Genomic DNA, 72,089 nt, shown 5'->3' with positions numbered 1-72,089 from the left:
GCCGTACGTTGTGATCGAAGGTGGCCTCGCACTCAATGACACAGGGTTTATACTAGTTCAGGCAACGTGCCCTATGTCCAGTTTAAGTCGGTCGTTGACTTTATTCCTAAGCCCAGGTGCTCAAAGTTTGCAGTGGGGTTACAAACGAGAAGGAGAAAGATGGGGGGTACAAGAGGTCTAGTCGGACTCTGGTTAGAGGGACCGAGCGTGATGGGAGCCTCGCTATGTGCTAAGTATTCGAGCATGTGCTCATGGTTTGAACCTGGTGGTTTTGATGTTGTGTACTAGTGAACTTGATCGATCTAATGAATCTACCTGTTGGGAGAGAGCGCATCCCCTTTTATAGATGAAGGGGATGGCCTTATAAGTGAGAGGGAGAGAGTACATATGCTACTAAGCCTTGTTGCCCACGCCAACGGGTACAGGATGATGGTAGGTGCCCACAATACTATTGTTATATGCACGTGGGAGGTCGTGTTGTCTTCTTAGGGTATGACAGATGTCGGCGCCTGCCATACTGTTGATACCCGGAGGCGTGCAAGGGGTTTTTACCATGTTCGCCTAGTACGGTAAATGTCGGCGCCCGCAACACTGTCGATGCCCAGAGGTATGTGGGGGGAGCCTTACCGTATGGGAGTTAATGGCGCCCATAATACTATACAGGAAAATGTCGGTGCCTACAATACTGCTTGGATTCTGTCATACCAGGGAGGTCACAAAGTACTATTTCTATAGGTGTATAGGGTATGGTCCCTGGTATTTCAGTTTGACTTGTGCGCCCTGCCTTACTTTCTTTGTCCGTTTCCTAGTTCTTACTGAGCGGGCGTCCCTAGTCGGTTGGTCCCAGTTGGCTCTGATTGCGCCAGTCGAAGAAGAGCAGTGAGTAGGGGTTTGGCGCATCCCTGGTTGGAGATGCGGGTCGGAGTCGAAAGCAGTGTCTGGCTAGGCCTTCCGGTCAGAGAGGCCATCCAGAGGTGGGCTAGAGACCGAAGCGAGCGCTCCAGTCAGAGAGGCGGGCCGAAGTCGAAAGCGGGTGTCATTCCTCCTTGACCAGGCCTTTCGGTTGGAGATTGGATCACCCCACTGGCCTGTCGTTTAGGTACTTGGGCCGACCCATGAGTTGTGTGTTGTCTACTTGTGCTGAGCCTTTGTTGGGAAGCCAATCCATGAGGGACCCCAGGTTTATGAACCCGACAGGAGCCCCTGAGCCCCCGAATGATTCAGGTAGAATCGTTTGGGGGATTTTTGTGTTGCTAGTGGGGGAAGTTTTTTGTTTCACCAGCGGTGTGTGCGAGCGCACCCGCGGGTGTAGCCCCTAAGCCCCTGAGCATTTCAGGCAGAATCATCTGGGGGGTTTTGTTAGTGGGCGTGTGTGCATGTTTTTTAGTCGAGACAAAGTCGTCAACCAAGGCGTCGGTGTGCGTTGTGGGATTGGGCGAGTTGGAGTCATAGATCCTGGTGTCGGTGCGTGCCATGGGATCGGGCGAGTTGGAGTCATGGATCCTAGCATCGGTGCGCGCCGTGGGATCAGGCGAGTTGGAGTCATGGATCTTGGCGTCGGTGTGCGTCGTGGGATCGGGCTAGTTTGTGTCATGGATCCTAGCATCGGTGCGCGCCATGGGATTGAGCGAGTTAGTTTAGGGATCGGGTGAGACGGAGCTCGCGGATCCTAATGGGGTGAGTTCGGGGTCATAGACCCAGGCATTTTGGTGTGTAGTCGAGGCATAGCCGAGGGATGGGGCGAGTTTAGGGTTGTAGACCTAGGTGTTTGGTGTGCAGTCAAAGCATAGTCAATGGATGGGGCGAGTTTGGGGTCACAGACCTAGGCGTTTGGTGTGTAGTTGAAGAGTAGCTGAGGGATGGCATGAGTTCGGGGTCACAGACCTAGGCGTTTGGTGTGCAGTCAAAGCATAGCCGAGGGATGGGGTGAGTTTGGGGTCACAGACCTAGGTGTTTTGGTGTCTTGTGCCCCTGAGCCCTGTTGGGCCTTGGTAGGGGTCGGTTTGAGTTGTGTGCATTGCCCCATCCTTGGTTTTTCACAACCATAGGGGCTGAGCTTTGTCGCTTGCTTCGATCGCTCAAGCTCGAGTGATGTGCTCAATGAGCTCGCTAACAATCTAGGTTCATCATTCGAGATAGGGTTAGCATAGCCCTCTTGTCACATTCCACTGCTCCTTTACCTGCAACCCGGTAGATGCCTGGGTCATTTCAGAGACCGACCCGGGTGGCCCGCTGGCCTCCCCTTCGATGGAGATTCTATGGGTTTGGTAGAGGTTTAGGATCGAATGAGAAGGTTAAGATGACCCTGGCCGCTTCGGGGCAGACTGGGCTAGGGCCACATGGGGCTCATCCATGTTTTCTCCCCTAGCTCTATTTAATGTGAGGCGGCCTCGAGCCCTTTGTGGGCTAGCCTTCGAAGCCCAGTCGGTCGTTGCTCATGTTTGATTAATGCAACTGCCGCTTCGTGATGCAACATGGAGCATTGTGATGCATTTCGCCGCATGTGCGATGCCTTAGTTCTCGAGCCCCTGGCCGATTTAGGTCCCAAATTGGTTGGGGGGGCATGGGTATATGGAATGAATGCGTGTATGGATGTATGAATGATTATAAAGAAATAGTGGGGGTTTGTAAGGTTACCTTGATGACTCGAGTGACGGGGTTTGAAGAGCTCCAATCAGAGATGTTCGATCGAGACCTGTGCTCATCGTTCGTGACAGAGCCAGCATGACCTTCATGGGGCATCCCTTTGCTCCTTACCTATCTTTTGGTGTTTTCTTGAGCCGTTCGATCGACTTAGGAAGTACGATGGTCTCTCCTAGTGGAGATCCCATTGTTTGGGTTTTTTCAAGTACAACCTAGGAAGGCGAAGGGCCACCTATGAGTGGTGGCACTTTGGTGCCTCTGCCCAGCGTGTGGTAGTGGTGGGCCATACCCAGGCCACGTCTCGTCTGACCAGGTGCCGTTCCGTCGATTAGTGTGCGTCCCATCAGTCAGAGCGTGTCCCATCGTTTCCCGTCCGCATTGAATGAGGGAAGGGAGAGAGTTTTTCGCTCTGATCCTTTTTCCCCTTCTTTAGCTCTCATGTTTCCTCTTTAAATAGGGGGAAGGAGAGGGCTTTTCGTCATAGTCCTTTGCCTATTCTCCAACTATTGCCTCTCCTCCTTCTTCCTCCTCATTGAGAGTGCTTGTATGCCACGGTGGTTCCTAAGTGAGAGAGAGGGTAAGCGAGGGGGGGCTTATAGATCCTTTTGTGAATCTGAAGCACAATGTCGAGCTAGAGGCTGCCCAAGGCGGTGCTGGCCATCTTTGCCTAAGAAGGGACGGCTTCCGCCGAAGGAGGTGGCGTGCTGGATTCATCTGCAAGGCCTTTTTTGGGATGGATCTGTGTGTGGATTCTTTTCGGTGGATCTTCACCGGGCGAGCCTTGTTGGAGGGGAAGTTGCCTAGGATCGTGCTAGTGGAGGGTTCCGTGCCTACAGCTGCTTAGGTTGGCTAGTTCATAAAGTTTGATGAGATCTCTTCCAGCCATGGTGGCCATACCTCGGTGGCAGCATCACTGCCCAGGAGCTGCCTTGACTGCATGAGCAGGTCTAGAGCTCCATGCTCTTCTACTGAGCATCTATGGGTGCGATGCCCTTGAGGTACCCATTGCGCTCGCCAAAGTCGAGAAAGCTAAACCAGGTGGGTCCCTTGACGTACCCATTGTGCTCGCCAAAGTTGAGGGAGCAGAACCGGTCAGGGCCCTTGTGGCGGTGGTTATGTCCGGCGGGGTGTGCCATGGCCTCTCGTTTGGCGTCAGGCGATGTCGTCGAGCGGCCGCAGTAGTATTTGGAGTAGAAGTAGTTAGAAAATGTAATAGTTGAGTTCGTGGGTGAGTCCCCATGGTGAACAGTTTTTTGTATCAATGAATACATCAGTTCTATTTTTGTGATAGAATCACTATCCGTTCCTTGTTTTTATCCTAGCATAGCTTTTATTTTTGTGCTTTCTTTTTCGCACCTGCTCATTAGTTCCATAGGCTACAGTTTTTAAGAACCTAGGCATGGCCCATGGGCTCGGTTGCTCGTAACCGTAGGTCATGGTAGGGTGCGTTCAGTTAGGAGTAAGAACAAAGTTACATAGGGTAATCAAAGGAATGGAACATACTTCCGTTTAGGGACATGGTTGTTACAATGTGATAGTAAAAAAGAGAGGTAGTATTTAGTGTAGTACCCTCATGGAGCCCCCGAGCGACCTGGGCTGAAAGTGTTCAGGCTAGGGTGCTTTATAGGAGCAAGTGTTTGACCAAAAAGTGGTAAGACCAAATTTAGGAGAAAAATGACATAGCTGTTCAATGTTCCAAGTGTTGGTGAGAATGTTGCTGTTGTTGTCCTCCAGTCGGTAGGCGCCCGGTCGGATCACTTCGGTTACCGTATAGGGTCCTTCCCATGGTGGGGAGAGTTTGTGTTTTTCTTTCGTTGACTGGGTCCTCCTGAATTTGAGATCACCGACTTCGAGGATCCTCCCCTTGATCTTCCTTTAGTGGTACCTATGGAGAGTTTGCTGGTAGTGAGCGGAGTGGATAACGGTGGTCTCACGGGCCTCCTCGAGTAGGTCAACTACGTCTTGCTAAGCCTCCGTGGCTCGGTCATGGTCGAAAGCCTTCACTCTTGGGGCACCATGGTCAAGGTTGGAGGGCAGTACTACTTCAGCTTCGTAGGCCAGGAAGAAGGTTGTGAACCCTGTGGATCAGTTTAGGGTCATTCTCAGGCTCTAGAGGATCGCTGGACCTCTGCAACCCATCATTCGGCGTACTTGTTGAGTCAGTCAAAGATACATGGCTTAAGTCCTTGGAGGACCATGCCATTGGCACACTCGACCTGACCGTTAGTACGTGGGTGTCCGATCGAGGCCTAGTCGATCCTGATGCCATATCCATTACTAAAGTCTAGGAACTTCTTTTTGGTGAAGTTAGTCCTATGGTCAGTGATGATATAGTTAGGAACGCCGAACTGGTAGATGATATTGAGGAAGAATTTGACCACCTCTTCCGAGCAGATGTTGGTGATGGGCTTGGCCTCTATCCACTTGGTGAACTTGTCGACTGCTATGAGTAGGTGAGTGAAGACGCCTGGGCCCTTTTTGAGGGGTCCTACCATATCGAGGCCCTAGACCTACGAATGGCTAGGTGATGGGAATGGTTTGAAGTTCATGTGCTGGCAAATGAGTTTGTCGAGCATAGAATTGGCATCCCTCACACATGCGTACGACCTCCTCTGCATCTCGTAGTGCGGTGGGCCAATAAAAACCTTGGCAAAAGGCTTTTCCAACCAGCGACCTCAGGGCCACATGATGTCCGTAGATCCCAGCATGGACCTTGAGGAGGAGCTGCTTCCCTTGGTTGGTGGGGATGCACTTCATGAGCACCCCTGATGGACTTTGTTTGTAGAGTTCATCACTAAGCACGATGAAGGTCTTGGCGCATTGAGCGATCTGTTGGGCTTCAGTCCTTTTGGGTGAAAGAACCTCCTCGAGGAGGTAGGCGAGTAGCAGTGCTCGCTAGTTGGTTTGATCGAGTGCCAATACAATGATGTCAGCGGGTGATGTCACCATAGAGGCACTAGGGTCAGAGCCCCCGAGCACCGGCTTGGCGTCGGGGTCGAAGCCCCCAGGCACTGGCTTGGCGTTGGGGTGTCTGGATTGGACCTTCTAGGACATGGGTGGATGGCTCATGGAGATCATTAATGAAGACCCTGCTTAGGGCTAGATCCCGCCTGACGGCCAATTTTGTGAGAAAATCGATGGCATCGTTGTCCTTTCGGAGGACATGATGCAGCTTGATTCCCTAGAATTTGTCCTTGAGCTTACGCACCACTTGGCAGTATGCCACCATGAGGGGGCTTTTGTAAGAGGACTCCTTCATGACCTGATCGACGACCAGCTCTGAGTCGCCATGAACGTAGCATCATGTAGCACCAAGTTCAATGGCGATGCATAGTCTATTGATGAGGGCCTCGTACTCTATGGTGTTGTTTGAGGCTAAAAAGTGGAGGCGGATGGCGTAGCAGAGCCTACTCCCATCTAGGGAGATCAGAACCACTCTAGCCCCCGATCCAGGCACCATGACAGACCCGTCGAAGTATATTGTCTAGTACTCGTGGGTGACGTCTGGGGTCGGTAGCTAGTCCTCCGTCCATTCAGCAACAAAATCCATGAGAGCTTGAGACTTAATGGTGGTATGAGGGATATACCTGATGTCATGGCCCATGAGTTCAAGTGCCCACTTGGAGATCCATCCCGCGACATCGTGGTTGCGGACGATGTCTCCGAGCAGGTATGAAGTGACGACCACAACTTCATGGCCAGTGAAGTAGTGTAGGAGCTTTCGGGTCACCATCAGCACAGCGTATAGGAGCTTCTACACCTAGGGGTTCCAGACCTTGGGGTCAATGAGTACCTCCCCAACGAAGTATATGGGCCGCTGGACCTTAAGGTGGTGTCCCGATTCCTCCCTTTCGACGACCAGGGTGGCACTTACCACGTGGTTGCTGGCCATGACTTAGAGGAGGGGTTCTCCTCTTTCTAGAGCAATGAGGATTGGGGCCAACATCAGGGAGACTTTGAGGCTCTCTAGAGCCTGTTGAGCTTCCTCAGTCTAGATGAAGGCGTCTGTATTTTTGAGGAGCTTGTAGAGTGGCATCTCTCATTTGCCTAGCCGAGAGATGAACCGACTCAGAGCGGCCAGACAGCCGGTGAGCCTTTGCACACCCTTGACATTGCATATGGGGCCCATGTTGGAAATGGCCATGATTTTTTTGATGTTGGCCTTGATGTCGTGCTCGAACACAATGTATCCTAGCAGCTTCCCCTTCGGAACCCCAAAAATGCATTTCTCGGGATTCAATCTAATGTTGAACCATCGAAGGTTGGCGAACATTGTGGCCAAGTTTGCGATCAGGTCATAAGCTTGAGCCATTTTGACCACTATGTCATCAACATAGATGGCGATTTTTTATCTTGGCCGCTCGACTTGATCAGGCTGATTGAGGGGGTCGATTTGGTCGGTGAAACATTGCTGCATGCATCTTTGGTAGGTGGCACCAGCATTTTTAGGCCGAAAGGCATGGTTACGTAGCAGTACGAACCATACAGGGTGATTAATGAGGTTCCAAGCTGATCAGACTCTTTCATCGCGATCTGGTGATAGCTCGAGTAGGCATCCAGAAAGGAGAGGATCTCGCAACCTGAGGTGGAGTCAACTATCTGGTCTATGCACAGCAAAGGAAAGTGATCCTTTGGACACGCTTTGTTGAGGCCAGTATAATCAACGCACATTCTCCATTTCTTGATCTTCTTTTTAACAAGAATGGGATTGGCAAGCTAGTCAGAGTGGAATACCTCTCTAATAAATCCGGCTACCAGGAGTTTGGCGATTTCTTCACCTATGGCCCTATGCCTTTCATCATCGAAATGGCGTTGGCGTTGCTTAGTGGGCTTTGAGCCTAGGATGAGGCGCAGCATGTGCTCGGTGACGTCCCATGGTATGCCCGGCATGTTGGATGGCTTCCATACAAAGACATCACGATTGGTGTGTAGGAAATCAATGAGCTTGCATTCCTATTTGGCCTGGAGCTGGGTCTCGATCTACACAATTTTGGTTGGGTTGGTGGGGTCGATTCCCACTGCCTTGGTTTCCTCGAGCGGGTGGAAGGTCGTTGAGGAGTTTGGTTTGTTGCAGTATGGGACTACTGGGTTCGATGACTCCTCGAGCCACGGAAGCTTAGAAGAGTTGATGACCGTGGTCGCGAGCTCAAAGTGCTTGTGGTCGCACGTGAAGGCATGCAAAAAGGCACTGCTCATGGTGATGACGCCGTTCGGTCTCAGCATCTTTAGCTTGAGGTAGGTGTAATTGGGGATTGTCATGAATTTGGCGTAGCATGGCCACCCTAAGAAGGCATGGTAGGGCCCTAGAAAGTCCACCACTTCGAAGGTGAGGACCTTCGAGCGGAAGTTGGCCCAGTTGCCAAACATGACAGGTAGGTCAATCTGCCCAAGCAGGTATGCCTGTGCTCCCTAGAATACCCTGTGGTAGGGAGAGCCCGCTAGGTGGAGTTCTGACCGAGGGATGCGCATGGCGTCGAGGGTGTCTACGTAGAGGATGTTGACGCCACTGCCTCCATCCATCAGCACCTTGGTGAGGCGCTTCTTGAGGACGATGGGGTCGATGATGAGTGGGTAACATCCTAGTCTCGCGACATGGGAGGGATGGTCCCTTTGATCGAAGGTGATCAGAGATTCCGACCAGCTAAGGAAGGAGGGGACGGCCATCTCGGTGGCGCATGCCTCCCTATAGCGCACCTTATACTGGTGCTTAGACTAGATGGCATTGTATCCATGAATGATCATGATGCATTCCTTAGGGTCGGGTAAGCCATCTCCATCCTTGCCCACCGCACCTCCTTTCTTGGCTGCCACCTCTTTGTCGTCTCCTTCTTTTAGCCCATTGGCCTGTCATAGGGAACGTTTGAGGAGCTCGCAGTCCTTGTAGAGGTGTTTGATGGGGTAGGCATGGTTGGTGCATGGGTTGTCCATGAGCTTGTTGAAGTGGTCAGGCAGTCCCTGTTGGGGTTGCTTGCCTATGTGATCAGCCGCGGCAACCAACGCGGTGTTGTCCGATCGGCATCAATCTTTTTTGTTCTTCTTGCCCCTCTATGTGGAGGGGCCATCGTCTTGGTCCATGTGCTTGGCCTTGCCTTTGTCCTGACCTCCATTGAAGACTGCTCTAACCACCTCCTTGCTAGAGGCATGGTTAGTGGTGACATTGAGCAGGTCACGGGTGGTACGGGGCTTCAAGCAGCCAAGCTTGTGGATCAGGGACTCGCAAGTCATCCCAGAGAGGAATGCGCTGATGACGTCCGATCGATGACATCAGGGAGGGAGTTGCATCATTGGGAGAATCTATAGATGAAATCCTGCAGGGACTTGGTGGGCTCCTATTGGCAGCTCTTGAGGTCCTAGGAGTTTCTAGGGAGGACATACGTCCCCTAGAAATTTTCAATGAAGACCCTCTTGAGGTTCACCTAGTTGCGGATGATGTCGTGCGGGAGGAATTCAAGCCATGCCTGAACATGTTCCACCACGCAGATGGGGAGATACTAAATGATGAAATAGTCATAATCCACCCCTCCAGCTCGGTAGGCGAGCCAGAAATCTTTGAGCCAAATACTAGGGTTTGTCTCCCTGGTGTACTTGGTGATGTTTGTGGGCAGTCAGAAGCGATGTGGGAATGGTGCTCTCTAGATACACTGGTCAAAGGCCCGTGGTCCCAGTCCCTCAGGGCTAGGACTCTAGTCATCTAGCCATCGACCATGCCTAGGGCGTGTTTTACTGCTCCCCTTGATGGTTTGGCTAGGACCCGTGTCACCTGCCCTCATCGCCGCTCGGTGGACGTCATCATCATGCTAGGCTTAATGCTGGTTGCTAATGATGCTGTGAGTTTCTTGGTGTGGATTGGGCCATTCGCGTACCAGTGGTCGGTGTAGAGTAGGCGCCAAGTCGAACCACGGCGCGGCTGCTGCCTCCCAAGCCACACTTGGTGACTGTAGCAGCGAGCGGATGGAGCGATCCATCGAGCGCGTCCCCACTCCTCTAGTGGGGCAAGAAGGCGCATGTCGAAGTCATGATGCAGAGCTTTCTACCTGTTGAATGGCAGCGGCTTCTACTAGCACTCGAAGGACCTGGTAGACCGCTCGCTCCTAGGGGTCGATGGGCTTGGGAATGCCGCGCAGAAGCATTGCCATAGCAGCGATGTTCTGGCTAGCCCAAGCAAACTATGAGGGATCGTTCCCCTTGTTCATGATGTCGTGTTGGACCTGGCGGGCACGACCCTAGGCGCCACCTACCGGGACATGCGCATGGGGTGCAACGTGCCACACCGAGCGCGCCGGCGTAGGCGGTGATTGGTTCTGCCATCGTTGTCGTTGTTCCTCGGTGTGCTCTTGAGCAAACACGAGGGCCTCGGCACGCAGGTCTGGAGGGGTGTGAGTCTGCATAGACTCCGCAACCACAGGTGGCTATCTTGGAGTGTCCGCCATAGTGCACTCCCAAGACAGACGGTGGCTAGGTGCCACGTTGTCGATGCTGGAGCCACCGCTCTCACCCTTGTCATTTAGGAGTTTGTGGAAAGTGGTAGGAGCATAGCTCACCATTCCCATGAATTCAGATGTGAGAGGGGATGGCGCCAACGTCCTTCGGAGCCCCTAAGCACATGCATCTATAGGAGACACGAGGCCATAGGGGAACCAATCATACGGTGTTCGTGGTGCGGTCAAATGGTCCCTCCGAATAATCGGCGGGTGATAGTAAATAGAGAGTAAATAATAGTATGCATATTACTCATAGTGGGGTTTGAGCAGAGAGTTTGCTCGGAATGAAGCGTAGATGCCTCGTCGTTGAAGTCATCGTGCGTCCCTAAGCCGATGGTTTCGATGGGCACCAGAATGAGTGCCTCCTCATGGAGGTGTAGTATGTTGAGCCAGTCAGCGACAAAGTCTAGGCTTCCGAAGAGGAAGGCCTGAGATGGCTCGAAGATGGGTGGAACCCACATCCCAATAGGTGGGAGTGCGGGAAACTCTAGTGAGCCAAAGCGAGTAGTATCGCTTGAGCCCACCATGGAGAAGGTGGTGGAAAAGTGGGCCATCTGATGACCAAAAGTGTTGAACGTACATCGTCTTCCCCACGGACGGCGCCAACTATCGGTGCAGAAAGTGACCAACATGTAAATATTTGTAGTTTTGCTGTACGTTGTGATCGGAGGTGGCCTAGCACTCAATGACATAGGGTTTATACTGGTTCAGGCAACGTGCCCTATGTCCAGTTTGAGTCGGTTGATGACTTTATTCCTAAGCCTAGGTGCTCGAAGTTTGCAGTGGGTTACAAACGAGAAGGAGAAAGATGGGGGGTACAAGAGGTCCGGTCGGACTATGGTTAGAGGGATCGAGAGTGACGGGAGCCCCGCTATGTGCTAAGTATTCAAGCGTGTGCTCGTGGTTTGAACCTGGTGGTTCTGCTGTTGTGTACTAGTGAACTTGATCAATCTAATGAATCTACCTGTTGGGAGAGAGTGCATCCCCTTTTATAGATGAAGGGGATGGCCTTACAAGTGAGAGAGAGAGAGAGTACGTATGCTACTAAGCCTTGTTGCTCATGCTGGTAGGTACAGGATGATGGTAGGCGCCCATAATACTATTGTATGTTAGATGCATGTGGGAGGTCGTGTTGTCTTTTTCGGGTATGGCAGGCGTTGGCGCCTGCCACACTGTTGATACTCGTAGGCGTGGAAGGGGTTTTTACCATGTTCGCCTGGTACGGTAAATGCTAGCGCCCACAACACTATCGATGCCTAGAGGCATGTGGGGGGAGCCTTACTGTATGGGAGTTAATGGCGCCCATAATACTGTATAGGAAAATGTCAGCTTCTACAATACTACTTGGATTCTGTCGTGCCAGGGAGGTCACAGAGTACTATTTTTGTAGGTGTACAGGGTATGGTCCTCGGTATTTCGGTTTGACTTGTGTGCCCTGCCTTACTTTCTCCGTCTGTTTCCTGGTCCTTACCGAGCAGGCGTCCCCAGTTGGTTGGTCCCAGTTGGCTCTGATTGCGCCAGTTGGAGAAGAGCAGTGAGCAGGGGTTTGGCGCATCCTCGGTGGGTGACATGGGTCGGAGTCGGAAGTGGTGTCATTCCTCCTCAGCCAGGCCTTTCAGTCAGAGATTGGATCACCCCTCTGGCCTATCATTTAGGTACTTGGGCTAGCCCATGAGTTGTGTGTTGTCTGCTTGGGCTGAGCCTTTGTTCGGAAGCTAGTCTGTGAGGGACCCTAGGTTTATGAGCTCGGCACATAATATCTCCATCCATTGTCACTCGACTAATAACTTGTCCAATGTTGCATGTTGTGTACCTTTCTGATCCAATGGGGATGACATAAGTTGCTCACTAGATTACCAACATCATTATAGGGATAGTCAAGTAGAGTCACTTGTCTATCACCTCTTGCAGTCTACCAATGTTCATGTTAGTGACATGTTCTTCAAAGGTTATCCTCTTTGCAACTTCAGAAGGAAGCTCTACTACTTTTGGTCTGATATAAGGATCATCCGATTAGATATGGAGAGATAACCAAGGAAGAGCTCATGTGAAAATAACACATCAATGTTTTGAAAACTAAGTACATGATAGTATTATGCTTGATCTTGCTCTGATGCCAGCTATGACAGAACCGCCCAATTTATACAAGATCAAGTACAACTATCCCCGTTAAACATGTTGACACGCATATACTTTCACTTATATAAATCCGGTAGTCTGTCGAGTGTCACGAAGGACCTTGGTAAAGAAACATCATAACCAAGATCACATGATTAAGCAAATACACATCACATACACAGAGTTGCAGCGGAAATAATATTACAAATAGGTTCACAAATAATAGTACAAGTTTGGGTTTCAAAACTGGTTAAATGAAAACAACATAGCTCTCAAATTATTACATTAATATAAGTTCTAAATACATTGCTAGCATAAGTGACCTCCTCTGATAAAAGCATATAGATGAGAAATAAATATAGTCACCGAGCCCACCGGCGGGTAGCCACCATCTTCCTTACGGCAAAAATTTCACTTGCAACATGGTGGGATAAACCCTGAGTACTCAAATGTACTTAGCTAGACTTACCCATCATAAACTAGAAATAAAGTGACACTAAAGAGTATGCAAGGCTTTATAGGTGGAGCTAGCTTGACAAAATTTTTGCATTAAAAGCCACTAGTTGAGCTATACATTTTATAATTTGGTAACCAAATTAATTATAGCTATTCATCTCTAGATTAGCAACTAACCTCTGCCAAACATGTATAATATCATTTAGTAACATGCAATAGTAACCATAGCTGGTATAACATTTCCATATTAATCATAACCATCAAATTCCATCAATTAATGCTATGTTGCCGCTGCTCAGTCAAGTTCTCACTATTCGGGAGAGACGGCGACTTGAATCGATTCCAACCAGCTAGGGAGTTATTCCTAATACAAACCCAGACATACCTGCAACAATGTAGTCTTAGGTCACCTTTGGTATAACTCACGCACAGTCGTGGGTCCAAATTGATTGACAACAAAAGTTGCAAGTATACACCAATTGGAAAAACAGTACGCTACCAAGATTGCGTACGATTTTCTTTCATGGTGTTGTTGCATAGTAAGTTGATTGACTTATCTAGGCATGCAAAAAATGTGATTCAAGACTTTCTAGAAAGCTAATGAAATTATCTCAAACTTTGTTATTAACACCAAAAACTGATTAAACAAATAACAAGGTCAAGATACATCATGAAACAGAGCTTATACAACCAAGGACCAAAAACTGATATTAAGTTCAGAAATACATAACTGGAGTTTTAGACATTCAACAAACATGATTCTTAACTTTATGTAGAGCTTATTAAGTTGTCTATAACTTTATTATTATCATTTTAAGATGATTTTACAGCTAACAAGGTCAAAACAACACCATGAAGGCATCTCTGTCTAGATTTGGACAGACATCTGCCATTCCACTTTGAACAGCTATAACTGGAGTTCTTGACAACCAAAAAAGGTATTCTCTAACATTTTGGAAAGCTTAGGAAAAGAACTACAACTATATATTATCACTAATACATGATTCCATGTTTAAATAAATCAACCAAAGCAATCATTCAGATCTATTCAAAGCACATGCAAAAGTTGACAATAAACTTGTAAAATCTATAACTCCTAAAGCAGCAGGCCTAAAATCATGAAATTTTAGGACAAGAAAGATAAGTAAATTATATACAACTTTTGTATTCAATATATCTACAGAAAACATTATTTCTGTCACAAAAAATATCACCAGCACAGAAACTATACATGCAGCCATAACAACAGAGATACAACTATATGCATTTATCATTTATGTTGTTAACAACTAACATTTTGTTGCTATATATGCCATAACTATAACCAAGCAATCACATTATCTAGCACCAATTCTTAGAAGTATTACATGGCATAAACACAAGCATCTACTAACAAACTTTCATTAGCTTTTATATATATATAAACCATATATTAATTATAGGTGATGTTGCAAACATCTCATTTGGATCTCAAATTTTTATGTGAGATAGATGATGACAAAACATGATTACTGCATAAATCTTACATGCTCAGGTTTTATAATTTAATTGCTATGAAAAAGACAAATCTTAATTATTAATAAACATGTGAGAACAAAATAAATCTAAAGATCATTATTTTCTATAAACATATAGCCATATTAGGGTTTCTTAGGCCACATTATCACCATGCGAGGGCAAAGGAACCACATTTCACATTTTTGCACATATAAATTATTTATAAGCCATTTAAAACTATTTATCAAGCATTAAACTAGTTAAATTAATAACTCAATCATACTAGATCCAATGAACATGAAATTTTTACCATAGCACACATATAGTATCAGTAGCCTACTATAAAAATTTCACAGCAATTGGAGTACCACAAGTTTTGATATGAGAATAACAAGCAAACCAAGCTAAAATTGCCTATTTTATAAGATTAAATCAAAACATTATAAAAACAGTACATAACTAGCATATTTAATATTTTTATTAGCTAGATCATGTCATCACAAGATTAACACAACTAAAACTACCATTTTTGGACTTCTATAACTCATGATATGCATCCGACAACTTAAAAGGATTTTTGAAAGCACTTTGCAAGAATAAATAAAAACAATAGAAACTTTCTACTAACACATATCACAGTATGACTCTACTGCATAGATCCACTTGAAAGGATTCCAAAAAGTTCCCATTTTCTATTTTATGATTTTCTACGATTTATTATGATTTTCCAAAGTTTTAGCCATAAAAGATAAACATATTTGCACCGAGGACCCCGAACTTTCACGAAAATAGATTCCAGCGAATAGGTCCTTCTAGGCACTATTCAACTGAGTCATAGACTTTGTAGTTAGGCCCTTGGACTTGTTCTAATTGTTGCACGAGGTCCCTCACCTTCTTCCTAAAATAGAGCCGGCATGGGAGACCGTCGGGGTTGGACTTGGGGCGCTAGGATCCAGCCATGGCCAGCCTTGGGTCACGCCTGGCCCTGGATCAGCCGGCTGTAGCCAGCAGTAACCTAGCCACGGCAGCAGGTGGCACTAGCAGCGATGAACTATGACAAAGGAGGGGGCTGCCGATTAGAGCTCAGGCTAGGGCTTAGGGAGTAGAAAAAGGAGGGGGTCCAGGTGAGGTTAGAGTAGGTGCTGGTCCTAGGAACTAGAGGACAGCGTGGTGGCTATGGTGGATTTTTGTGGCAGCGGCAACTGCTCCCTGCTGTCGCCGTTCCTGGCTGAAGGAGGAGAATGCCAAGGGAGAAAGAGAGAATGTAGAGGAAGGGAGAGACAGCGATGTCCGCTTCAACTCCTCTACACGTGTGCATGCCCGAGGTGAGTGGGGGCGCAACTTGGGCCACACGGCGGCAAACATCTATATAGGTTGGCCACATCCAAGTGCTCCAGGCTATTCAAAAACGCCTGAAAAACCAACTGAAACCCTCATTTTCTCGTGCCTCTACCTCCTAAACCGAGCGATGAAAAACTAAACCAATTGCACAGTGTTGTAGAGCTATATGGGGACTACAACTTTGCTTAAAGGTTTTTGGTCTAACTTAGATTATATTGGAAGATAGAGAGCTGCAAAGTAGGGCTCATGAAACTGAAAATTCAGTTTTCAGTTAACCCAGACTTGGCCAAAATTTCGAGATCCAAAACAGCACTGGGTTCAGTTTTTAGGCCTCAGTTTGACTAATCTAGGCATCAAACTAGCTCATGACTCTTAAACAAAGTTTGTTGTACACATCTTGCTCTGCAACTTTGGTTAAAGGATCACAGACTGGTTCAGCTTGGTTTGCAAGATACAAAGCTCCAAAGATGAGTACCCAAAACTGAAATTCAGGGTTACAGACATTCAGTCCAAACAGGGACCGAACAGTGCGAGGTTCTATTTTTGAAATTCAATTTGAACATCCAAACGAGCTCCAAAAGTGATGAGAATTGTTTAGTTGTTTCCTCAACACAATGTACTCCAACTCACAGTAAGGAATCTAATCGAGCTGTCACACAAATTTAGAAGATAAAAATTCACCAACATGTCAACTCGCTGTTGTCAATCGGGGACTTAGAATATTTCTGAGAGCTCAAAAGGAGCACTGCATTCAAACTTGAGGCCACTGTTTGAGCCACTTAGGGGTTGAATCAAGGCTTGGTCCAAAAATAAAGTTTGTTTTACTCCATTCAAACTTCAACTTTTATTTAAGGTCCAACTCCATGCAAGCACTCCAGATAGTTGGTCAACATAGGTCAAAACCATATCATGAAAAGGATAATTTTAGCTATTCCCACACTTAGAAGCATTTTCTTGACATTTGCTTGATATGAACCCTTCATGACTTTTGTTCATGAGTTGAATTAGAGTTGTTTGAGCAAGGTTGTAAGGTTTGGTCGACAACCCATGTTTCCATTTGCTAAATGAAGCAATTTAAGCAAAATCTAACTTATCATTTCATGTGACTTTTTGGCTCCAAACTTCATGAAACTTTTCCACATGTCAAGATGGATGCATGTGGATGTAATGTACCTGAAATAAGCATGTTTAACATTACTCATGCCTAATTTTCACCAGGGTCCATATGTAAACAAAGGTGTGTTGTCTAGGTTTAAGTTGGGGCTCATTTTCATAGGTTTGACCTCAATACCATCGTCATCACTTCAAAATTATGAACTAGAGATCATAATCATTGCTTGATATAGTTTACTTAAGTCCAAATCCACTGCTTAACTTGTGACTAACACCCAGGGTGTTACATGGCGCTTCCGGCCATGGCTATATATCTACCCACGGATCTCCCTACTCCTCTAGAGTCCAGATCCCATATATTCTCGTTGTGGCCAACTGAACTGACTGCGTTCTCTCTCCTCTCCCTCACTCTCCTCCCTTGGCGTGTCGTCATCCATCGGAGATCGAGACAATGGCGCCCTCGAGCATGTCGACGGAGAAGGAGCAAGCCATCGACGACTGGCTGCCCATCACCTCGTCCAGGAACGCCAAGTGGTTGTACTCTGCCTTCCACAATGTCACGGCCATGGTTGGCGCCGGTGTGCTCAGCCTGCCCTACGCCATGTCGAAGCTCGGATGGTACGTGATCTGGCGGGATGCATCCACTGATCTGATGTGTTATACATATAAATAATACATACTACATTCCTGTCATAAGTAACTTATGTACTTAATTATTTAGCAGCAATTTGTTTGTGTATGAGGGAGATTCGAGATCACTATGTTACACTGGTAGAGAACCGAGCTTTACTCCCGGTGGGGAACCCCCTCTAGTCCCAGTTCCCCACCCGGGAGCAAGCATCCGGGACTAAAGGGGGGGTCCTTTAGTCCCGGGTCAGGAACCAGGACTAAAGGAGGACCTTTAGTTCCGGTGGGTAACACCAACCGGGACTAAAGGTGCCTCCTGACATGCCACGATGGCCGGCACCTTTAGTCCCGATTGGTAATATGAACCGGGACTAAAGGTTTTTTTCTTTTTTCTTTTCTTTTCTTTTCATTTTTTTGTTTTCTTTTCAAAATAGGTTTTCGAAGTCGTATTGTACGCCGCTAATTATACATTTATACGCGCATATAGTATGTTTCGGTTCAAGCACAATGAACATATTAAATCACACAATTCAAGCATAGAAATATATATATATATATATGCATGCATGCATCATATATATATTTACATGCATGCATGCATATGTGTATTTTACATTATATTATTTCATGTGCATATATTACAAAAGATTGCATTACAGTTGTTGTGACATAACAAGTTTCCTCTCATCCTCTAGCTTGGCTTCAATGGCAGTGTTGGGTCGAAGTAGAACTCGCCCTTGGAATCATGACCTGCTCATTAAAAAATCCAGCTATAGACTCTTGAATTGCTTTGATTTGGTCTTGCCGTATGACCTTTTCCTCCAACCATCGAGTCTACAGGTTTGAATTAAAGGAAAATAAATTAATATATGTACATATATATATAAAGACATAGTAACACAATCAATAATAATAATTAAATGAATATATAGTGTATTTTTAACGTACTTTGAGTCTCTCTGTAGGAGTTCTTTGGGAGAGCACCTTGATAAACTTGCAAACATAGTAACCACAGTAGTTGTTCCCCTATTCCTGCCTCAGACACCACTTTACGAGAAAAAGATTTGTCATCCAATCTGGTGATCCGGTGAAAGCTATATGTTTAATTAATAAAGATGATGTGATTCAGGGGACTTACTTTCAAAGGGATTACATTAAGTGGCGCTTTGCATTTTTCCATGTGTTGCTTCTCAATAAAGGTTTTCCAAACACTGCCCAATAAAAAATTTGCCACATCATCAGATATAGTTAATCATCATGTTTGTGTGTATATATAGTTGCTAGAGATCCCGAAATTACCTCTGGATAATATCTATCATATCTTGGTAGTCTTGTTGTGGTTTTCTCATCGAGTCATAGATTATCAAGTGACTTTTCACCAGATCGATGTCCATCAATATCCAGTGATTGTTGCATGTGTTTATAGGATATAACGCATAACACTCATTAATTAACTAGAATCAACATATGAGCCATTAAGGATATGATCGACATGATTAACACTCACTTGAAGTTATAGGGAAAGAGTATATCCTTCTTGTGGCGTTGGTTCACTAAGAAGTTCATAAGGTTACTCTCTGACTCAGACTTCCAATTAGTCTTTGGAGTAATTGGGTCTTTGAATACTATATGGGGATCAACAAAACCAATTTCATTGCAGCCTTCCTTTCTGAGCTCTGTCATTGTAAATCTGCATATATATAGTACTTGTTAGGATAATTTATATGCATATACACACATATGATGAGTTTAATAATAGATCGAAAGAATTATTACTTATAGGCAATAGCAGCTAATGATAACTTTGTCCAGAGAGGTTAGGTGGCATAGTTGATGAAATTCTGCAAAGTCAACATACATAACATCATCACCACGGAACCAATGTTCGTCTCTAATTCTGACACCAACACAGAAGTCTCCACTGGTAGACGCCTGCATGTACCACTTGTTTAGTAGGTACATTTGCGTTCCCAGATCAGATAAGGCTTGAGGGTTGTATAGACTCTGGCCTAGTACAAATTTTTTCTTCCAAATATCAACCTCCGCCACACTCTCAATGTTTCTATCACCAAACATCTGGTAAAGGTCGAGACCAGTCTCATCAAGAAATTCACCAAGGTGATCCAAATCAACATCCGGAGGTATGTTTGCCTGATGCATTAATCCTAAATTCGAACCATATTCATTACCAACAACTAGCGGGGGGATTGATTGGTGCGCTTGTTGTCCGAGTTGTGCAACTCCTTTCCCTGCCCGCTTCTTTTTCTGTGCCACCTCAATTGACTTGGAGAGAGTGCGGTCATAGTCTAATAACGTTGATTTGGACGGCTTACGAGATTCCCGCTGTTGTTGCTGATAAGAAGTCACCTTTTTTCTTAGAATATCTGGAGCTACGAAGAAGTACGGTTTCTCCAGGTTTCTCCTTGCTTCTTGATTCATTTTAAGTTTGTCATAGAATCTAGACATGTCTTTTTTATATGCATCAGTTCCTTCTTCCTTCTCTTCAGATATTATTTTGGGAATAGCCCTTGGTTTCACGGTGGCTTTCTTTGCAGGCGGGGACTGGTTCTTCGTTTGAGGGGATGGCCTCTTGCTAGGCTTCTTGGTAGGCGGGGGCGGGGGAGGCGTTGGAGACCTCCTTGGAGGTGTTGGCAGCGGTGTTGGAGACCTCCTTGGAGGTGGCGGCTGTGGCGTTGGAGACCTCCTTGGAGATGGTGTGGATGCAGCCTCATCTTCCAACACAATGTCATCGTACAGAGCACTATGATGATCTGGCGATTGAACAATTGGATTTAGGTTGGGGGAGGATCTGCTACAAAAAAAGGAATGACATATTATTATGAGTAGATTGTTAATTATTTAAGCCAATACAAATTAATGATGTATTGTTTTCATCCGCATGTACCTATGGTGAGGTAGTTCAGGAGGAGGTGGAGCCGACATCCCTGGAATGATGATGTAGCGCTTGCGCCATAGAATGAATGTCTTCTTCGCTTCTCCTATTGTCTTCTCACCATCACCTCCAGGAATGTCAAGAGGCAAATCACTAAAACCTTTTTTAGCTTTCTCTACCGAGATGGTAGCATACCCTTCTTGGATTATATTCCCATGAATCCTTGGTGTCTTGGTTCGGTCGATAGGATTAACAAGACCGATAGCCACCTTGATTGTGGAATTCTCCTTCGGAATGTGTAGCTCACACGTTGTACAAGGTTCAGTGACATCATCCACAAGGAAGCATAGTCCTGTGTCCCCTTGATTTGGTATCTCCATGGAAGCGCAGCTGCTTTTCAACTAAATAGATTGGCTAATGTTGATTCCTGGCTCTAATGCCTGCTTGCTTGCACTCACTGCTATTTGCACTTGCCTTCTGATTTCCTCCTGCATTCTCGCTTCAAGGTTTTTTTCCCGCTCCTGTGCTTCACGCACCGCTTCCTCCAACCTCTGGAGCCGTTGTGCCTCTTCTTCCTTCTTTCTCTGGTGACTTCTGTAGGAAGGTCTGTCCTGAGGGAATCCATGCTCCCACGAGACACTTCCTTTGCTTCTAGTTCGGCCACCATGTTCAATAGTCCCGATGGCGTATGTCAGCTCATCCTTCTCTCTGTTGGGCCTGAACGCACCACTAGCAGTAGCTCTCTGAGCATAAAACAATCTTTCTGCTGCTTCTTGCAGTCTTGCGCCATAAACGCACTTCCCTGTCTCCTGGTCTAGTGTTCCCCCATGACCAAAAAACCAATTCTTTGCACGTTCTCCCCACTCGAGTGATTCTGGTCTGATACCCTTAGCAAGAAGGTCTGCTTCCATTTTGTTCCACTTCTTAATGGCAGTCAGGTAGCCACCTGATCCCAAGGTATGGTGGTATGTCTTCTGTTGGGCATTACGTTGGTTCTTTATCACCCGACTCACACCCTCTTCTGAAGTCTTGTACTGTACAAACTCATCCCAATAGGGCCTCTGCTTTGAGATCGGGCCTGGGATAGTAAAATCTGGTGCTATGTTCTTCTTGACATATGTCGTGTATAGGTGTTTCTTCCAAGTCTGAAACTAGGTGGCCATCTTCTTCATTGCCCAATCCCTAACTCGCTCCTTCAATTCATCACCATCTATTATATCATCATAACCATCTGTTTGGAGCGTGAAATGTACCAAGACATCATTCTAAATTAACGCCTTGTCATGATCGGAGACAAAACTAATATGAGGAGCATTGGTCTTCTTCTTCCATTCATGGGTACTAATCGGGAGCCGGTCCTGTACAAGGTAACCACAGTGGTGCACAAATTTCATTTTATTCGCCCCCCCCCCCCCCCCCCGGTTCTCCTATATCCACATTGAACTCCGAGATGATGAAGCGGCCCTCCAATGGCTTTTTGGGACCTCGAACATTTTTACTCTTCGTTGTAGTTGTTGATGTCGATCCAGAGGGCTACAAAACATAAATATTATTTTTAATGTCATGAGCACACATAAGACATATGATAATATATATAGCTAATAATAAAAAATATATACTTGGCCAATATGTTGTTGCTCATTTTGTTCAAGAGCTAAGTACTAACTCCCATCATCTGCATCCTCTTGCACGTTATTTTTAGCACCATCATTGCCGGCAACTTGAGTGCCAGTGTTGATCAAATTCATCATCAACTCCTCCTCATCCATGTTTCTCGGGTCGGCCATCTAGCTTCAAAAAACAAAACCAATATATAGTACGTCAAATCTTTCCTTACATGCGTAAAATCTACGAACAATATGCATTATTAAATCTTGCCCCTCGGTCACGGACGCAATTCACCACACTAGGACGAACTACGTCGGTACTAGGGCGAATTAGGGCTATACATAAACGGCCGAGGGCAAATTGCGTCGGTGACTAGGGCGAACCACGTCGGTGACATCAACAGCGCGGTTCACCCTGGTGTGATTGTTTAGCATTAACGATAACGATAATACGAATGTTGATCAACTAGGCCACGAGAAAGGGCAGTGTGACAAGAGTGGCGGTGCTCCACTCCGCCGTATATATGTCTGTACACATGGGTGAACGAGGGCGGTGGTGCTCCGCCGTATACATAGAAACGCATGGACGAACAAGGGCGGCGGTGCTCCGCGACGTATATATACATGCATATGAATACAAATGACGTATATATATGTGTCGGCATGGTGGCCGGTGTGCTGACGACGATGACGTGAGGCGGGCCGGTGTGCTGACGACGACGTGAGGCGGGCCGGGGCGGTGTCGGTGTGTGATGTTGTGATCCTATGTACCATGTGAACCATGTAGTCATTCATCATATGAGAAAATTCTATGTTAATAATGTAAGTATAAGTCATTATGAAATGTAAGTATATGTGTCTTATTGCTAATATAACCATTACTATTTCCGAAATGATAAGAATTTATTTTTTTCTTCTACAGGCGATCTCTGATGCTATGATATAAAGTTTGAAGATAGTCTTCCCGAAAAAAATATGTAATGCTCATATTACTTTAGCAACATTAATATATTATATCTGTATATTCAAAGTTCACAAATGAAGAAACGTTGAAGTTTTCCTTCATTTGTCTGTAGCCATGCATGCAAGTCCAACCAAAACTGTTTACATCATCACATGTGATATTTTTTATAAACTAAAAACGCTTAGTTTACAAACTGGGTATCAAAATTGAGTTCCTATTTGACCATTATATATCCTACAACAAATCCTTCAAAAAAAAGACCCTACATGAATATATTTGGATAAAATTTCGTTAACAAACATTGATCTATGAAGATAGAAAAAATTCTTCTATTGAAACTGCATCTTGGAATAATGGCATATCATATAGTGATGAATATATGGCGGTTGATGGGCTGGATCATTTTCAGCTTTAGTGACAACGACAATGGTTTCCAAATAATATATAGCGTGTTTATTATACAAGCCATGGATTTACATCGATCTAATTAATTTCTAAAGTAATTTCATTGGTGGTCCTTAATTAAACTTGTCATGAGTTCAGGTCCCAGTGATCAGGTTTTTTATTTTTATTTAAAATCATTTAGAGTTCCAAATAATCATTTTCAGTTCCTAGATTTTGTGATTCAAAATTTGGAATTTTCAATCGACCTCGAGCGTTGACATGGCTTACACCAAAGTTGTAGTTTTCAACGTGATCTATAACTCGGCAGTGGAGGGCTTGGGCGAATGTACAAAGAGATCGACGAACATATCACCTCGAGAGCTCGGTAGTGGAGGGCCTCGGGCGTGGTGGGGCCACGGGCGCGGTGGAGGGCCTCGGGCGCGGAGTCGGGCGCGGTGGAGGGCCACGGGCACGCACGGAGGAGGGGCACGGGCACGCGCGGTGGAGGCCGCACGAGGAAGAAGAGGGCGGCGCCGGTGTCACGGAAGGCGAATGGACACAGCACGAGGAAGAAGAGGGCGGCGGTGTTCGACGAGGAAGAAGACGAGCGGATCGATCTGCGCCAGGCGCTGGAGGTTATATATCAGAGAGAATTACTCCCGGTGCCATCCACCAACTGGGAGTAAAAACCCTTTACTCCCGGTTCGTATTACCAACCGGGAGTAAAGGTACCTTTACTCCCGGTGCATGTTACCAACCGGGAGTAAAGGTATACCTTTACTCCCGGTTGGTAACACGCACCGGGAGTAAAGGATTTTTTTTTGGCGGGCCACGAAACTGCAGCCCACCTTTACTCCCGGGTGGGCTTCCCACCCGGGAGTAAAGGTGGCCTGCAGTTTCATTTCCCGCCTGTTTTAAGCAATAGTCTTGTTAAATACAATAGAAATACAATAGTTTTTGTTAAATACATAGTAAATTAAATAAAAGGCATAAAATTATTTTGTTAAAAATATGAATTTTCTTTTTGTTTATTGCACATAGGCAAAATCTATAACCTAACTTTTTTTATTTTTTGTTAGAATTATAAAACATAATGTAACTAATATTTATTATTTTGTTAATGCAAAAATGTAGTTTTTAATTAAAATTATTAAAACTATTGGTTTTGGACAGGAAATTTGTTTTCACATCATTTTAACGTTAATATTTTAATTTTTCATCACTCAGTATTCTAATTTACCTTTTTGAGAGAGAAATCCCACCAAATCAAACATTGATTTAATTTGAAACATGACATAATAAACATCTGAATTCACAATTATTACATAATATCTCAAACACACACTATATTAAATCACTATATCATCAAGTGGGCACAGCAGTGAACTTCTTCTTTACGTATGTCCCTTGGTTATGATCGCTTCGTAACCATGGAGTGTCCTCATCATTTACCAAGATGCTAGGGTCTTTGTTCACTTTGAAGGGCGGAATTCGATCATCCTTTTCATATTCTTCTGACATGTCCGACTTGTCCTCAATTCCCACGATGACTCTTTTCCCTGAAAGAACTATGTGGCGCTTTGGCTCTTTGGTTGAGTCATTATCGTTTTTCCCTCTTTTTGGTTTGGTAGACATATCATTGACATAGAACACCTGATTCACATCCTTGGCAAGGATGAATGGTTCGTCTTTGTACCCAATATTACTAAGGTCTACTGTTGTCATTCCATACTCGTTGTCTACTGTTACCCCGCCTCCGATCACCTTGACCCATTGGCACTTGAACAATGGGATCTTCAAAGTAGGTGCATATTCTAGTTCCCATATTTCATCTATGCGTCCATAATATGTCTGCTTATTCCCATTTGGGTCTGTGGCATCTATGCGGACACCACTGTTTTGGTTGGTACTCCTTTTATTTTGGGCTACTGTGTAGAATATGTTCCCATTTATCTCGTACCCTTTGTATGTGACGATATGCCATGATGGTTGCATAGCCAATAAATACAGTTGCTCATGGATGCTCTCATCACCTTGACATTTTTTTCGCAACCAACCACCGAAAGTTTCCATGTGCTTATGCGTAATCCAAGCTTCAGTCTTCCCTAGAAACTCGGATCGTAAGAGATCCTTGTGTGTCTCAATATACGGATCTACCAAAGAGGAGTTCTATAGAACTGTGTAGTGCGCTTTATTGAAATAATCATCATCCGTACCAATATATGTTTTCCTCCCTAGTGTCCCCTTTTCGCTTAGTCTCCCCTCATGTCTCGATTCAGGAACACCAATCGAGTCAAGGTCGGGAATAAAGTCAACACATAACTCAATGACCTCTTCTGTTCCATAGCCCTTGGCGATGCTTCCTTCTGGGCGAGCACGGTTGTGAACATATTTCTTCAGGACTCCCATGAATCTCTCTAAGGGAAACATGTTGTGTAGGAACATAGGACCAAGAGTGAAAATCTCCTTGACTAGGTGAACTAGGAGGTGTGTCATAATATCAAAGAAGGAAGGAGGGAACACCAACTCAAAGCTGACGAGACATTGAACCACATCATTCTATAGTTTAGCTAGATCAGTTGGATCAATTGCCTTCTGAGAAATTACATTGAGGAATGCACATAGCTTCACGGTGGCTAGACGTACATTTGGAGGTAGAATTCCTCTTAATGCAACTGGAAGTAATTGCGTCATGAGAACGTGATAGTCATGGGACTTTAAGTTACAGAATTTCTTCTCTGGCACATTTATAATACCCTTTATATTCGAGGAGAATCCAGATGCTACCTTGATGTTGTTTAAGCATTCAAACATGATTTCCTTCTCCTCTTTGCTTAGAGTGTAGCTAGTAGGACGTAAGTAATGGCATCCATCATCTGTCTTCTCTGGATGCAGGTTGTCTCTTTCTCTCAAACAACGCAGGTCCTGTCGTGCTTCAAATGTGTCCTTAGGCTTTCCATACACACCCATAAAGCCTAGCAGGTTCACACAAAGATTCTTCATCAGGTGCATCACGTCGATCGAGCTACGGACCTCCAGGACTTGCCAATAGGGTAGGTCCCAAAATATGGACTTCTTCTTCCACATGGGTGCGTGACCGTTAGCGTCTTTCGGAATAGGTTGGCTTCCATGTCCTTTTCCAAAGACGACTTTCACATCATTGACCATATCGAGTACATCCTCACCGGTTCGGTTGCGAGGCTTGGTCAGGTGGTCTGCCTTCCCTTTAAAATGCTTGCCTTTCTTTCTTACGGGGTGATTTGTAGGAAGAAATCGACGATGGCCAAGGTACACGACCTTTCGACATTTTTTCAAGAATACACCTCTAATATCACCGAAGCAGTGTGTGCATGCATTATATCCCTTGTTTGACTGTCCTAAAAGATTACTTAGAGTAGGCCAATCATTGATTGTTATGAACAACAATGCTCGCAGATCAAAGTGTTCCTGTTTGTACTCATCCCACACATGTACACCTTCTTTATTCCACAAAATGAGAAGTTCGTCAATAAGTGGTCTCAGGTACACATCGATGTCATTGCCAGGTTGCTTCGGGCCTTGGATGAGCACAGGCATCATAATGAACTTCCGCTTCATGCATAACCAAGGAGGAATGTTGTAGATACTTAGAGTAACGGGCCAAGCGCTATGACTACTGTTCTGCTCTCCAAAAGGATTGATACCATCTGTACTTAAAGCAAACCTTAAGTTTCTTGCGTCATTTGCAAACTCCGGGAATTCTCTGTCGATTGCTCTCCATTGGGACCCATCAGCAGGGTGTCTCAACATATTGTCTACCTTACGGTCTTCTTTGTGCCATCATAGCAATTTTGCATGTTCTTTGTTTCTGAACAGATGTTTCAAGCGTGGTATTATAGGAGCATACCACATAACCTTGGCAGGGATTTTCTTACGCGGACGTTCGCCCTCAACATCACCAGGGTCATCTCGCCTGATCTTATACCGCGACGCATGGCATACCGGGCATGCATCCAATTTCTCGTACTCTTTGCCACGGTACAGGATGCAGTCATTAGGACATGCATATATCTTCTCTATTTCTAGCCCCATAGGACAGACAACTTGTTTTGCTTCGTAGGTAGTGGCGGGCAATTCATTGTACTTCGGAAGCATCTTCTTTTGGATTTTTAGTAACTCTCCAAATCCCTTGTCAGATACACCATTCTTTGCCTTCCATTACAGCAATTCTAGTGTGGTTCCCAACTTTTTCTGCCCTGCATCACAAGTTGGGTACAACAATTTCTTGTGATCTTCTAGCATCCGCTCAAACTTGATCTTCTCCTTTTCACTTTCACATTCTCTTTGTGCGTCATGAATGACCTGACAAAGATCATCAGCCGACTCATCTTCTGCGGCTACCTCTTCTTCAGCTTCTCCCATTGCAGTATCATTGAAGCACGCACCATCAGGAATAATATCATTGTCGTCCCATTGTTCTTCTTCACCTTCTTCCATTACAACACCGGTTTCTCCGTGCTTTGTCCAACAAATATAGTTTGGCATGAAACCCGACTTGAACAAGTGTGAATGAAGAGTCCTTGAGCAAGGATATTCCACCGTATTCTTATATATGGCACATGGACATCACATGAAACTGTCGCGTTTGTTTGCCTTAGCCGCACGTAACAAAGAATGCACGCCGTCAATGAACTCTTGGGAGCGGCGATCAGCATTATACATCCAATGACGGCTCATCTACATTACATGACATAAATATCATATTAAAACCTAGATCATAATTAATTATTTATACAACATGCGTGCCACCACAAAAGATACAAATTTATGAAAGCATCGCTACAATGTAGGTAATCCCAACTACCACTAAAAGAACTAAAGCTAAAATACATTTCAGGAGCACAAGGATTTCACGACCAATCTCAACTAAAACAGACAGATCCCCCGATTGTGCAACATCTTTGGGCTTCTTTGGCTGGATCACTGCCTCATTAGCCACCGTATCTGCCTGTTGTGCAAGATATTTTTGCACGAGTTCAACATACTCTTCCTCCCAGTAGAAGCCTGAACATCGTCCACTGTCATCCCACTAAAATTAAAACAAAAAATTAGAACTTTAATCACAACCATCATGAAAATAGGTATAAACTAACCATAATCATTAAATACGATAAAATAACTCACATTGCGATCCAGACACTTGTAGAAGATACGATCCTTGTTGGGACCCTCCTTCTTCACTCGGTACTCCATCACAATCTTCGTCTCATCATGACACTTGCCGCATGGAATGAGAGGAAGGCCTGGCCTAAGTCGCTTTGGAAACCCATGAGAGGCCGAGGACCCGGAAGCAGTTGCCATCTACTCTCTATACTCATTTTTTAATACACTATAAATTTCTCCTTTTATAAACAAATAAAATTAAGAAACTATAAAATTATCTAGATCTCTAAACAATGATATTTTTAATGGTCATTGTGTTCTCGTCTTTTACTGCGGCAGGTAAGTAATTCACATGATATTTCCGCAAATTAACAGAAGAATGGGAGTGTACACACATAACAGACTACTACGACGATATCGGGACATGTGAATAAATAACCATCCGTACTAGTTGAACTTGCTTACGTGATCATCTCGGCGAGCATTTCTCCACCGGACGGCACCGTACTTGGTCAAGGAAGAGCTCCGATTCTACGAGGAAGGGAACACGGTCTTCCACGACCGTTGTCGCTCTCCCTCGTAGAATCAAAGCTCCTCCTTGACGTTCATAACCGTTCGGCAGAGAACATGCTCACCGATATGAACACGGTCCGCTAGTTCAACTAGTACGGATTTTCTATAATTTTCTAACTATTTTCTAAGTTTTTCATTTCATAAAAAGTTAAAATAAAAAGTACGGTGATTGACAGACTACTACGACGATATCGGGACATGTGAATAAATAACCATCCGTACTAGTTGAACTTGCTTACGTGATCATCTCGGCGAGCATTTCTCCACCGGACGGCACCGTACTTGGTCAAGGAAGAGCTCTGATTCTACGAGGAAGGGAACACGGTCTCCCACGACCGTTGTCGCTCTCCCTCGTAGAATCAAAGCTCCTCCTTGATGTCCGTTACCGCTCGACAGAGAACATGCTTGCCGAACTGAACACGGTCCGCAAGTTCAACTAGTACGGATTTGCTATAATTTTCTAACTATTTTCTAAGTTTATATTTATATATACTTTAACCTTCTTTCATGTAAATATGCAAGCTTGAAGTGATTTTGAGCTCAAATTGCTTACAAATGAAAAAAAACCACAATAAAGAACCATAAATATATATAGTGAACAAAATGGCATAAGAAAATGGTGAAAATAAGAGTATGAGATTGGTAACCTTTACAACTGAAGAATCGATGGAGGAATCGAAGAAATTGATGGAGGAATCGAAGAATGGATAGAGGAACAATGGAGGAGGGAGGAAGCAAGAACACTACTGCAGTGAGCTTCAAAATGTGCTGAGCTCGGGCTCGGGGAGGAAGGAGGAGACGGCCGATTTATAAAGGGAGAACATTTAGTCCCGGTTGGTAGATCCAACCGGGACTAAAGGTAACTTTCCAACCCCGGGCGCAGCCACGGCCCAGGAGTAGACCTTTACTCCCGGTTGGAGCCACCAACCAGGAGTAAAAGTATACCTTTACTCCCGGTTGGTGGCTCCAACCGGGACTAAAGGTCCCTGCCACCTCTGTCTGGCGCAGTAGCTGTTGGGCAGGGACCTTTAGTCCCGGTTGGAGCCTCCAACCGGGACTAAAGGTATTTCTAGTCCCGGGGGCAAAAAATTCCGGGACTAGAGCCCATTTTGACCGAGGATCAAAGGTCTGTTCTCTACTAGTGTTAGGGATCAATTCGTTTAACATTACTAGAATAGTACCGTATCAGATATTTAAATCGTGCGAGGGTATTTTTAGTTTTTAATGAAAACAAGGCTAAAGGAATAAACTGGATGACAATATTTTTTTACGATCATCTAGTCATATTCGTTGGATAGGATATTTTCTTTAAAATGGATGAAGATGATGTAATCGAGACATCCATGCTCTATAAAAAGTTACGACTAAAAAAGTCAGACGATACGCCTATATTCAAACTATTTATATTATTATAGTTTGTCGTAGTTTCTGTCTTAACCTTTGATTCAAGACTTATCATATTATTTACTGCCTTCGTACCGAATTTTGTTGCCAATTTTACAATGGTTTACCGAATAGACAAATAGCTTTATCAAACTATATACGGATTTTTTTTGTTCGGCATGCCCTTTAGTCAAATCCTAGGTCCGTCACTGCATTCATCTCAAGAGAAGACTAGAGGTTTATTTTGCCTTGCATTGCGACTGACAGTGATTAATTCATGGATCTGAAATTCTAAATGCATGCAGGAGTCCCGGCGTTGTGGCCATGCTCCTGTCGTGGGTGATCACCCTGTACACGCTGTGGTAGATGGTCGAGATGCACGAGTGCGTCCAGGGGAAGCGCTTCAACCGCTACCACGAGCTGGGCCAGCACGCGTTCGGCGACAAGCTGGGCCTCTGGATTGTCGTCCCACAGCAGCTCATCGTGGAGGTCAGCGTCTGCATCTTCTACATGGTCACCTGCGGCAAGTCCTTCGAGAAGTGCTACACCGTCGCCTGCCCGGACCGCAAGCCCCTCAACACCAGCTCCTGGATCATGATTCTCGCTGCCATCCACCTGCTCCTCTGGCAGCTCCCAAACTTCAACTCCATCACGCTCGTCTCCCTCGCCAGTGCAGTCATGTCGCTGAGGTACATACTACCCCAAATCAGCTGTCGGTTCAAAAACCTCATTCACAGCCGAATTTTGAATCGACAGTGGCATACCGATAGTAATAGGGTTGGCATCACTGCCGGTTCTTAAGAACCGACACTGATCTATAGGCAACTGTGTCGGTTTCTAGCTCTACCCGGCAATGTCCAGTTGAACAACACTGCCAGTTTGTAGACTCAACCGACAGTGATGGTTGCTTCAAGAGTGTCGGTTCTTGGCTCAAACCAACAGTATTGAACAAGCCTACATTATCAGCTTGTGTCTCAAGCCAGCAGTGTCGAGCAAGCCATTACTGTCGGTTTATGGCTCAAGCTGGTTGTGTTGGTCAAGCCATCACTACCGGCTGGTGGCTCAAACCGACGGTGCTGTCTTCAGCAACACTACCGGTTTGGATTTCAAGCCGACAGTGATGGCTCAACTAACACTGCCAGCTTGTGCCATGAACCGGCAGTGCCCTCTTTACCATCACTGTCAGTTTTGTGCTAACTGGTAGTGATCTCTTTTTCACATTTTACTGTTTTATATTTTATTTTATTTTATTGGTGGAATCGGGTTTCACTTTATATTCGCTACGTAGACGACAGGTCCATCAACATTAAACATTACAAATGTTTTGGTTATAGTACAAATGTACTTATGAAGCTCTCGATCCCTCGAAATAAAAAATAAATTACAATAATCTAGCGAGCTGCTCTGGCCCGTACTGCGCCTTGTACTTCACGGACTGTGCAATGGAGAATGTTCCTTTTTTTCAAGCACTCCGATGCGATCAAGGTTGCTAGATCCGATGACGGTGCTATGACCTCCATTTCTAATAGCCTATTGTGTTTAAATTTCTTGTGCTGTCCTTCAAAAAAACTGGTTTCGAAAGGCAAAAATGTTAGAGAAATAAGTAAATTGTTTTGTTGAATTAACATATATAAATGAAATAGGGATTATACACACCAAAGCATATGTCGCCTCCGATTTTACACTGAGGTAGCGAAGCATTATCCACATTACGTAGAACCCACATTCATTGTTTCTCGCTAGCTAGTCTAGGGTCTCCAATTGCATTGGTGTAACCTGGAATGGGACCTTCACCCACCAACCATTCTTGCCTGGTCACTGTGCCACATTATAAAGTGTGAAAAAGGGGCAACATTAGAATATGCTACGTGTGATTAGAAAATAATATGTTATTAGATTCGCTTACGCATTAAGCACTTCGACTAGGGGGATCAAGCAAAGAAACTGGCTTTTTCTTCGAGTCCCACACATTGATACAATTTCTTTTAATATCGACAACAATGAAGACGAAATGGTTGCTGCAATCACAAAACCCTAGTTAACGAATAATCATAACTACAAAGAACAACCATAAAAATAAGAGCAGAGAACACATACTCGCAGTTGTAGGCTAGAAGTATTTCGGTTTTATTACTCATCTCAAAATTTTAGAAAATGTCAGTCAGCGTCTCCGTCAGATCTTCCACTTTATTTCCATGCATGCCTCCGCATATTCTCTCGTTGAATAGCTCGGGGTCCAGGAAAGACATATGAGCATACTTTGTTTTAAAACAATATTTTGCTACACACCTGCATAATTCATGGGAATGTGCAGTCGTTAACTATTTGTGTATTAAGAGAGTAGTTAATTATAATATCGTGCGAGTAGGGTACTTACATAGTCCATAGCTTCAACATTTGTGTATCGAGATCGCATCTCTGGAATAGCTAAAACAAGTGATCCCAACCGACAAAGTGCTTCTCTTCATTAGGATAATGGAAAACATGCGGCGGACGAATAATATATTCGAAACCCGCCTGCCCCGTCTCAAGTGCTTGGGCCATGTAATAATCATGCAAGTCATGCATATATGTTGTTAAATTTTTATACTCTTCCTCATCCATCAAGAAATTGCCTCTTTGAAACTGCATTGCCAGTCTTGCCGTCTCATATGCTAGTGAATCATAATAGATGTTCACGGCATCATTCCTGCTTAATTCGAGGTTGTCTTCGACAATCTTGTTTATCTTCATTTGATCTTCATGGTGTATTTCTTCGACTCTTAATTGATTGTGCTTACTCTCTATTTGCCTATTGAATTCAGATTGGACCCTCCACTTAGACAATGACACAAATAGATTCTAGAAACTAACTTTGTCTTCCTTGGAGGCAACTTCTACCTTTTGTTGGTTCATCAAGTTTGTAACACTGCCACTCATCGCCCTTTTCTTTTTTTGTTGGTCCACTTTGGGAGAATTAGCGACGGAATCCAAGGACCTTTTCTATGACTAAGAGGATGCCTTAGATCTTGTTTTGGGCTATTGTGCAGGAGGAGGAGGATGACAATTATGTTTTCTCAGGGGTGATGAAGAGAGAGGAGGATGAGGAGGAGGAGAAGGAGACATCTATCTTCTCGGGGTGATGGTAAGGAACCAGAAAAGGTAGTGTGATCTTCTCTGTTGGGAGATGGTGAGTGATCATCTCTAGGCGGTGAAGATTCACCGTCGTCCTCATCATCATCCGAAGACAACTGGTAATCAAGCTTAATGAAGTGCTTGCGCCAGGCCACATGAGCGCCCTTGTTCTGAACAAGGCGTTGCCTATCTTCCTGTGTGGGGTAATCAATGTGCATCTTGTTTACTTCTTATCAAGTATAGTATCAATGCTGGCGTGGGCATACCCCATTGGAATTAGGCAGCCATTAATGGTCCCATCTCCTATAGGCTAGGCCTAGCTAATCGCCACCTTGTCAGTTGTTCATTACTGATGGATGTATAGCCTGACAATTATGGGTTCAGTGATGTTGTCCACCGGATGAGGCGCATTCGCCTCTTCATTGTTGAGTGGGGTCGATCCGTAGCTACTGCGACCCCTAAACTATGGGCTAAAGCTAGTCGGAAGATGTTCTTATGGTACTACTCCTGATCCCATGAACGCCATAAGTACATTGACTTTTTCTTGAACCCTCTCATCAATCCATTTTTCAAATTTGTCTTCCATCTCTTTTAGAACACTCATATACTCTGCCTCTTGTGCCGCTCTACCCCTCAATCGGCTCCGATAAGTGGAAGATTCTTCCTCGAATGCTATTTTCCAAGGAACAAGACCGTTTCCTCTAGTGTGACCAGGGTGCTCCTTATTTTTGAGTGCTTGGGTGAGCACGTCATTGTCCCTATTAGTACTACGGGTCCCTTTTCTCACCTCATCATTTACCTTGGAGATCCTCTAGATGAGGCTGCTCATGGCAGGATTTGTGGAGCTAAAGCTCCCATTCGAGCCGTGGTGTACCCCCTTGCCATACAGAAATATATCAATCTAGGCTCCCAATTAGCAGTCTCAACCTCAAAGCCAAGGTGTTCCACCTTCTCAAGTTCCCTTTCAAATGTATCCATCTTACCAGCGTAGACACGAGAACCAAGTTTATAAGGATTTGTCTCTTTAAGCGAGTTCTCCTTATTCTTCCTACTCAGTTCCACATACTCCTTAAATTGCCTGTATTGCTTGAATTCCTGCCAGAAGTCCTTCTGCTTGGTGTACTCTCCACCATCCTAATTTGGCTCTTTATCCTCAAGGATAAATTTCTTGTACAATGTCCCCTTGAAAGTCTTGAAGCATGTCCCCATGATTTCTTTTGCTTTTTTCTTGACTTGCTCCTTGTCATAGTCCTGTGGGAAAGTGAAATACTGTGGGATCCATTTCTTCCATATGTCATCCTTCTTACTTTCAAGAACCCTCCATAGGTCATCATATTTCCCCATCCACTTCATGTACATAATTGAGATGTAGTCCCTTACAAGTGCCCCGATGATAGTCTTGTATTTGGGCGTAGCTTTTTTAGGTGTGAGCGTCTCACGAACTTGGTCAAACTTAGTGATGTGCCAGTGTGCATTCCTACCAGTAGAAAGTTATGACACGCCTTGCCTAGTTCTAGCCTTGCTGCTACCCAAACCATCTGGCTGCTTGGTCAGCTAAACCTCTTGCTAGAGACACCAAGTAAGCTAATAGACTCTCAATTAATTAGTGTGTGTGGCTACATAGTCACATGATACCTAAGTTACCTGGTCATCTTGGTCATCTTGATCCAGCTCAAGAAGAGTGGTAGGGGTCCAAGGTACCTTGTTCTCACCATCCTGATTGTTACTGTCACCGTTTGTCGGATCATGCTGCTCTCCAGTCCCACTGATATCAGTCGCTTCTTGTTGCCTATTAGTTCTTGGCCGACGGGTTAACGGACGATGATGAGTCATGGCTGTGACATGATTGTGGTCAGTTTTGGCTACGTACAACTACTAGTAGCATTTGTGCATATATATATTACCCAACTAATAGAGATTTAATGCAAAGTCTAATAATAAGTCTAAATACTATTCTCCAAGAACAAATTCATTGTTTGATTGGTTGCATACAACAAAGTCCACCTATTGTTCTATGAAACTAAGCCTACATCAACTTCTAAATAAGAAAAGTAATGACCATAGCCATAAATAAAAGCATGACATCTTTCCAAGACCAAGGAGCAATTCTCCTAATCTTCATATCTCTGGCGGCTAGCTTCTCTTCAATCCCTAGTGTCGGCTGATGGCCATGGTTTGCACTCCTTGCACCATAGTATGCCCTCAAAGCTTTAGCTTCTGTGTTGTATTTTTTGCACAAATTCACTGGGTAGCGATTGACTTCTGCATAGCAATCTTCCCAGGTAAGGTAGATCCTAGGCACCCGACCAACATGCACTACATACCATGCCATGGTTGCCTATGCATTTAACCAGATTAGTTTGATAGTGCTAAGTCATTCAAACATGTTGTAGAGTAAGCAAAGTTGTAGACTATATTCAAATATTCAAACTTCAATTCCCAACACAACTAACTCATGAATTTCAACATCTAACTCATTTCAATCCCACTTTGAGCACTAGTATGTCTTCAACCGTGCTACAAATGACCATAGTATTTTAAGCTAATTTGTTCGCCATAGATAAAAGAACATTTGCTACAAAGGAAATTTGAAGTGTTTCTACACAAAATCTAGAGAAAAAGGGATAAACATGTTGCTATTATTCTCACAGGTATTTCAACGAACACCTAAGGGGTAGTGCCGGATGCACTCACCATGGGGGCATGGTAGCATCTCTCCACATGCTCCTAAGGGCCTCGGCATTGGCAGATGCAGGCGTGGTTGTGGGGTGGATAAGGAAGATGAGGGCGCGGGTGGTGGCGGTGCTCCGGTGGTGTCGAGGAAGCTGAGGGCGTGGGCGGTGGCAGTGCTCCGGTGGCGTCAAGGAAGACGAGGGTGCGGGCGTGGCTAACGGCATTGGCCATGGTAGGGACAGTGGTGATGGCGTTCCTTGCTACCAGTATTGGAGAGAAGAGTCCACGCTACATGAAGAAGGAGGATGTTATCCTCACGGACACAAAAACCTACACAGCAAGCGGGAAGATGTGAGTGGAAAGAGACCAGAGATCTGCATGGCTTCAACATAGAACCAGTCGATTCTAAAAACCCAATGACGTGCCAGTCAATTTGACCTACAATTAATAAGGAGAGAAAATATTATTAGTAATTTAAGGTAGAACATATCGGTGTTGCACGAAAAAGTTCCAAATGTACGTCTAGATAGCCGATTCCATGAGGCTATCGACTAAATAGTCAATATCCAACGTATCCATGAAATGAAGATCTTTAGTCAAGGACTATCAGCTAATATTAAATGATAATGATATGAATCAAAATAACCGATGCTCATGGGACATCAGAAAGCATCATCAGCTAAATGGAACATGATGGATATAAAGCATCGAGCCAATAGGTTTGATGAAAAGAGTATAGCATGCGAACAAATCGATTGTTCTTATAAATGAATCTACAAATAGTTTTGAGTCTAATCTATTATCATCAATAGTGAGGTTCGATCGGATCGATGCAGCTATGATAATGATAATAAACTAAAGCCAAAGAATCTATAAAACCATCTATATGTTGATAGATTTATGAAAACATGCTTTATGCATGAGAGTATAGGCAAATCGGCTAAAATAGTCGATGCAGTCATTGCAAACAAACAGAGTACATATCTTGATCATGAACAAGACCACTATTTGATAATTTCTCATCTAAAGTCTTACCAATGAGGTTCGACCAAATTGATGCAGCTATGGTAGTGTCATTAGATTAGATCTCATTAACTAGTGAGTTTATTCAAGATTAAAACAAGTCTTTGGATACATACTATGTTTGACTGGAATAGAGATAAATCAGCTAAGCTAGCGGAATTAAATCATCAATTATAAGATTTGAAGCGTGACCATATCAAAGGACGACCAATTAACATGATATGATGCCGATCTATCTCTATCTCAATAGGGTGATTTTGTTATAATTAATAAAACATTAATTATAGCAAGATCAATAACGGGTGAATCAACCAAAAATAGCCAGAAAACTCTTACTAATCTTAGCATATTCGATAACTGATGATATTGTATTAAATAATAGGTTATTTAACACAAGATCGATAACTTTGATCTATATTATGATTCATAAGAGATCAATCAGCTGATGCAACCATATACAGATCGATAACTAACATCTATTATGGCTCATAAAAGATCAATCAACTGATGTGGCCTTACAAGCACAATACAAGTCATGATGGTACTTACAAGCAAGCTAGAGGTCGATCAGTCGATGTAGCCCTCTTTGCTGAAGAACTCATCGAGATCTACAGTACTCATACTCCTAATATGATGGCGAAAGCTGAAAAGATTGTATTGATTGAGTGTTCATCCTTTTTACATTAACCAGGGTCTAATATTTATACCTGGAACCTAAACATGAATCCTACTCAAATATGTCTCATTACAATTCTTGGAATAAAAGAAAACTTCCAAACTTAACAATAACCTAGACCCCAATTTTCCTTATTTGTAGAGTCCAACACATCTTCCTGGCGCCACTCAAGCATAGCCCATTAACGTTGTCTACTAACGTCATCCATAAAATAGTCGATTCTGACATCACATCTAAATTAGTTGATACTGATTCACATCTAATCGATTCCTTGATGATACAATCCTGGAAGCTTCGAGTTCTCATGTTCTTCTTACCAAATTTTGGTGTAAACACATGCCCCCTAATTTTAGTATAAAAATGATTTTATTCCAAAATTCCTATTCATCTATTCACCGTGTTGTAACTGCTCATTCCAAAATAAATGCATGGCTCCTGATCTCTCAGGCCAAATTCTATATAATACCCCAACAGTATCATTTCCAACTTGCTCGGCCTGCTTACTTTTCCCTTCTTTCTTGAGCAAACTTCAATAGCTAAAGCCGCCACCGCCAAAGCCTTAACCCTAGCAAATCCTCTATTCTATCAAACTGTCATTCAAGTAACCTTCCTCAGATTTAGATCCATTTTGGCTACAGTGGCAACCAACGACCACGTTCCTAAGGTATGCCTTCAAACTTCTGACTTTCAAGTATTACCCACTACTCTGTATTTTCCTTTTTCTTAAATTTATCCTAACTAGTTTCTAGGAAATGAGGAACGAAATTCTAATTCCATCAGCTGTTGTTCCTAATGCCTATTACCTTGGACCCATGGGTGACCTTGATCCATCTAATTTCATCAATTAAGAAACCAACCAAATCCTCTTCAAACAATCTATAGTAGATTTGTCTTCCTAGAACACCAAAACTCCCTTTAGAAACTGGCTCAAAATGCCTAAGGGATGGAGGGATTGGTTCCGTAGGGTATCAGAGAAAAAGACTGGAGATTGGGAAATTTATGACTTGAATCAATGCCTGACACTCTCACTGTCTGGAATGGAGAGGAATGACGCACTTCTGATTTTTGCATCTTACTTTTGGTCTAACACTTTGAATGCTTTTGTTTTTTTGTCACGGTCCAATGACCATCACTTTGGCCGATATTTACATGTTGACCAGCCTTAGAATAATAGGATCAATGCAACCCTATGATTTCCTAAGTGCGAGGTCCAAAAAATTAGCCAAAATATCAGACTACACAGGATGGGCAAGCTATATTCTAAATCATATTGGGGATGGATCGATTGTTGATGAAACAGAGCATGTAGCTTTCCTAAACATGTGGCTGGAAAAATTCACCTTTTGTGGGTCATCTTGCGGGCCAACTTATAATCATAAATACATGGCAGAACGTCTAGCAGCCAGCAATGAAACCCCCCTTGAAAAATATCTGTTGGCGTCTGCTTATCACCTAATGCACCAAGTATATGTTCAATTATTGAAAAATGAACTGGTGCATACCATCAGTGGCCCTTGGTGGTTAATACAATTGTGGCTGAATCTATATATGCATAAGATTATAAGACCCAATCTCAAGAATCTGAGTTTCCCTTTTTCCAACTTTGCTAAAGATTATAAAGGAAAAGAAGGAAGAACTCGATAATGTATGAATTATGGTGAAGCTGCATCAGCCATAACAATTGTTGTTGATATAGGCCACCTTTTCAAGAAAATTTTCAAATGGTTTCATGCAAACATATTGACTTGGCTGCCTTAAGATGAGGATGAAGACAATGAACTAGTTCTGCCAGTCAAATTTCGGTTTGAATTAGGTTGCTCAAATGAAACAACTACTGCAATTTTTAGTTGTATTATCAAACCCTGTGTACTGCCAGCCGAATTTCGCTATGGCCATGGGAAAATGGCTACTGGTTCTTTTCTCCCAAATTACCTCCCAACTTATGAATTCTCTAATCCGGCACCATCAATTCGGCCTTGGTCAACTACCTCCTCGGCTATTCTTTAGGAACACTCTGAAGCCAAGAGAAGGTATCAGTGAGATGATGGAAGCTTCTAGAGTTTTTCAACTAGGATAAGACCTTCCTTCTCTTTGCCTACATGAATGGACAAGAGCTACTTTCCTCTCAAATTTGTTTGATTCCTAGTGGCAAGAATGGCACTCTCACCTCTTCTATAGTCCAATTCATCCCAATTGTTTAGCCCTGGATGAAGAATTTGCTTTTGATAGTGAGGTAATTTACTACTTTTCTTTCAGAAGGATTATCTAACAAGTTCTCCTATCAATTCATCTAACAAACTTTTTTGTAGGATACCGAATTTGATCCGCCAAGTGTGGACAGGAAACGGCATCCCATAGAATATTATCCACCATGTCCAGCCTCAAGAATGAGATCAACTGCACCCACTCTGAAAAAGTTGATGAAAACCCCAGCTGCCCCAACAATACTCACATATCAGTCTTCAAAACACAAGGCAACCCAAGGTGTAACTCAGAAAACCACCATTGGAAAAGACTTCATAGAACAAAATCATCAATTGCTCAGGTAACTTAACTTATCTTCCATCTTAAGATGATATCCAACTTCTAATGCAATCCCTTCCTTGCAGCCATCGACTATTGCATCTCAATCGGCCTTGGGTGCTGAATTGTTGTCCTAGGCATTTGAATCGGCGTCTACCAACCTCTCATCGGCTAATCCCCCTAAGGAGCCAATTACAATTGAAATATCCAATGCTTTTGATAGACCCAAAATAGTAGAAGATAAGAACCTCTCTACTTCACCTCCTAATGCTACCAAGGTATCTCCTCAAGACTTTTAATCTTATGTAATCCACACTCTTCTCTGACCAGTCTCCTTTATCAGATACCACCTGAGAAAACATCTGCACAAGAGCAAAGGTCTAACAATCCAATAGTTGAAGATGATCCTGTTGATGCTGATACCCAACCCATTGATTTTCCAACTCAGCAAACAATCAATGGTAAGAAATTTATATACTCATTCCTATCCTTCTATAACAAATATAAACCAAAAAACTTCATGATGCCTGCAGACACCAGCATTGAAAGTCCAGAGCTGATTCAACCAAATGTTGAAAAAGATGTTGGCACATCTTTGGCTATTCCTTCTCCTCAGCCAAAGTCTCTTCCAGAAAAGGTATTATGTTCTCCTCACCATTCATCTCATTGTCAACCCATCTACCATTTCTAATAAGTTCCTTTTGTTCACATGTACGTACTTAATTCTCTAGCTCTGAGCTACTCCTTCAACTTTGAAGGATACATAGACGAAAGTGAGATTAGCTCATCAGCCATTTCTTCCCAAGAGACTTTATTAGATGAAACCCAAAATCAGCTAAAAGACATGCTGCCAATGCTTGAGAGGAATATAACAGATTTGGTCCAAGATGCAGACCCAATAAGAAGAATATTCTTGGCTATCAAGGATAATTTGACCCCAAATCTTGCTGAGACCTTGATACCTATATCCAATATCAAAGACCAAGCTCCCTAGGTGAAAAAGGCTCAAAGAAATCTAATTTACCATGAAGCTTTGATGGCCAAAAAGAATTCTAACAAACAGAAAGCCAAAGAATTAGCACAACTAATCGATAATTTGAAGAATTCTTCTTCCAAAATTGAAACAGAACAAAATCAGCTGAGAGTTAGGCGTGCTGAGCTTGAAAAAGAGCTGGAAAGTGTGAAAGCCACCATCGAACGTCATGAGTCCAACTTGACTCAGATCCCAAATGCTATCAAACAGAAAAGCAAGAAATGCTGACCAAGGTCAAAGAAGGCCAAGCTATTCGTAGCAGTCTTGAAAGCATTCCCGGATCAGCCGAAGAAGATAAACAACAAATTGTAGAAGTTGATGCTATTCAGCTGAAAGCACTATGAGCAATTCATGATGCTCTTAACTTGTAATTTACATTCCAGTATCTATAGCACGTAAACTTGATGATAAATGTTACTTTTTGGTTCAGCTAGAAGTGCCGATTTGAATTAGCCTATTTCTGATTTCTGGCTTTACTCTGACTTAACTAAATCTAAAAATGGCTTTTATCACAAAACCCTTTGAATTCCTTCTCAGTCATTAACATCGCGTTCCCCTCAGTATTAGTGAAGCAGTGCTTCCCCTTCCATCAATTGGGGTTGCTTTCACACGTCCCAAGATATCTAGCATCTTGTCTTCGTGGCAATAAATACCAGTCAAGGGCTTTAGCCTCAAACACGTCTACATCCGCAACTATTCTCATTCTCTTGTGTCCTTCTACCTTTAAGAACCCTATAGTGGTTTCCACTTCTCCTCCTCTCAAAATCTAAACTAGCACCCATGGCCACCGAAGACAACCGTGGCAAGCGTGTAGCAGATGAGATCTCGGAGGAGGAGATGCCAATGAACTAGCTCCTCCACCGCATGAGGTAATACTAAACGCCCTCTACTTATGGCAATGAATCATCCTCTAACTTGTCCATAGACTTGTCTTGAATAAAAGACTCCTTCCGCCTCCTCCTAGGGTCGGTGAGCCCTCCAATGTTGCATCTGCTACTGCCCCTGCGCTGGACTTGTCATCGAATTCCTCTGACTCATATACCGATGATGACGCCCGATGCTTCCTCCAAGAGTAGAGGGCTGCCAAGGACCATTATTCTGAGACAACTTGGGAAAACGGTCAGCTTGAGATCTGTCTTGAGGCCTCCCAAGCCACCCTTCATGCCACAGAGGAGGAAACCAATGTCACTCGGGCGAGGTTGGCCGAGTCCAACACCATGGTGGTGGGTAAGCTTAATTCCAAGAAAACCCTCACTCTTATCTTCACTGCCCCTTTCTTGACAATCTTCTTGCCTCTTTGATTGCTAGCTCTGATGGTATAGTTAGAAAACCTCTAACTAGCGGTGAACATAGCTTCATTAGCCATCAACGCCCGGGGCCCTCTACTCATCAACCATCTGCATGACATCCCGACACATGCCTAGGAGATTGCCCTCCATGGTGTTTGTCGTGACATAGCGGTGGCTCTGTTCTGGGCGTAAGTCTAGACCGGGCACGACCTTCGTACCATGGAGCCAGGCTTCCCAATAGCCGATAATCCCAACATGCATGAGGAGCTGATTGAGGACTTTGATGATGCCACGACAGCCATTGTAGATATCACACTAGCCCAAGATGTTGTGAACAAAGTGTTCGATTAGTCTATACTAGGAGCAAACAACGAATGAATAAAGTTTTTGTCTTTTCCTTATGAATTCATCTCTGAAACTATCGTAATATGAATCATGATTGTCTTTGTGTGTGTGTTTGCTCTATAGGCGACACATATCATATCAGCTTTTACCCCTTTGGTTTAATTTTCCTTTTTGAACTAAAGGTGATACCCTCTGGGTACTGGCTATTAGAGCCGACGACTAAACAAATCGGCTATCTAGTATTAATCCAAACGCTAGGATAATACTTCTTTAGGAATTTTTCTATTGATTGCTCTATCAAACTCCTCTTCCCCTTCTAGCATTTTGAAAATATAAGCATTGCCAGGCGCACAATGTTTAATCCAATAAGGATCTTCCCAATTAGGTGATCATTGGCCAAACCTGTTGTCTTTAGACCCAATCAGCAATTTTCCTTTCCAAACTAACTCTCCTTTGCAAAACTGTTTGTTCTTGACCTTTTTATTATAATGCCTTGCAACCCTTAATTTATTGGCCTATCGACATGGCTTGCTATTGTAGCAACCGTCTCTATTGTCACCCATTGAAAGAGAAGACACCATATGAGCTCTTGAATGGTAGAAAGCCCAACATTGCATATTTTTGGGTCTTTGGTTGCAAATGCTATATCTTGAAGAAAGGCACTATATTGGGCAAGTTTGACAAGAAATGTGATAAAGGATTCCTACTTGGTTATTCCACTACAAGCAAAGCATATAGAGTTTGGAATTTGGATAGTGGTATTCTTGAGGAAGTTCATGATGTTAAATTTGATGAAACCAAGGGTTCACAAGTAGAGAATGAGAACTTGGAAGATGTTAGAGGCATTCAACTTTCAAATGCCATGAAGAACATGGATGTTGGTGAATTGAGGCCTAGGCAAGTGAATGATGATGAAGATGATCAAGTGCAAGTGCTCTCTAACTCAAATGTGCAAGATGATACAAATCAAGCTAGTACAAGTGGCTCTCATGATAATGAACAAGATCAAGTGGCTAGTACATCATCTCAACCCAATGATCAAGCAAGTGCAAGCAATCAAGTTCCAATCCTCCAACCAACAAATATTGCAAGGGATCATCCATTGGACACTATTATTGGTGATATTTCAAGAGGTGTGCAAACTAGATCAAGATTGGCTTCATTTTGTGAGCATTTCTCATTTGTGTCATCCATTGAACCAAAGAAGATAGATGAAGCCTTGAAGGATGTTGATTGGGTGAATGCTATGCATGAAGAATTGAATAACTTTACAAGAAATCAAGTATGGGAATTAGTAGAGAGACCAAAGGGACACAATATGATTGAAACCAAATGGGTCTTTAGAAACAAGCAAGATCAAGATGGGATAGTAGTAAGGAACAAAGCAAGATTGGTAGCACAAGGATATACACAAGTTGAAGGTCTTGACTTTAGAGAAACATATGCCCTAGTTGCTAGATTGGAAGCAATTAGAATCTTGCTAGCCTATGCTTGTGCCCACAATATCAAGCTCTATCAAATGGATGTCAAGAGTGCATTTCTCAATGGTCACATCAATGAAGAAGTATATGTTGAGCAACCTCCTGGTTTTGAAGATGACAAGAAGCCCGACCATGTGTAGAAGTTGAAGAAGGCATTGTATGGCTTGAAGCAAGCACCTAGAGCATGGTATGAGAGATTGAGGGACTTCCTACTCTCTAAAGGGTTCATAATGGGCAAGGTTGACACCACTCTTTTCGTCAAGAAGATTGGAAAAGTCTTGTTTGTGTTGCAAATCTATGTTGATGACATCATATTTGGATCAACCAATCAAGATTTTTGTGATGAGTTTGGAAAGATGATGGCTAATGAGTTTGAAATGTCCATGATTGGAGAGTTGAGTTACTTCCTTGGTCTTCAAATCAAGCAATTGAAGAATGGTACATTTGTGAGTCAAGGCAAGTATATCAAGGACAAGATCAAGAAGTTTGGCATGAGTGATAGTAAAGTCATTAGCACACCAATGGGAACAAATGGCAACTTGGATAGTGATGCAAGTGGCAATATGGTGGATCAAAAATTATATCGGTCTATGATTGGAAGCCTACTCTATGTGACCGCATCAAGGCCAAATGTCATGTTTAGTGTATGCATGTGTGCAAGATTTCAAGCCTCACCAAGAGAAAGTCATTTGAAGGCTACAAAGAGAATATTGAGGTACTTGAAGCATACACCAAATGTTGGTTTGTGGTATCCCAAAGGAGCAAAGTTTGAGCTAGTTGGTTACTCCGACTCGGATTATGCGGGATGCAAGGTTGAAAGGAAGAGCACCTCGGGCACATGTCAATTGTTGGAAAGATCACTTGTTTCATGGTCATCAAAGAAGCAAAATAGTGTTGCATTATCAACCGCCGAAGCCGAATACATATTCGCTGGTCGTTGTTGTGCACAAATACTTTGGATGAAGGCCACTTTGAGTGATTTTGGAATCAAGTTCAAGAAAGTGCCATTGCTATGTGACAATGAGAGTGCAATCAAGTTGACCAACAATCCAGTTCAACATGCAAGAACAAAGCACATTGATGTCCACCACCATTTCATAAGAGATCACCAACAAAAAAGGGACATTTGCATTGAGAGTGTAGGCACCAAAGATACCAAAGCCATTAGATGAGAAAAGGTTTTGCAAGCTAACGAATGAGTTGAACATATTGGATTTCTCAAATATGTGTTGATGCACCCCCCACTCATATGACATGCCTCTCCTTCGAGCAATCCAAGGTAAAAGTTGATTGGCATGGCATACATCCTTGCTAAGGACTTGTTTAGAGCATCTAGACATCTTTCACATTTAATAGGCTCATTCATGAAAATCAAACAAATTTGATGATTGTATGGTACCACTATTGCTTGATCTAGTGGTAGCATATGACATGTTTGTGGGCTTGTAAACCTAGTGTTTCATCTAGAAAATGAGCTCTAAGTGTTTAACTCAACATGGTACAAGATAACCCTTATTTGAAGGTGTGAAGAAGCTTGTCCTTGGATCAAACTGAGTTAAATATCTTTGGTAAATGATCTAGATTGGACCAAATTTGGAAATATGATCCTCACACCATTGTTTGACATTGATAATCTCTACCTATCTATATTTTGAACCTTTGTGTTCATTGATGACAAAGGGGGAGAAAAACAAAGATATTAGTACATGGGGAGAAAAATAAAGATATTCGTGTACTAAGATAGTGAAAAGACAACAAAGGAGAAGAATTTGACATAGGGGAGAGGAATATGACAAAGGAAAGGGATCAATTAAAATTTTGAGCACACAAGTAGGGGGAGCAAGCTCATGAACTTGTATGGTGCATTTGAATGTGCATTTCATATGTTTGCTTGCATGGCACAAATTTTAAATTTCAATATCCATGCTTGTGTAGTGTATGCTAGTTGTAGGTTTGAATGATAAAATGAAAAACTAGCATGCATAGGATATCAAATGATATCATTTCCAAGTATTTCCAAGTAGTATCAAGCTAACCATGGTGCTAAGGATGGTATAATGGTGCACTCCGATTGGTATCACGCTTCAAAGGTCCATCTTTTACACCTTAGCATCATTTGGTAGACATTGTGTCCTATATTTCCTATCTAAGCATATGTGCAAGCTACAATCCAAACTCTTAGCACATATGTAGGGGGAGCAATTGCTACCATATGGAGTTCATGAAACTTGTCCATATCCTATACACATGGTAAATATGCTTGGACAAGCAACATGGATTCGATTGAATTTCAATTCATATCTTTGTATAAGGGTTGTCATCAATTACCAAAAAGGGGAGATTGAAAGCTCTAGTTTGGTTTTAGTGAATTGATAAAACCCTAAGTGCTAACCTAGTTTATCAAGTGATCATAAGATAGGTAGCACATTCCAAGTGATGAAGCAAATGAAGATCATGACATGAAGATGGCGATGCCATGGTGATGATCAAGTGCATGGAATAGAAAAGAAGAAAGAGAAAAACAAAAGGCTCAAGGCAAAGGTGTAAATGGTAGGAGCTATTTTGTTTTGGTGATCAAGACACTTAGAGAGTGTGATCACATTTAGGTTTGATAGCCATACTATTAAGAGGGGTGAAGCTCGTATCGAAATGCGGTTATCAAAGTGCCACTAGATGCTCTAACTCATTGCATATGCATTTAGGATCTAGTGGAATGCTAACACCCTTGAAAATGTTTGTGAAAATATGCTAACATATGTGCACAAGGTGATACACTTGGTGGTTGGCACATTTGAGCAAGGGTGAAGTAGTTAGAGGTGAAAAGGAGTTAGTCTTGCTGGTCACAAGGTGACCGGACACTGGTCTTAGAGAGACCGGCGCATCCGGTCAGTTGTAGCAGCATGGACGCTGGCGTCGGTCAACTGACCAGACGCTGGGTCGCTCAGCGACCGAATGCTGGAAGGCTGCATCATGTCATATTGTTGGATAGCGTAGAAGAAAGTCACCATGTGACCAGACACTGGCTGTGTCCGGTCAAGCATGACTGGACGCATCTGGTCGAAGAAATTTGTTTCCAGAACCTTACTGGAAATGACCGGACGTTGGAGGCTCAGCGTCTAATCACTTATGTCGCAGTGTCCGATCGACTGTTGACCATTGAGATTGGGCAAACAGTATTCAAAGAGAGGGGACATGTGGCGTGTATCACATGATTGGACACTGAGGTCCAGCGTCCAGTCAATATGACCAGAGCGTCCGGTCACCCCGTGTTGTGCCCAGTGAAGGGGCTCAAGGGCTCTATTTTGTGGGGGCTTCTATTTAAGCCCCATGGCCAGCTCAAGCTCATTCTCTTGGCCATTTGCATTGACATAGCAACCTTATGCGCTTAGCCAAAGCCCTCCCACTCATCTCCATCATTGATTCATCATCTTTGTGAGATTGGAAGAGAATCCAAGTGCATTGCTTGAGTGTTTGTATCTAGAGGCACTTGGTGTTCGTGTTTTGCTATGGGATTCGCTTGTTACTCTTGGTGGTTGCCGCCACCTAGACAGCTTGGAGCAGCGAGGATCATCGAGCGGAGAGTGGTGATTGTCTTCGACTCCGATCGTGGTGATTGTGAGGGGTTCTTGACCTTTCCCCGGTGGAGAGCCAAAAGGTACTCTAGTGGATTGCTTGTGGCTTGTGTGATCCTCATCTTGTGTTGGTTGTGCGGCACCCTATTGAGGGTTTGGCGTGTGATGCCAATTAGCTCGTGAACCTCCAAGTGAGTGAATCACCACAACGAGGACTAGCTTGCCGGCAAGCAAGTGAACCTCGATAAAAAATCATTGTGTTCATCATTTGATTCCGAGGTGATTGGTCTTCATTGTTATTCATTCTTGTGATTGATTGGCTCCTTCCTTGACACGGCGGTATAACCTTCTTGCTCACTCTCATTATATTACCACAAACTAGTTGTCAAGCTCTTTAGTGTAGCTAGTTGTGAGAGCTTGTTAGTTTGGTTAGTGTGGCTCTTTAGTTAGCTTTTGAGAGCACACTAACTTAGTGTAGTGTCATAGCTATTGTGTGGATAGAAACTATATAAACTAGAATTGTGGTAGGTGGCTTGCTATTTTAGTAGGCTATCGCAACACTTGCTTCGCCTCATAATTGTCTAACTAGTTTGTTAAGTGTTGTTGTAGAAAATTTTAATAGGCTATTCACCCTCCCTCTAGCCATTAAGACCTTTCATCAAGAGAAACTAGAATAGTCGATCCCGAGAGATAAATATTGACTGATGAATATAGAAAGATTAGAAGGCGTTGTGACCAACAAAAGAGCTGATATGAGCAGGGGGAGACATCAAGGAATGGGGCGACAAGGCCGTGTGTTACATCTCAAATTTTGTTGAATAAATGGCAGCGGTAGAAGGAAAAGGATTATCAGCGTTGGTTAGAAGAGCAAGAATATCAGCGTCAACAGGAAAAAGAGAGGTATGAAAGAAAGCAAGTTGAATCACATTGGAGTTGTCCTTTCTTCAGACATCACTGGTTAGGTCTAATGAGTTCATAGGTTTGTCCATGTTAAATAGTCAATTGTTCACATGTTGTAGTCCCTTTTCACCTGAATCAGCTATTTTAGCCAATTTGCTTGAGCGTTCACACATATAGCATGTCTTTCGGAAAGCCTGTCAATGTATAGATGGTTTTACGGACTCTTCAGTTTTGGTTTGTTATTATCATCATAGCTGCCATCAATTTAGTCGAACCTCACTGTTGATGATAACAGATTAGATTCAAAGCGTTTGTAGATCCATTTATACTAAACAGTTGATTTGCTTGCATGCTATACCCTTTATCATTAGATTCATCGGCTCAATGCTTTACACTAGCAATACTCACCTAGCTAATGATTTTACTTACATCTGCGTGCATTGTACTTGTCAATTGTAGCACCCGGTTTTAAGGACAAAACCAGATACACACCATATGTGAGCCCAGGAAGTCAAATCTCACATATAGCTACAAATAAAGGAAATATCAATAGACAATGCTTAATATATAACATATTTAGTATAAAGGATATAACCTTAGACAGCAAATAGCAAAAAGACAACTCTAATCTTTGGGTGAAGACTCTAATTCCACAGGGACAACTTACTGGTTGATCACAAGCCTAACTCCTCTAGACTAGCAATCTGGTACCCATCTAGGATTTTCCAAAGATTTAAAAAGTAAAGCAAGCATAAGTACATGTCTTACTCAACAAATATAACATGGGGTTCATGAGGCTCAAAAGGCTGACACTAGTTAACTGTGATTAGCTTTTAATGAGTCATGATTTTAGCAATAGGGTGGCAACAAGTTTATCCACAAGCCCACATAAACACATAATTTGGTAAACATGAATAATGAATAGCATAAACAGTAATCATTAGTGAGCATCTTCATCATCAGTATCATCAGTGTTCATCATCTATTGCGTAAGGGTCCAAGGCTGCTTGTGACCATGAGCACGGCAGATATACCAGTTTTACACTCTGTAGAGGCTGTGCACTTTCACTATGAGTCATGATTTACCCTTTTGCCCGAGGAGACCAACCTGTTGACCTACTACCAAGGAAGGTCAGCAGGGTTCACTATGAAGCCTTTCAAAGGTTCGTCTAACAAGTTAGGGCCACTAAGGTTTCCCCATCAATAAGCATGAACCCCCTCCAAGGAGTGACTAACAAAATACCAAGAAACAAAAGTGCACTCTCTGGGTAGGCCGAGATCATACCTATCGGAGCCCCTCTTGCGCCATAAAGGTAACCACTAATAAGCTAGAAAAGGTCCTCATACCAAGCTAAAGTCAGAGCCATGTAGCCCTCATAGTTATACTGTAAGTCTCGGATGTTCACTTATAGGTAAGTCCTTAGGGAGAGGAATCTAGAGCACTATAAAATAGCCCAATGCTCTAGCCCCTTGTTCCATGTTGCTAAAAAACATATTTTAATGTTTATTGCATATACCATTAGTCAAGTTACAAGATCATGGCTTTAGTTGAGCGCTAGCATCATACTACCCAATACAATTCCCCATAGGTATCAAGGAATCCAAGATATCAAATAGCTAGGAAAATTACTATGGTTGCCAAGGTAGACACATGCTTATGATTAAAATGATATTAAGGTGAATAGGACAACAAGGAAGATCCCATGCAATACTTGCCTTAAACTCAAATCCATCTTCTATTGAATTGTAACCTCTAAAGGACTTCTTCTAAATCACCAACTTCTTTTATATCACCAACGCAAAGCTCACCGACTGGACATGATCGTAAAGCACCACACAAGCATCCATGCAATCATACATGAAGCAAACAATAGATCTAAATTAGAACAGTACACCAAACATAAAATCAAGATTAAATGTTTGTAAAATGAATCTACATCTTGCTATGAACACACAGACGCGAAAAGCACTCTAATCGGAGCTATAACGAAAAAGTTATGAATTAAACAAGATTTACTTTAATAAAATAATAGATTAAATCTAACCTCGAATTTCAAAAGTTGAAAATATATTTAACAATAGGATGAACATGTAGATTACTCAATTATGAATCTAACGCAACTTGAATGGATCAAAACAGAGTTTAAACAAAGATTTTATGGCCTAAATAAGACTAGTGCAAAACTGTAAATAGATGAAAGCGTATTTTGGATCTAACCGAAGAAAGTACGTTTTCAAAAGAAGAAAACGTATTCTGAATCTAATAGAGGGATTTTACGCTTTCTAAAACAAAAAATGTATTCTAAGTCTACTAGAAAGAAACTATGCTTTCCGAATAGGAAAACGTATTCTCGAAGTGCGCCATGGACTATGGGTTATATTAGGCAAAACTGTAGGGGCTCTTTTGCAAATAAACCCGGTGAAGGGGTACGGGCGATCTTGGACCATTGGATTGAATCTGGACAGCCCAGATTAGAAAGGAGGGGGAGAGAGTCATCAGCCAGAGAGGAAAACCGGCACGGCGGAGCTCCATTACCGGCGGCGAGAAGCTCCCCAGGGAGCTTGGTTTGGGCCCTAGAGGCCACGGTTTCATGAGCCGAGGGCAGAGAGAACAATAGAAGATAGTGAACTCACCTAGGGCCTTCTTGCGGTCGACGGTAGGTCTACGGTATCAGACAGCGTGGCGGCGACGACGACAGCGAGAGGAGGAGAAAAATCTAATTTACTACACGAGGGATTTCCTAAACTAGGGGCTCCCCTTCGGTAGTTTTGGTGTGCTTTGCCCAAGGGGTTCATTCATATTTATAGGGAGAAAAACTCCCCACATCTACATCAACTAGCAATATGGTACTAATTGATGTTGCACCCTTCACATTTACTAATGGACCTAAATCATCATTAAAGCCCATTAGTAAATAAATCCATGGGCTTTTGAGATTTATTAGGATTATTGCACATGGGCTTTAAGAGTTGGTTGGAAAATGAGATATATTATTTATTTTTGGAATTAATTAATTTCGTGAATAAAATAATTCTAGAAAAGTCTAGAATTGATATTTAAGCCACGAAAAATACTCCGAGACCTCCGAAAATTTGGAGAAAATTTCAAGAGACACTTTGGAACATGATGAACCCAAATGAAGTATTTAGAGCTCATGGAAAGATTGTTGAAAACTTATAACATAAAGATTAAGGTAAAAGAGGTAGGAATTAAATTCCAGATTGAAGCTGGAAAATTCCTAGAGATAGATATTCGTCTCCTAAACATATTTTAAAAAACACACATTTTGCACATAGAAACACAAAGTGCGACCGGCATGAATGCAACAAATACGTTTCTACCTTAAGATAAATTTTAATCTAATGAAAATTTATTATTTCCCCATGTTTTCATGAGCATAAAAATACAAAATTAAATTATTTTATCTCTATTTCAAGAGAAGCAAATTTTAGGGTGTTACATCAATATAAAATCAATCACGAACCACAAGCTTCACAGTCCGTAAACAGCCGATTTCTTCACGTATCGGCCGTTTAGCCAATTTTCCCGTCTGGCTGCTTTCGAAGCGGCATACTTGGAATTGTCTGGGCAAAACTGGCATGTTCCACCTTAAATTACTAATAAACTTTCTCTCTTTGTCAATTACGGGTCAAATTGACTGGCACTCCTTGGGAGGAATTCATAGGATTAGTTAGCCCTACGTTGAAGCCAAGCGGATCTTCAGCCTTGCTCCATCAAGCAGATCCTTCCGGCTTGCTATGTCTTTGGCACATTAACATGTTTTTGCATCGACAATTATAATCTGAACCATAATGATATCCTTATAGAATATCTATCTATCGAGCCCCTTGCTGATTTACTGTTTGAAATCTCTGATTGAAAACATTAGGATCTGTATCTCTACGAATCCTTTGAACTGATGGTGCTATTTTTTGAGCTGACGATGGTATTTGGCCTGATGTACCAAATTAATCATCTAATTCTGAAGTTGCCCTATTGGCTGTTGCACATGCTACACTAATGATCCAGGATTATATTGCATTTGATAAGTAGTAGCACCCTGAATTTGCTTAGATGAATTCTAAATTGCTTGGGCATCATCACTCTTAGCTAGTGCTGCTTCTTGATGGCTAGTACTGGCTTGATTAGTCCCCTGAGTCGACTGATGTGGAATATTGTAATAAGCCAGTCTAACCTAATCAAGTGGAAATCCATGAAACACCTTCCTCATGGTATTGTAGAATATATTCAAGAAAGTTGTATTATGATTCAGCATTGCATCATGAACAGATTTGTTAATAGCTTCTACAAAAAAACGTCTATCATCAGCTACGTCTGTATCTGACTATCCATGCATCAAAACTCTCGGCAGTGGATATTTTTGTACAACTTTATTGTCATGTGTTTTGGTGTATGACAACAAGCACTTGTTCTAAAACTCCTCGATAGCCTTACCAATAACATTTTTATCCTCATCAGGTAAGTCTTCATAAGGCACCATAAGAATATCCTTGTTGTTGTGACCCGCTATGATGATTGTTGTCCCCTAGGCTTGCTAAAAAGTGTGTTGACACAAAAATGTGGTGATGTAATCAATACACAGCAAGTCGGAAGATCTGAGTGGAAAGAGAGCAAAGATCTGCTTGGCTTCAACATAGAACCAACCGATTCTAAAAACCTAATGACGTGCCAGTCAATTTGGCCTACAATTGATAAGAAGAGAAAATCTTATTAGTAATTTAAGATAGAACATGTCGGTGTCACACCAAATAGTTCCAAATGTACGGCTAGATAGCCGGTTCCATGAGGCTATCGACTGAATAGTCGATATCCAGCGTATCCATGAAATGAAGATCTTTAAATCAAGGACTATTAGCTAATATTAAACAATAATGATTTGAATCAAAATAACCGATGGTCATGGGACATCAGAAAGCATCATCGGCTAAATGGAACATGATTGATATAAAGCGTCGAGCCAATAGGTTTGATGAAAAGAGTATAACATGCGAACAAATCGATTGTCTAATATAAATGAATTTACAAATAGTTTTAAGTCTAATCTATTATCATCAGCAGTGAGGTTCAATCGGATCGATGCAGCTATGATAATGATAATAAACTAAAGCCAAAGAATCTATAAAACCATCTATATGTTGACAGATTCATGAAAACATGCTTTATGTGTGAGAGTATAGGCAAATCAGCAAAAATAGCCGATGCAATCATAGCAAACAAACAGAGTACATATCTTGATTATGAACAAGACCACTAATCGATAATTTCTAATCTAAAGTCTTACTAGTGAGGTTTGACCAGATCGATGCAGCTATGGTAGTTAGGGATGAAAATGGATTGGATACGGACGGATATCACCGATATTACATTTGTTTTCATATTTCTATTCGGATTAGAATTCGAATACGGATAGTGTCAACTATGTTGGATAGGATACGATTGGATATCGACATCATAAATATGCGATTTGAGTATTCGGATACGGATACGATATCGGATGTTAGATATCCGGACTCGGATACGGATAGATCTCAACCCCTCTAAACGGATTTGGTTTCGAATACGGTCGGAAAATATTCGTACCGTTTTCATCCCTAATGGTAGTGTCATTAGATTAGATCTTATTAATTAGTGAGTTTATTCAAGATTGAAACATGTCTTTGGATGCATACTATGTTTGACTGAAATAGAGATAAAATAGCCGATCTAGCGAAATTAAGTCATCAATTATAAGATTTGAAGCATGACCAGATCAAAGGATGGCCAATTAAGATGATACAATACCGATCTATCTCTATCTCAATCGATAATTGGTGAATCAACCAAAAACAATAAGGAAAATCTTACTAATCTTAGTAGATTTGATAACTAGTGATATTGTATTAAATAATAGGTTATTTAATACAGGATCGATAACTTTGATCTATATGATGATTCGTAAGAGATCAATCAGCTGATGCAGCCTTACAAACTATGATACAGATCAATAACTAACATATATTATGGCTCATAAAAGATCAATCAGCTAATGCAGCCTTACAAGCACAATACAAGTCATGGTGGTACTTACAAGCAAGCTGAAGGTCGATCAGTCGATGTGGCCCTATTTGTTGAAGAACTCACCGAGATCTATAGTACTACTCCTAATGTGATGGCGAAAGCCAGAAAGATTGTATTGATTGAGTGTTCATCCTTTTTACAATAACCAGGGTCTAATATTTCTACTCGGAACCTAAACATGAATCCTACTCAAATAAAACTCATTACAATTCTTGGAATAAAAGAAAACTTCCTAACTTAATAAATCCCCTGGACCCCAATTTTCCTTATTTGTAGAGTCTGACACATTTTCCTGGTGCCACTCAAGCATAGCCCATTAACACCGTCTGCTGATGTCATCCATAAAATAGCCTATTCTGACATCACATCTAAATCTGCTGATACCGATTCACATCTAATCCATTCCTTGATGACATAATCCTGGAAGCTTTGAGTTACCACGTTCTTCTTCCCAAATTTTGGTGTGAACACTAACACAATTGCTATCCTAGCGCAGCGGTTAAGGCACTACACTTTGGAGCCCGAGACCCGGGTTCGATCCCTGGACGGGTCAAATTTTTTAATTTTGTTTTATTTATGAATATAAACTAACTACACTATAACTAAATAAAGGAAAATAAAAGACTAAACCTAACGCAATTACTATCCTAGCGCAATGGTTAAGGCAATACACTCTGTAGCTCGAGACCTGGGTTCAAACCCCGATCAGGCCAAATTTTTTTTAATTTTGTTTTATTTTTGAATGTAAAATAACTACACTATAACAAAATAAAAGAAAATAAAAAAACTAAGGCTAATGCAACTACTATCATAGCGCAGTGGTTAAGGCATACTACTCTAGACCTCAAGACCCACGCTCGAACCCAAGGCTGGGCATAATTTTTTTGAAATTTTTTAAATATACCTATCACTGTCGATTTCAAAATGAAACCGACAGTGGTAGTTGTCATCACTGTTGGTTTCTGCCCATCACTACCGATTTTTTTAAACCGACACTAATGATTATAGATATTTTTTCCTTTTTAAAACTGAATAAATTCACGCATTTATATTCCTATTGCACCTATATCCAAATGGCTTGAATTTTTTTGCAAGCATGTACACCCCAATTATGACCCCACACAAGATCTTAGGTTTTTTATTATTTTCTTTATTATTATATTTTTCGTTGTGCTAAACGGGACAAAAGAGGCCCAATTATATGTTAGGTACACTATAATTTTGCATCCACCTCGATCCAAAATTGGTCCCTAGGGCACATAAGACCCTGTGGAAAAGCTTGGCACCATTCCAGATCATTTTGGGGTAGGCTTAGTTCAACCTCTAATTAGTCGGTGATGTCGCGTGAAAATTCAATTAAACAGCAGAAAGTACCAAACCATCTCAGAAAAATCCTAAACTTAGTGGTTCCTTCACCCTAGCACGTGCAAGCCTGAGAAAAAGTTTGAGGCACATACGACACAAGAATGCATATGAACCACAGAAACCTTGGGAACCTAGGTGTTTAGTTATTGTAACATGAGACGGCTTCTACAGGTTTGTGAAGCAGGTATGAACCGCCTATGTTCAAATGGCTTCAAATTTTTTTGCAAGCATGTACACCCCAATTATGGCCCCACACAAGATTTTAGGTTTTTTCAACCATTTTCTTTATTATTATATTTTTATGATAAAAGGGATAAAAGAGGCCCAATTATATGTTGGGCACACTAGAATTTTGCATCAACCTTGACCAAAAATTGGTCCCTAGGGCACATAAGACCCTATGGAAAAGTTTGGTACCATTCCGGATCATTTTGGGGTAGGCTCAATTCAACCTCTAATTAATTGGTGACGTCGCACAGAAATTCAATTAAATCAGAGAAAGTACCAAACCATCTCAAAAAAATCCCAACGTTGGTGGTTCATTCACCCGTAGCATGTGCAAGCCTAAGAAAAAGTTTGAGACCAATACAGCACTAGAATTTAGAGTTCTTGTTCCACAGCACATGAATTACATGACAAACACAAGCCAAATTAAACTTAAACCTTGCAAATTAAACCTATACAAACACTAATTCGCATGGTAATTAATGTCACAGATTCTGTAACCACAGCTATCGATGAAGCCCAATGCCTGTATGATTGCACTCTCTCATGCCTCAAAAGACCGGTGACATGGTCGTCCATAGATGTAACCTACTGAATGACCATTAGCCCCGTTAGTAAATCTTATGCAGAACTGACATCCTACAGTAGTGTGCTGGCCAAGGTTCCTAGTATAGTACTCCTAGTCAAACCCGAGTCTCTCCGTAGCTTGGTCTAGAATGGCTGACAAGCCCAATGCAGCATAGCTACTATCATGGAGCACCACCTACAAGCAGGCAAAAAATGAGAGATGGTTATTACAATAACAATACAATAAATAACCAGGACTCAGGTATCAATGACATCGACTTTACCACATCCATTTGGTTGTAGCTCCCCCAATATTTGCTTACTTGCGGAACGGGGACATCACCAGCACACAAAGCTTCTATCTTGAAGTGCGAGAAATCGAGAACCTGATAGCAAATGTGCCGAAGTGCCACCAAACAGTTGCGCACGGTAGAGAACTGGACGCTTCTCCTGCTTGGCATCCATGATCCCATCCGCCGGATAAATTCCTGATGCCCTAATGGTAGCCTCGAAGGGATGTAGAAGCTTAGTTCACACGTCCAAGTTTGACCATCAGCAGTAGATGCCATGTTCTCAATGATGTCCAACACCATGAGCAAGCTAAGTGCTGCTTGCAGCCACTCTATCGGGGCTATCGTCTACGACATATGCAACAATGATATTATTTGAATGAGTCCATACATATGATGAAACAACAATTATTATGGAATTTAAACTACAATTATTAATTAATTAGCATCCAAAAATTAGAAGTTGGAAAATATTTCATACGATGGCTGGAATAGGGTGGTTTGGAATGGCCACATCAGTATCGAATGGATCATCACCAGGGTGAAAACCTGGTTCTTGTGGTGAGGGAGGTCCGTTCATCCCACCTAATAAAATTCAAGAAATATGACTATAAATATATATTTCATTATATAAAATGTGCCAAATAAAATATAGAAAACTAAATAAATATAGATCGATGCATATATATACATAGCTAGAATATGGAAGAGGAGAATATATATATTGCATTGTACCTAATAAAATTCAAGAAATATGAATAGAAAAATATATATTGCATTATATAAAATATGCCAAGTAAAATGTTGCAACCTAAATAAATATAGATCGATGATGCATATATACATAGCTACAATGTGAGAGAGGAGAACATATATATACCTGCAATGAAATATCCAGGAGCCATGACCACATAGAGTGAAAAGAGTGAAAAGTGAGAGTACATGAAACTAAAAAAATGAGAGTGAAGTGAGGGTGCGTGCGTGTGTATGTTCCTGGTTCATTTTTATAGGGGGCAGACACATCACTGCCGGTTTTAAAATAAAACTGACACTGATGGGTCTATCATTGCCGGTTTTGTAATAAAACCGACAGTCATGCAGCCATATCACTGTCGGTTTGCTTTTCTTTATTTATTTATTAATAGAAATGATGCAGTTAGTTTATATTCTAAAATAACACAAAAATTTATGCCTTGATTATTTAATTCTACGATAATTAATTAATGGTCTATAATTATCAAATAATAGTGTTTGTGAACATCATCTTAATATTTGATTACATAGTCAATAATTAAATTATAGAGGTGCACACAAAATATAAATTAGATATTCAGTACGAATTACTGATACAACATCTAAATAATGATTACATAGTTAATAATAATCTAACTATCTTCATCGGGTCCAACAATTAGGGCCTTATCGTGATCACGCCGGACGTAAGCAGGTTCGTCACCCACTTCAAGGATAGGTAGGGGTACGTTTGCCCCAAATGCAGACATTTCTTGATAGCCCCTGTAGTCTTCTTCGACCATCACTCCGTCGACACCGACAATTTTCCTTTTTTCTTTTAGGACTACTTTTACCTTTGCTTTTGTCTTGTTGTCCCCTGCATAGAAGATTTGCATAACGTCTTTTGCAAGGACGAAGGGGCCGTCTCTATATGCGATCTTGGTGAGATCAACGATAGTGAACCCTTCTCTGTCAGTGGTGATTTCCTCGAGCCAGACCCACTGGTAGCAAAAAAGAGCTACCTTCAATCGACCATAGTCTAGCTCCCATATCTCCTCTATGAAACCATAGTATGTCGCCTACACGTTGTCGTTTTTATCGTGAGCATCGAAACGAACACCACTATTTCGGTATGTGCTCTTTCTATCTTGCTTTTTGTGTAAAATGTAAATCTATTGATCTCATGCCCTTGGTACTTAAGCAATGTACTCAAAGGTCCCTTGGCTAAGATATCCAGTTGATTACCCAACGTTGTTCCAATCAAGCGGCATCGCAACCAGCTGACAAATTCCTCCTTATGTTTTTATCAAGCTAAGCTTGTGACCTGCTCAGATACAAAGTTTGCAGCGATTGTCGATGCTCGTCAATATATGGCATCACATCATCTGCTTGCTGGAGAACAGCGAACTATGTCTGTCTGAAAGAAATGGGGTCATCTACTATGATAGATTTTGCCCTGATTGTTCCTTTGCCACATAGTCTTCCCTCATGACGAGATTCTGGAACTCTGACCCTATTGATGTCTAGATAATATGTGCAGAACTCAATGGCCTCCTCCGTTGACCATCCTTCAACCATGTCCCCTTCTAGCCTAAATCTGTTCCTAACATACCTCTTGAAAACTTTCATCAGCCTTTTGAAAGGGAACAACTGATGCAAGTATTTAGGCCAAGGGCTCTAATTTGGTCAACAAAATGAATGAGCAAATACACTGAGATATCAAAGTAAGTCGGCGAGAAATGCATCTCAAGCGTAACGAGAGTTTCGACTATGTCTCACTGCAGCTAGTCCAACATGGACATATCAATGACCTTTTTTGAGATCACGTTGAAAAATGAGCACAGCTTTATGATTGGGGTGCCGACCTTTTGGGGGGAGGATACCACGTAGGGCAATAGGGAGTAGCTAAGTCATAATGACATGACAGTCATGGGCCTTCATACAGCCATAGTTGAACTTGAGTTCTCTCATGTTCACTAGCCTCTTCGAGTTCGCACAGTAGCCCGTCGGGACTTTGAGTTCATTGAAGAAACAAATAAGCACACGGTTTTTTTCCTTCTTCAAGGTCCACGACGCAATCGAAAGTTTGAACTGGCCATCCTCTAGCACCATGGTATGCAGCTCCTTCCTGATTCCAAAGTGTTGCAAGTCCAAGCGTGTGGCTAGTGAATCCTTCGATGTCCCTCCGGTGTCCATCAAGGTGTTAAGCGTGTTATCGCACATGTTTTTAGTAATGTGCATGGGATCAAGACAGTGGCGTACACTCAGCACTGGTCAGTAAGGTAGTTTCTAGAAAATTGATTTTTTTTCTTCTAGACTCTCCCATCAGGCGCTGCTACTGCATTGTGCCCCTTCCCAAGGACAACCTCCAGTTTGTTGACTTCTCGAAGTATCGCATGCCCATCTCGATATTTTAGAGGTAAGCGTTTCTCAATAGTCCCATCAAAATCTTTTCTGTTCCTGTGGTAAGGGTCACCTTTAGGTAGGAACCTACGGTGTCCCATATAATCTTTGAGTTCTTTGGCAGATGTACCGCATCGGTGTCGTCCAAGCACTCGACACATCCAGTATAGCCTTTTGTCTTCTCTCTGAACAAGCAACCTCGACCTAGCAGGTCGGTGATGTGGCGATAAGTACTGCCTTGATCATGACATGTTCCTTTCTGCACTCGTCCCAAACATCCTCTACACCCTTTTCAAACATCTTTTTAGAAACACATCGATGTCATTCCCAGGTTGTCTTGGCCCTTGGATCAGCAGTGGCATCTAGATGTATGACCACTTCATACAAAGCCAAGGTGGAAGGTTGTATATATAGGGCGTCACTGGCCAGGTGCTATGATTGCTTCTAACCTAGTCGAAAGGATTTATCCCATCTGTGCTCAAACCAAACCAAAGGTGCCTTACCTCTCCACCGATGTTCTTATAGAACACAGTATTGACTATCCTCTAGTCCTTTCCATCGGCGGGGTGCCTCATCATTGTATCTTTCTTACACTCTTCGCCATATCAGCGCAATAGCTTAGCTGACTTTGCATATGCAAACAACCTATGCACCCGGGGAGATATAGGGAAATACCAAATGACCTTCATAGGACCTCTTCTAGTCTTGGTATCCTCATCTGACGGCCCTTCCTTGTACCGTGGAGCTTCACACTTGGGGCACGCATACAAGTCCTTGTATTCGTCTCCATGGTACAATATTCAATCATTGAAATACGTTTGGATTTTTTCAACCTTGAGGCCGATGGGGCAGATCATTTGCTTGGTCGGGTATGTCTTTTCTAGCAACTTATTTTTTCTAGGAGCATTTTCTTTATTATACCTAACAACTGATCGAAGCCTTTATCGCTCAATACGTTTCTCGATTTGAACTCTAAGAGCATAATGTCGGCTTCTAATTTATTCATTGGACAATTCTTATACAATAGTGTTTTGCCATCTTGTCTTATTTTCTCTAGTTTTCTCAACTGTCTTTCACTAAGACATCCAGTCTCTACATTTCGTACCTGCTGAGAAATACCATCGTTATCTTCGGTGTCGTCAGCTAACGTGTTCCTAAACGCATCATTAACTATGGCCATAGGTTCCGTGTTGACACTGGGTTCCTCATCAGCATCATGGATAGCTACGTCAGGCATAGCCACATCATCTTCGTTTTCCTACGGAACATTCACACCAACATCGCCATGCATAGTCCATATCGTATAGTTTGGCATGAACCCTCTGGTAATCAAGTACATTCGTACAAACTCAATTTAAGACCATTTCCTTTCATTCATGCAATCTTTGCATGGGCAGCAGACATGGTTCCTATTCCTAGTATGGGCTTTGGTATTGGTGATAAATTGGCTGACGCCATGCACGTTCCGTTTGTCCGCTCGAGATAGATGCATCAACTCTCGATCCATCTCTGCACAAAAAAATACTGAGATTACAGAGAAATTAATAAAAAGTCGAGCTTCATGAACAACAATAGTAGATCGAAAGTACCATTTATTCTATACTTATTTAATTTAGTCACCCCATTTTTAGAAAATATTATTGTATACTAATTATTGAAAAATTAAAATTGGTATCCCCGGCCATATAAATTGAAAATCGTAGCCACATAAAAATACAATTATTACACAATAATAAAGAACAATTATTCAATACTCGATGTCACATAAAAATGGAGACACTAATTTTTTTTAAAAAGACTAAAATTGGAGACATGACCACGAACAACAATATAGCTCCAAACAATGTGTTGGTAGGTAACACATGGATTAATTTGCTCACCAAAATTGTAAAAGAATCTACTCTACTCTTATTAAAAACGAATTATAGCATCACATACTAACAATGATCTTGACCACCATGTAATTAGCTATGATTTTAAATGTGTTCAAAGACACCAACCTTTTGGATGATGAATTCACCATAATTTGCTTGCAAGCCTTGCACAAAGTCTAATTGAAAAAGTACTCTCTATAATGGAGAAAGAACTAGAATGAGAATCAAGCAATGTAGCCATCAAAACAATGCTAATTAAGCAACAAAATCAAAGGAGTGGATGCTTGTTACTAACCTTAAAGCAAAAGGATCAAGTTATTCTTCCAAATCCAAGAACTAGCTTCACGGTGAAGAGCAACCACAACAATAGAGGAAGCGGCCCAAACGCGCACCTTTATGCTCGGGACGAAAGAGGGGAGTAAGAAGAGGACGATGCTAGCTTTTTGTATTGCTATTTTATCATCGTCGGTTCTTGGCTCGGAACCGACAGTAATAGCACCAAATCACTGTCGGCTTTTGGTTAGAACCAGCATTGATAAGTGTCCGCCAACTCACTGCCGGTACAAGCCACGAACGGATAGTGATGTGGTCCTTCACTGCCGGTTTTACCCCAGTCCCAATCATTTTCTCATTTTCAAGCTCGGAACCAGCAGTGAAGGTACATCACTGCCGGTTCTCATAAATTCAGCAGTGATGTCCAAATCTGTAGCAGTGACGATACACTTGAATAGTGGTAGTGACGATACACTTGAATAGTGGAATGTTTGGAACTTTAGATCGATCAGATCATCATGAATGCATGCAATGCAATGCAGCTACTCGACGATTGCATGGGCGGCGTCGGCGCACAAGGGGCGGCACGCGGCCGTGGACTACAGCAAGAAGGCGGCGACGGCGACGGGCAGACGTTCAACTTCCTGAGAGCGCTGGGGGACGTAGCATTCGCGTACGCTGGCCACAACGTGGTGCTGGAGATCCAGGCCACCATCCCGTCCACACCCGACAAGCCGTCGGGAAACCCATGTGGCAGGGCGTCGTCCTTGCCTACGTCGTCGTCCCATCTGCTACCTCCCCGTGGCGTTCATCGGCTACTACGTCTTTGGCAACGCCGTCGACGACAACATCCTCATCACACTCGAGAAGCCACGCTGGCTCATCGCCATGGCAAACATCTTCGTCGTCGTCCACGTCATCGGCAGCTACCAGGTCCCTAAGTCTCATACGCACAGCTGCGTACCTTAATTCCTTCCTTGTGATCGATCGATGACACATCTATAATTAATAGATCTACGCCATGCCCGTGTTCGACATGCTCGAGAGGTTCCTGGTGAAGAAACTCCGGTTCAGGCCAGGCCTGCCTCTCCGTTTGACAGCGCGCTCAATATATGTTGGTAAGTACTTATAAATTCAACGCGTTTAACTGATCTGATCTGATTATATGCATATTGTAGTGTCTAATAAAGAAAACATATTAATTGGCGTATTATATATATAGCTAGTGTCGTTCATCATTTATTTGTTGCTCGATCCATGCATCTTGTGTCGTACGTGCAGTGTTCACAGCTCTGGTTGGCATCGCCGTGCCATTCTTTCGGGGGGTTGCTAGGGTTCTTTGGTGGCTTCGCATTTGCGCCGACAACCTACTATGTGAGAGATCCTTTAGAATTTTCTATCTGTTTCCTTGAACCCATTCTAAGCACTTCATGTTCTTGATGTACTTACTAATTTTGACTGAACCGAAATAACTACTGCACGACGACCAAACAGCTTCCCTGCATCCCGTGGCTCAAGATTAAGAAGCCAAAGACGTTTAGCCTCTCCTGGTTCATCAACTGGGTAAGTCATTATTTCATAAAGTAATATTTTCTTGTTTTACCTCTAGAATAGAATCTACTCCCTCCGTTCCAAATTATAAGTCGTTTTGATTTTTTTTTTTTTTTTGTATATTCATTTTGCTATGCATCTAGATGTAATAATATATATGTCTAGATACATAACAAAATGGATGAACAAAAAAAAGTCAAAGTAATTTATAATTTGGAAACGAAGGGAGTAGATGAATAGATGGTGCATTATTATTCATTCCTGCAATTTGGTTTTTTTTTTATGGAAACAGGAGGGGTTGCCCCCTACTGAGCCTTTATTGAAACAAAACAGTCTTACAGAGTTGCTCATTAAACAAAAAAAAAGAAACAAAAAAAATCTGAAGAATTACACAAGCTTCTAGCCATTGATGTAACAAAGGAGCTAAGCTTCGTTTATTCCTGCAATTTGGTAAATCGTTCATATATGCTAATGGGTGCCTTTGACATGACCTGCAGTTTTGCATCATAGTTGGCGTGCTCCTGACGGTGTTTGCACCCATTGGTGGCCTCCGGTCGATCATCGTCAACGCCTCCATCTACAAGTTCTTCTCGTGATCGATTATTCCATTGCCCAAGACTTTATTAGTTAGCTAGCTAGATAAACATGAGCAAGTAGCTAGGTTTAATCGATCTACTTATGTCAAAAGGCTAGGATATTATATGCCATATGATGTGTGTTCAATTTGCATTGGATATGGATGCATGATGACACTCGGTTTAATTTGTGCTATGGCTAAGTCGATCTTGTTTAAGTTCTGATAGGATGGTGATTAATTTTGCCTTCGATCATTTTCCAGATTTCAGGTGATACTGCCTGTGTTTGGGCTGATAATCATACTTGTAAATTCATCATTATTAACTAACCATGCGCTTGCATTGCACGGGGGAGATGGTGATAGATGACAAGCCTAAAATCGTACTGTGCTGACAATATGGACACGGGAAAACTGAATCTCACAAATGTGTTGCGTCGTTCGTCTTCCAGCTCCAGAGCTGCTGGGGCCAAGCTGCCGGCGTCCACGAACGTGCTACCAGGTGGGCCACTTTTTATTGGGCTTCCAAGATCCCGGTTCTACTCCAATTATCTCCATTGTCACGTATAGATATGTATGTATATATCCTCCTAACCTCCTAGTCCTAGCTCACACACGTAGGCATAACAAATAACCAGAAGGCACGTGTCTAATATAAATAAATATAATCTGGTTTGGTACTACTCTGCTTCATTAGTGGATTGGCTTTTATTGGTTTCAGCTCGGGCGGTCGTACACGGTGGAGTTGAAGTTGTTTAAAAAAACATTTGGTAAACAACTTCTCATAGTAAATAGGAGAGAAGAAGCAGGAAGAAACAAGTATTTTTAGCTCCACTCGGTACCCACCCCTTATGTGAGCGGGTTTTAAGGAGCTCCACTTAAGGAGTTATTCTATTTCAACCCCAAAAAAACAACTCCTAAAGCTACTACAAAAATTATGCCAAACAGGCCGCAACGTAAGGCATTTCTTATCCTAAACACCATGTTTATGCTAACGAAAATTTCTCTAATTCCACACTAGAATTAGAGCACTCAAGTCAAACGGAGATCTGGTGTGATGTAAGACCCAAATTACTCCAACCACTACCAAGATGAATCATCGAATGAAAGGCTAAGCAAACAACACACACTACATCTAAGGTAGTGTTACAACTAAGGTATAAAGTAGAGAACATAAGTATATTGATACTCAAGTCTTACAAAGAGAAGGATACAAGGACTATACCTGACCTTCAAAGATGCTTCGGGAATTTGGTCCAAGCCCTACTTGACTCTAACTCCCAAACTACTAGCCTAACTACTATTATTACTAGAGACAACACTTGGAGAGCTACTTCTATTGTGTGTCTTGTAGAATGGTGGTAGGCCCTCTATTTATAGGAATAGGAGGCAGTGAGGCACACATAGAAGGAAGTTGAGGTGGTTTGGTGCCAAGGGGGAGGGATCATCAGGCGACTAGCTCTAGGTCGGTGAACCCCTCTTACCTTTGATGTCACCATCTTTGGTTGGTTTGTTGATAAAAGGCTCAGGAGGTATGTCTAAGGCGGTGACACATGGTTTGAGTCGATTCATTCTAATAGGTGGGCCCATGAATCCATATGACTTTCCATTTTCTCCCTTCGATCATAAGCGACTTTGCACCACTAGCTAGGATCAATGCATGTTGTGTGTTCTTTGCATGTGGTCGAAGATGGGCTGGATTGGACCTTTGCCAAGGTCAAGCGGCCGCCCTATGGTCAGCGGACCTAGGGTTGGGCCTAAATCCCGACAACTTTCTCAAGTGGGATCTTACATTCAAATATTCTCCAAGTACATGTGGAACTTTTGCTAAAAAAAGTACATGTGGAACTATGCACATTGAAAAAACGTGTCTAATAAATGTGTCACTCCCTTATTTTCAAGGTGTTTGATGATCAGATATTATGATGCAGTGATTGTCAACAACGTCCTCTTCCCACATGGACCACCGCAAGCACCTCCTCCTTCCCACTTCTCCCTCTCTGACAACCCTGCCCCTGCTCAACCATGACGCACGATGGCACCAAGGATGGCGCATGTCAGGATATAGAGAAAATGAGTCTACTCGTGGATGTGAGAGAAGGGGAAAGGAAAGAAATAAAAAAAAAGTGGCCTCAATAATGGGTGTGTCACTAGGTCCTATAAATTTGAGGACTGAGATGTAATGGCTAATGCTAGAACTGATGGTTCAGTTTGAAGGCTCAAAAAATAGAGCCAAACAACTCTTCTTTAGAGCTATTGCTATAGATACTCGATCTTAGAGCCAGTCTGGCAGGGATATGGTTCCTTTAAAAACGAAACCAGCTCTAGCGTAGGAGCACCTTGTGATGGAGCTGAAGCATTTTGATATAAGCCCTTCTATTTTTTTCTAGATCAGATAGATGATGCCAAATGTCTATAATGTTCTAGATCGACCTCCATCGGTGCTTCCAGTTCCAGATCGCCCTCCATTCGTACTGCCCTCCCGGACCTTCCGCTCAGCAGCCGGACCTTCGTCGGCTCGGCGTACGGGTGGCTCGTCACCGCAGACGAGGATTCCAGCCTCCACGTTGTGAATCCCCTCACCGGTGCCCAGGTCGCGCTCCCGCCCCTCGCCAGCCTCCACAACGTCGAGAGCGTAACAGGCGAGGGCGGCGACCTAACATACCGGGTCTTTGTGAACCGGGACGCTGACGAGGAGCCCACCGACATCCTCACCACCCTTGCCGCGCGCGAGACCATGTACTTCCGCGCCGTCCTGTCGTGCTCACCTTCCGCTGGGGCCGAATGCATTGTGCTCCTCATTCACTGGCCGGAAGGCGAGCTCTCATTCGCCAGGCTTGGCGATGAGTCCTGGACACCGGTCTCCGCCATGGGCCATGGCCCTCTCGAGCGCAGCGGCTACCATGATGCTGTCTTCAACTCTGACAATGGTCTGTTCTATGTGCTGCGCTTTGACAGCGCTATCTACACCTTGGACCTCAATGGGCATTCACCGTCAGCTAGCAGGATCATGCGTTCAGCAATGCCGATGTACAATCCTGGCCGCACCCATGATCTCATAACAATGTACCTTGTCAAGACGCCATCAGGCGACCTCCTGCAGGTGTTCAGGTGGATAGAAATGACCCTGTACCAATGGTGGCGCCATCCGCCATACACCGATAACAATGAGGACTACATCACATACGCACAGATTGAGTCATTTGATGTGCAGGTCTTCAAGGTTGATCTCCATGGACAAAAACTGGACCAGATCACCACCTTGGGAGATCACTCATTGTTTCTTGGATACAATAATTCCATGTGCATTTCAACTAAGGACTTGCCAGTGTTGGAGCCCAACCTTTTCTATCTGATGGACAACTGCAAACATGAATATGCGACAGAAAATTACCGGGACATGGGTTTTTACAAAATCGGAGAAATTCCCATATACAATGGAGGTCCAAGGACGCCCAACACTGAATGTTTTCCCTTTTCTTCGATGCCTTTCCCAGTCCCAATTTGGATTACGCCATCTGTTTACTAGGTTCGTGATGATGTGTCTAACATCAGAAGGTAACCATCCAGTTTTATCTCTATTATGTCAAATAAAGCTTATTAGCAGTGCTTAGTTTGTTAGCGTGTCTTTCATTTTTATTTTGATTATGTTTTGGTTAGAGGCTTCACCCGATTCAAACAGCATGCTAGGTCAAACTCAGTGCTTGCATTTTGTTAGTGCGGGGACTTGTAGTGTGTCAGGCGCGGCGTGGCCAGGATGAGGGATTTTAGATACATAGTTTTACTATGTATCTAAACATAGCTTATATCTAGATGTGCAGTAAAATGTATGTACTTAAAAAAAGCCAGAACGACTTACAATTTGGAACAAAGGGACTACTTTAATTGTGGAGTTGGAAGGAGCTTTGAGGGGGGAAATCATGTTCCATTCTAATTATAGGTCACTGACTGTAATATTGAAATTTAAAAGGAAGGAGTATCACTTTAGTTACTACATATCACTTGAGGCTCTTATTTCAGCTGCAAACTTGGATCTTCTCTAATGTTTCCAACTCTTTATGAGGCTAGCCAAGCTGAGAGTTAAGCCTAGTGCTAATCTTTAATGTATCTAGTTAACTACTTTATGCAGCTAGAATATGCTGTAGTAGTTGGAAACTTCCTTGTATCTCAAGTTTGCTATCCCTATATAATGAGAATAAGCGGCTAAGGCTAAACTGCCCTCTGGCAGATCGAAAATTCCACTTTGTGTGTCTCCTAGCCAACACAAGGTTTGCTTTCTGCTGATCATTATAAAATTAAAATCTTCGAATCAGATTACAGCCATGTTTTGTTATAGGTTGAAACGCGTTGATAAACTCCTTATTCAGATCTTCAGCTTTCCTCACTTCCAAGCACAATTTTAGCAGTTTGACTGCGGAAAAAAAGTGTATACGTGCAGGAGCTGTGGTAAAGAGCATCAACCAGGAAAGAACGCTATACGGAGAAATATGATGTAGTTATACATGAGCTTCATTATTTAATTTCCTGAATGCAACTAGCCTTTATCTGCAAAACAACCAATCAATCATACCCTTGTGCGGCCAGATCTTCAGTCGAGAACCGATCAACTGTGCAAAATAAAGAGACCAAAATTAGAAGTCAATATCAGCTGGTTTCCTTTTGCCAACAAACCTGCTAACAATTGGATCAAACGGGTATTTTGTACCAAAATGCAGCAACTATTTTGAAATTTCTGTTCGCAAACAGTTATGCATTCCATCAACAGTGACAAGCAGCAGATTCTGACATAGGAATAGCCGAATAGGATCAGGGGAAATGCTACATCAGATTGCACTTGCAAATTCGGCAATACTACAGAAATGAACATGTCGTCAAGTAGAACAATGCTTTGTAATTGTGTTGCACATGTTTCCTAGTTCAAGGTTAAAATTCAGAAAAGTTTCTTTTATCTGTCTTGTGGCAAATATGAACACTGCACATGCTCACTTGTCATAAAAATTTTGTTAGAGTTGACATATAACTACTGACACGAATTTGGGATTGCTTGACCTGTGTTATTGCAATATTGCTCTCACCTCATATTTTGATCTATAATTCAATGCAACCAAGAATGCCTGCATCACTGCATGTGTACAGAACCCTTTGTGTCTTGACCTTCTCTATGTTGCATGTGGCGCGGTCTCTTCTGGCTGTTTCATAATTTCTTTGATTCACATAGCAATCTGATGTGCTTCTTCAGAAAGCACATTATTGATTTGCTTCTTCAGAAAGCACATTATTGATGTGCTTTCTTTATTGTAAGAAATTAGAATGTGAAGTATGTGCGTATAAAATATTACTAGCTTCTTCAGAAAGCAAAGGTTTGAGGTGTAAAATAACTACTACACTCCGACAGTCGACAGTCTCCATGATTAATGTGCTTCGCATTTTATTGATTCTGCTGTACCTATTTTCAGCAAAGGTCTTGGATATGGACAGCTTTTTCTGTTAAACTGAATGGAGGAGACACTTGGGAAAGTGAAGGATGAGCTGAAGCCTGGTAGCGAGAGCTAGCTGATTTGTTGGAAATCAGCATCAGGACTCAGGAGTAGTGGTTTTGCTGTTAGCTGTTAGAAATTTAGGCAATTTAATGGTCAATTTAATCCAGAAATATAACATCAGCAGATTCGTGACGGTATATATTTGCATGTGTATATCTCTGATGAACGCTACAGCTTACAGACATGACATACAGATCGAGACAGTAAAAGCGCAAATTACAGGAATCAGAGAGATTAGACTGTACCCAGCGGAGGGTCCCATGCCGAGGGCATCGGAGGCTCCATTCGCACTAGTCGACATAGTGCATTGCTCGAAGTCGCGGACCACAGTCGATGCAGGACGATGCTCGTAGTGCAGTCCCACGAACAGATCACCAGGAAGAAGACGGGTTCCGAGACCGATCATCACCAGGAAGAAGACCTACGTGGACGAGCAGTCGCGGATCGCTCCCCAAAAACCGAATCTCCGCACACCCCATACAAGGTTCTCAGGCAGACGAGGGTTCCGGAGGCACCTGCTCTCCCGCTACTCCGTGCGCGCAGAGGTACGGGACGGGGAAGCCAGAGGGCTGCTGAGATGTGGTTTCTCTCGGGAGCGGTTGCAGAAGACGGAGAGAGATCTGGACTGAAGGAGGACTGCGGATATATAGTTGCGACAGGAAGGGAGAGAGGCAGCGGAGAATCCCAGAAGACGGAGAGACGGTAACTGACGTAATCAGTTCGTCTCCACCATCAAAGGGTGTAAATCCCGTGATTATGTGGATTAAGTGGCAAAAGACTGGCCACGCCCGCCCACCTGCCTGCCTGCCTCGCCACGCCACGGCCACGGCCTCGGCCCGGCTGGCGGCGCGCGCGAGAGCGTGGCACGCCTATGTCCTTTTCTCAGCTTCTCAATTAAGATGAATAATTTTCAACCATATAAGCTGAGTCAACGTTCAGTCAAAATCTCGTATGGTATTAAACCATACAACGCTTAATGTTACGTACCATAGAGTTTTATTTGATTTATTAACTATTATATGGGTCAAGCCCATATTATATCCAACAATCCCCACCAAACTCTAGGGTTTGTAACAAAGTAGTCTCAGAACCACATTTCTTTTATATACCAGTGTTTCGATAGAGACTGTTAAGTTGAACATCCATCTAGAGCAATAGTTTTACTCAGTCACAACTGAACAATGAACTAGGCCTTGAATTGCTAGTTTTGTGTGAGGTAAATGTCACTAAAGTCCTTAACTGATACTTGGCTGCAGTGCCTTCATGAGTATTTAGATATCACCCAAATCTTATAGACTGTGACCAGCAGTCTGACTCATATAGGTGTGCTCCTCAGAAGATGTTCTATAGGACAACATCTTTGCTTTAACAAGCCACTTGGAACATATTAAGGTAAAACCAACCTGCCTTACAGATAGAAAAGATGTGCATCAGAAATGAGTCTTGCTAAAGATCTTTCCTCATAATTTACTACTAGTTTGTTTCACCATTCTATTTCACGGGATCTCCGATCACATAGAACAGGTTACACTATAGTAAATTTTCAAGTGGGTCTCAAACACATCTCTCTCGATGTACTTTCTATCACATTGCGTGATAGACCCTTAGTGAATTGATCTGCCAGATTGTTAGACATGTGAACATAATCGAACGCTATTACTCCAGAGTTTCTTAATTTCCTGACAGATTTTAGTCGTCTCTTAACACGCCTTGTGGACTTCATGTTATCCTTAGAACTGTTAACCTTCGTAATTATAGTCTGGTT

General features: G+C 42.7%; 1 protein-coding gene and 1 pseudogene across 1 annotated transcript; both read left to right on the top strand.

Moving 5' to 3' along the window:
- Nucleotides 1-17,024: 17,024 nt before the first annotated feature.
- LOC136505990 (lysine histidine transporter 2-like) lies at nt 17,025-64,823 on the top strand (annotated as a pseudogene).
- Nucleotides 64,824-65,183: 360 nt separating this feature from the next.
- Nucleotides 65,184-68,313, top strand: LOC136503398 (uncharacterized). Its single transcript, XM_066498489.1, has 2 exons — nt 65,184-65,320; nt 67,212-68,313. The coding sequence occupies exons 1-2, from the start codon at nt 65,184-65,186 to the stop codon at nt 68,311-68,313; spliced, it is 1,239 nt and encodes a 412-aa protein (XP_066354586.1).
- Nucleotides 68,314-72,089: the final 3,776 nt, after the last annotated feature.

Source organism: Miscanthus floridulus, chromosome 14 (genome assembly GCF_019320115.1).
Source record: "Miscanthus floridulus cultivar M001 chromosome 14, ASM1932011v1, whole genome shotgun sequence".
Lineage (NCBI taxonomy): Eukaryota > Viridiplantae > Streptophyta > Magnoliopsida > Poales > Poaceae > Miscanthus > Miscanthus floridulus.
Note: the sequence above shows the minus strand (reverse complement) of the source record. Positions and strands in the feature narration are given on the sequence as shown.

Bases quoted from the DNA above. Each gene is read 5' to 3' on its own strand.
- LOC136503398 (XM_066498489.1), top strand. From the start codon at position 65,184: ATGGACACGGGAAAACTGAATCTCACAAATGTGTTGCGTCGTTCGTCT. The intron at 65,321-67,211 runs GTTCTACTCCAA...ATAATGTTCTAG, and splicing joins ATTGGGCTTCCAAGATCCCG to ATCGACCTCCATCGGTGCTT.